Source organism: Aethalodelphis obliquidens, unplaced genomic scaffold, assembly GCF_003676395.1.
Source record: "Aethalodelphis obliquidens isolate GAN/ISIS:26980383/991018 unplaced genomic scaffold, ASM367639v1 scaffold77, whole genome shotgun sequence".
In the NCBI taxonomy this organism is placed as follows: domain Eukaryota; kingdom Metazoa; phylum Chordata; class Mammalia; order Artiodactyla; family Delphinidae; genus Aethalodelphis; species Aethalodelphis obliquidens.
In genome coordinates this window covers 8,064,327-8,136,415 of record NW_020838021.1, presented here as the reverse complement: position 1 = coordinate 8,136,415, position 72,089 = coordinate 8,064,327, and the positions used below count along the sequence as shown (strand labels likewise).

At 41.4% G+C, this 72,089-nt stretch overlaps 1 protein-coding gene across 4 annotated transcripts; it reads right to left on the bottom strand.

Moving 5' to 3' along the window:
• Nucleotides 1-18,279: 18,279 nt before the first annotated feature.
• LAMP2 (lysosome associated membrane protein 2) lies at nt 18,280-54,099 on the bottom strand. Of its 4 annotated transcripts, none has more exons than XM_027092329.1 (9): nt 53,900-54,099; nt 43,031-43,149; nt 42,121-42,334; nt 37,461-37,619; nt 36,346-36,533; nt 35,426-35,548; nt 32,073-32,136; nt 31,486-31,650; nt 18,280-21,931 (listed from the first exon to the last, which is right to left on the bottom strand). In XM_027092329.1, exons 1-9 carry the CDS (start codon nt 53,961-53,963, stop codon nt 21,792-21,794), a joined length of 1,236 nt encoding a protein of 411 aa, XP_026948130.1. In that variant the 5' UTR covers nt 53,964-54,099; the 3' UTR covers nt 18,280-21,791. The 4 variants fall into 4 exon arrangements, with proteins under 4 accessions (XP_026948130.1, XP_026948129.1, XP_026948132.1 ...); XM_027092328.1 differs by lacking the exon at nt 18,280-21,931 and adding an exon at nt 26,733-29,140 and having other exon boundaries at nt 53,900-54,070; XM_027092331.1 differs by lacking the exons at nt 18,280-21,931; nt 53,900-54,099 and adding exons at nt 26,733-29,140; nt 53,433-53,599.
• Nucleotides 54,100-72,089: the final 17,990 nt, after the last annotated feature.

Sequence of the window (72,089 nt, the reverse complement as noted above, 5' to 3'; positions counted from 1 at the left end):
ATGCCCACCAGCCTGTAGGCCCAGTACTGGGACACCTCAGGCCAAGCAACTAACTGGGAGGGGACACAGCCCTACCAACTAGCAGACAGGTTGCCTTAAGACGCCCTAAGCCCACAACCCCCCCTAGACAAGGCCCTGCCCACTAGAGGGCCCAGAAGCAGGCCCCACACACCAGTACATGCAGCAGATCTGGGACCACCAGGTTCCTGTGGCCAGAGACCCTGGGACCAAGCTCCACCCAACAGTGGGCAGACACCAGCCTCAGAATCCCAGGCCCTGACCACCAGCAAGCATGCTGTAGCCCAGGGAACAGCCTCACCCACCAGCAAGAGGACACCAGCCCCACTAAAACCAAAGCCCCACAACCTGTATACCCAAGTCACTCACCAGCAGGCCAGCTCCAGCCCTAGTACTAGCTGGGGCCTGGCCCTGCCCACCAGCAAACTTCCTCTAGCCTCAAGACAAGCCTCACCCTCCAGCAGGTGGACACTAGCCCCAGGAAAACCACAGCCCTGCAGCCTGCAGACCCAGACCAACCACCAGCAGGACAACACCAGCCCTGGGACCAGCTGGGCCCTGGTCCCACCCACAAGCAGGTCAATACAAGCTTCAGGGCACTCTGGGACCTGCTGCTAGCTCTGTCAGGAACCAGTTCTGGGACCTGAGGCCCTGCAGCCAGATGCCAGGACCTGGCTTTACCCACCAATGGGCTGGCGCTAGCTCCAGGACCTTGCTTCATGCACTGGTGGGTGGGCACCAGCCCCAGGATCTCCTGGACCCCAACTCCACCCACCAGTGAGCCAGCACTAGCCCCAGGGGCCCACAGGGTTCTGCAGCCAGCCACCTTGTGACCTAGCCCCACCAAGCAATGGCCAGCAGCCTCTACAAAAGGCAGGGTCTGGCAACCAACTGGATCAGGGGCCAGCCAAGCCTACTGGACCACCCACAGTAGCCACAACAGAAGGACCCAAGCAGCCCCACATAGGGGGCGCCCCTAGAACATATAGCTCTAGTGACCAGAGGGAAGTGTGCTGCTGGGATGCATAAGACATCTCCTATAAAAGGCCACTTCTCCAAGGTAAGGAAACATAACCAACGTAACAGGCACATAGAAATAAAAATGCAAGTTAGGCAAAATAAAGCAACAGAGGAACATGTCCCAAATGAAGGAACAAGATAAAACCCCAGAAGAAGAACTAAGTGAAGTAGAGACAGCCAATCTACCTGAGAAAGAGTTCAAGGTAATGATCATATAGATGATCAAAGAACTCAGAAGAATGGATGCACAGAGTGAGAAGTTAGAAGTTTTTAACAAAGAGTTAGAAAATATAAAGAACAACCAAACAGAGATGAAGAATACAATAACTGAAATGAAAAATACACTAGAAGGAATCAACAATAGACTAAATGATACACAGGAACAGATCAGCAAGCTGGAAGACAGAGTAGTGGAAATCACTGAAGGTGAACAGAAAAAAGAAAAAAAAGAATCAAAGGAAATGAGGAGAGTTTAAGAGACCTCTGAGACAATGAGACAACATCACTGTTTGCAGATGACATGATACTACACGTATAAAATCCTAAAGATGCCACCAAAAAATTACTACAGCTAATCAATGAATTCAGTAAAGTTGCAGGATACAAAACTAATATACAGAAATCTGTTTCATCTCTATACACTAACAACAAACTATCAGAAAGAGAAATTAAGGAAACAATCCCGTTTACAATTGCATCAAAAAGAATAAAATACCTAGGAATAAACCTACCTAAGGAGGTAAAAGACCTGTACACGGAAAACTATAAGACACTGATGAAAAAAATTGAAGATGACACAAACAGATGGAAAGATACTATGTTCTTAGATTGGGAGAATTAATATTGTTAAAATAACCATACTACCCAAGACAATCTACAGATTCAATGTAATCCCTATCAAAATACCAAGGGCATTTTTCACAGAAAAAGAACAAATAATTTCAAAATTTGTATGGAAACACAAAAGACCTCAAATAGCCAAAACAATCTTGAGAAAGAAGAACAGAACTGGAGGTATCATGCTCCCTGACTTCAGACTATACTACAAAGCTACAGTAATCAAAACAGCATGGTACTGGCACAAAAACAGATACTTAGATCAATGGAACAGAATAGAGAGCTCAGAAATAAACCCACAAACTTATGGCCAATTAATCTACAACAAAGGAGGCAAGAATATACAATAGAGAAAAGACAGTCTCTTCAGTAAGTGGTGCTGGGAAAACTAGACAGCTACATCTAAAACAATGAGATTAGAACATTTTCTCACACATATATAAAAATAAACTCAAAATGGATTAAAGACCTAAATGCAAGACCTAAAACCATAAAACTCCTAGAAGAAAACATAGGTGGAACACTCTTTGACATAAATCATAGCATTATTTTGGATCTGTCTCCTAATGCAAAAGAACAAAAAGCAAAATAAATAAATGGGACCTAATTAAACTTAAAAGCTTTTTCACAGCAAAGGAAACCATTAACAAAATGAAAAGACAACCTACTGAATGGGAGAAAATATTTGCAAATGATATGACTGATAAGGGGTTAATACCCAAAATATATAAATAGCTCATACAACTCAATATCAAAAAAACAAACAACTTGATTTAAAAATGGGCAGAAAACCTGAACAGACATTTTTCCAGAGGAGACATACAGATGGCAAACAGGCACATGAAAAGATGTTCAACAGCACTCATCATCAGAGAAATGCAAATCAAAACAACAATGAGATATCACCTCACACCTGTCAGAATGGCCATCATCAAAAAGGCCACAAATAACAAGTGTTGGTGAGGATGTGGAGCAAAAGGAACCCTTGTACACTGTTGGTGGGAATGTAAATTGGTGCAGCTACTGTGGAAAACAGTATAGAGGTTTCTCAACTAAAAATGGAACTGCCATATGATCCAGCAACTCCACTCCTTGGTATATATCTGAAGAAAATGAAAACACTAATTTGAAAAGATACATGCACCTCAATGTTCACAGCAGCATTATTTAAAATTATTTACAATAGCCAAGATACTGTAGCAACGTAAGTGTCCATCAACAGACAAATGGATAAAGAAGATCTGAGATGGACTTCCCTGGCGGTCCAGTGGTTAAGACTTTGCCTTCCAATGCAGGGGGTGCAGGTTCAACCCCTGGTCAGGGAGCTAAGATCCCACATGTCTCAGGGCCCAAAAACCAAAACATAAAACAGAAGCAATACTGTAACTAATTCAGTAAAGACTTTAAAAATGGTCCACATCAAACAAACAAACAAAATCTTAAAAAATAAAGAAGATCTGAGATACACATACACACACACACACACACACACACACACACACAGGAATATGACTCACTTATAAAAAAGAATGAAATTTTGTCATCTGCAACAACATAGGTGGACCTGGAGGGTATCATGCTTAGTGAAATAAGTCAGACAGAGAAAGGCAAATACTGCATATTATCACTTATATGTGGAATCTAAAAAATAAGACAAACTAGTGAATATAACAATAAAGAAACAGACTCACAGATATAGACCAAAAACTAGTGTTTACCAGTGGGGAGAGGGAAGGGGGAAAGGAAAGATACGAGTAGGGGATCAAGAGGTACAAACTACTATGTATAAAATAAGCTACAAGGATATATTGTACAGTACAGGGAACATAGCCAATATTTTATAACTATAAATGGAGTATAATCTATAGAAATTTTGAATCACTATGTTGTACACCTGAAACTAATATAGTTTTGTAAATTAACTCTCTCTCTACATATATATGTATGTGTGTATGTGTGTGTGTGTGTGTGTGTATGTGTGTGTGTGTGTGTGTGTGTGTGTATAATATAACCAGACAGGATCTGGGGCTGTGATTGGGCACAGACTGTTAGAACTATGATTCCACACCACCACTATTATGACTTCTCTTAGCAGCAACTATCTAATCATTGCAATAAGAATTAACATATTATAAACACTTTATAGATTACCATATTTAATCTTCACAACCCTATAAAGTAGGTCCTATATTCCCATTTTACAGCTGATGGAATTGAAGCCCAGAGGAAAAAAGTAAAAGTAAAATAAAATTATAGGAGTGAATAAGCTCATCCAAGGAGAACATATAGAATGAAAAGAGGAGGGGTCTGAAGACAAAACTGGGAAAATACTAACTTTGGAGCTGTGGGAAGAAGAAGAATAAATAGTTCAAAGAAACAGAAAGATAAGCCAGAGGAATAGGAGGAACATCAGAAGAATTTGATGTCACAGAAACCAAGACAGTATTGAGTGTCAAGGACGGAATGGGAAAGAGAATCAAACCCTACTGAAAAATCACGTGAAAACTAACTTTCAAAGTATCCACTCGCTTTTGTACTGAGGTAGGGACTGCTGGTGACCTTATCAGAGAATTTTCACTAAAGTTTTGGGGGATGAAAACCAAAGTGCAGCAGGTTGAAGGGTTAAGGGAGCACAGTGAAGTGGACATAGTGTAGACTATTCTCTAATGAGAAGAGAGAAAGGCCAGGACTTGGGTTAGAGGGAGGAAATTATTCCAAGTACAGAGGGAACTTGAACAGGTTTACCCTCTGGGAGAAAAATATCCAGTAGCACAGGAGGGCGGAGGGGCGGCAGAGAGGCAGGAAATACAGGGGAAATAAGATGTAATGAAGTCCCTGAGGAAATGGAATAGGAGGGACTGGGATCTAGAGCATGAAGGTAGGGTTTAGCAAGGAAAACCGAGGGGCTTCATGGCTCAGCCACTTGATTTTCTTGATGAGACGAACTCCAAGGCTGTCTGCTTTAGGATGAGGTAAGAGAGCAGACAGCTTGAGACCATATAGAAAGTTTGAGATAGCAGCTGACAGTTAAGCGAGAGGGAGCTGAACCAAAAGAACCCCCCCCACGCCCACTCACCTGACTTCCGGGTTTGAAATTTGTTGCGCCGTATCCAGGTGCCGTCCTTCAGAAGCTCTTGGAAACGAGAATCATTGTGAGGCGCACTGCGGTCCCTGGGAGCACAGTCACCAGCCAGCCTGCCCTGTAGGAGGTTCTGTGCCAAGGAGAGCGCGTCCCAGGTGGACCCTGGAGCAGTCACCCAACTTGCCCGCCCAACAGGGGCCGCTGGGTAGAGTACGGTGGTTCCCAACATGCTTTGCGGCGTGAGTCGGAGCCCACATCTCAGAAGTGCTAGCTCGTCGCCCTGAGGGGGTTTGGTATGGCGAGTGGGTGGCTTCACTCTTTGTTAGGAGAACGCACGGGTGAGAAGGGAAGGAGGCTGAGGAGGAGGCCAAGACTGAGCTAGGGCTGAAGGAGGACTGAGTGAGGAGCAGAGACGCGGATCGGTTGAGGGCCACCGCTCACCACAGAGGCAGTGGCTCTGCCGACGAGGCCACGGCGGCCATGGCCGTGGACTTCAGAGACCCCAGCAGCGGTTTCCGCCACAACGAGGTAGTTATGTTCATCAACGAAGAGGTGCTCAGTAATGGAGGCGGCCCAGACTTCTACTTGACCTTCCGCTCACGGCCCTGGAACGAAATCGAGGACGAGCTGCAGTCCATCCTGGCCAACCTGTAGGTACCACTGGCCATCAAGAGGGCCTGCGCCTGGAGTGTGCTGGCCTTGAGCGTGCGTGTGGCCACGAGGCACCAGGATCAGCAGGCCCGCCAGGTCCAGCGGCTGCAGGAGCAGGTGGGGCAGCGGGAGACGGCCACCTGGGCTCTGACCTCTCAGCTGCAGCGCCTGCGCGAGCGCGAGGCGCGCGAGGCGCGCGAGGCGATTGTCAGGCGGTTGCGTTGCACCCGCAGCTACCTGCAGCAGATGCTGAAAGAGCACGAGGCCCTGCGTAAGCAGCTGCTCCAGGCCGAGATGCAGCCTCAGGAGTTCGTATCCCGGTCTGAAGCCCAGCAGCTCTGGGCTGACATGTGGCCCCTGACCCCAGAGGAGCGAAACACGTTGCTGGTCTCGATGTCGCAGCGCAGGCAGATGGAGGAAGCCCAGAATGCCTCGGCAGGTGGTGTGCTTTACGTGCCGCTACCCCCGAGTTCCTGGCCCCACGTTGTTCAGCCCCCTCCTCCCATGCCGTTACACATGCCATTCCCATACCCACCACCTCCCGCACCTAGGGTAGTCTCAAAAGCAGAAGCAGCAGCCGCAGCAGCAACATTCTCACCCCAGATGCCTGCTGGGGGGATCTACCAACCTGGCATGCAGCCTGCAGTCGTGTCCCAGGAGGAGGTAGCCCTGCAGTGGGACCTGAGGATCCAAGGCCAAGAGGAAGGTCCTGTGAGGCCCCCACTTCGTAAATCCCTCGGGGCACAGCTGGAGCCAAGAAGACCCAATGAAGCAACAACCTCAGGAACAGACGCCCAGGCCACCAGAGGTAAGAAAGCCTTTAAACCCCAGCAAGAGGAGAAACCTGCCCCAGACCTCAGGAGGAGGGATTGGGACTGCCTAAGGTATAGAGTGGGATTAATTTTTCCTGATACTTGCCTTGCAATAAATGCCAGAAAATCTAGATACTAAGTGAGGTGGAAAGTCTTGGCCAAAACAAGCTCCTCATTAAATTCAGGGATGGGATGTAGAAAAAGAATGGACACATAGTCTAAAGAGAAATCAATTTCTGGAGGCCCTCTTCTGCTCAAAAACTAACTCTTTTATTTACATCATAAAAAATTTGAAAATCCATCAAACAAAAATTTTCATTATCCTACCATCAAGCAATAACAGATATAACATAATATATCTGTTTCTACATATGGATCTCTTTCTCCCACTTTCATATTATACATGTATATGTATATGTGTGTATACAATGTGTATTGTTTTAAAGGAAGATGAGATTCTATTGAATATGTTAATTAATCCTTTAAAGGAAAATTTCTCCAATTGCATTTAAGTTCACAGGTTGGTAGACTTTGGATGGCTGCTACCGATTGGTTGACACCCTCGAGAGGCTGATGTGATTAAACCTTCTCTTTTTCTCCTTTCTGTATTCTTCTAACTTCCTCTCTCCCATAATACCAGGTCTTTGGCTGAGAATAACCACGCTCTTAGAACATAAGATACACTTTATTCTAGGAACACTGCTTTTCCTTGAGAACGCTATTGTTATGCTGTATTCTGCGGCAGTGTTCATATTTGTTTCTTGATTTGTTTTTATAACATTCATTGGTTTGGGCCTGTTCTTTGTGTCTCTAAGCTCCAGGAACTTCGTGTGAAGCTGAAGGAGGTCCAGCTCCCAGTGTGTGAATCCTTAGGAAATACCCTTCTGGCTCTCAGCAACCTTCACCTCAGTGAGATCTCAACTGGCTGGAGGTAAAGAGTATCAGAGAAAAGGAAACATTCTGGCACACATCTTGCAACAAGGGAGGGCAGACAAATTTTGTTAAACTTAATGCTTCTGTTGGGGACAAGAGATAGACATAGCAGATTTTCAAAGAGGGGGGTGGGAGGGTAGTATTAAACTGTAGGGGTTACAGAAAGTTTGTCAAATTGCATTCATTAATTCATCGAACAAATAGTGATTGATTGTCTATTATGTGCTAGGAACTACTATTGTATGTTATTATCTGGTACACACATTTTAACTCAGTTGGATAAGTTTGGTTAGATGACAGGAGAGAGCCTAATTTGGCGTACAAATTATATCAGGAGTGACTTCTTTGCCTTACACATAGTATGGCTTTAGGGTAAACTCAATTGAAATAAAGTCAAGACCCATTTCTACGATTCTGGGGGCAATGTCAAAGAGACTTTCATGGAAGGATTTGAATGACTGAACTGCTCATCACATTAATCCCAGTGGAAATGAATGAGCAGGGGCATATATTGGGAATGTAGCCTCACAAAAGTACAGGCAGGACTTTTCTCATACTCCTGCTGATTTCCCCCCTTGAGAGGGACAGCTATTTTCTCAGTTGTCTGAAAGACGACTGCATTGTCTTTAAGAAAGACAATGCTTTGGGAGAGTGTTGGCTACACACTCGAACCCTCAGCTTCAGGCTGCCCCCATCCCGAGCCCCTTTCCAATCAAGAGTAGATGAAGAATGAAATGGATTCCAAGGACAGGCATTACGCTATGGATGGTGCTTCCCTTGGGAGTACCTACTGGATTAAAAATAGAACTGGACTGGGACAAGCACCCTAAGTCTTGACAATGCCCCTGGGCCTTTCTCTTCCACTTGGTGTGTTCTCTGCAGGCTCTCCGCTCCCCTGAGGCAGCTGCTGCAAGCCACGGGGAGCCAGGGTCGAGCCCAGGGGCTGGGAAGTTAGGTCAGCCTCCAGGCTGAACAAAAAGTGTCCTTGAGTTCCCCCAGGAAATCCCCATTCATCAAGCTCAACCTTTGTCAGAGGTTTCCTGATTCTAACTAGTAATAAAGAGTGTGCACTTACTTGCTGTGTCTTCTGTGTAGTGTGTACCTCGGGGCAGGTTTGCTCAGAAGCGGCAGTTTGAATCTGCATTTTCCCTCCATCCCACTGAGGTGACAGAAAATCCAATCTCATTCACTATTGAAGGGGCCCTCCTCTTCCTGTGAGTTACTCAAGAATGGGAGGGCAGAGGGTATTCTACAGGGTCGTCAATCCATTGTGATTGTCCCTGCTCCCCTCACTGTCCAAGTCCCCACGGTTCCTTGAAGGTGGGCATCTCTGCTACTCCTGGGCCCATGGGGCACGAGAGGTGAGGTGAGGAGGGGGCTTCTGCCTAGGCTGGGAGCCCTAATGCCTGGTGTCCAGCCTCCCTACAGGCACCGAGAAGCCATTTCCCTGAGGCCCTGTATCCCAGAGGTCCCTTGAGCAGAAATTTCCCCCCTGCATTTCTGCCCTGCAAGGCACTGCCCCCTCCCTCCTATGCATAATCCCATCAAGGTGCTCAGGATTCTGGAGAACAGGATTCTGGAGAACAGCCAGGCTTAGACAGTCAGCTAACAAGACAAATGTTCCCTGAGGCAAAGGCGGGTAGAGTCTGGCTACCTGCTTGGTGTAGAGACAGGGAAGGGGCAGAGAACAGACGTGAACCTGACCCACCAGCATTCTCTCTTCCCTCGGAGTCCTGATTACCAGGAGGCCTGGGTAACTCGGGAGGGTGCTGGGGAGGAAGGGGACCATCAGGGACTTCAACCCAAAGCTAGGCTTTCTGGGTTGGAGAATGGCTTTGTGATACACTTGTGTATGCTGATAGCTCCCTGGAATTTTGGGAGGATGGGACACAGATGAGACTTGGGAATATTATAGTACATTTTAATCTGGCAGTTCTCAATGCATGGTTTCTGAGCCAGCAGCATCAGGATCACCTGGAAACTTATTACAAATGCAAATTCTCAAGCTCCACCTCAGACCTCCTGACTCGGGAAGTTGTGGGAGGTGAGGCCTAACAGGTGTTTCTGGTGCTTACTAAAGTTTGAGGACCTTTGTAACCCCTAGTGTAGTGTGAACAAATCACCCTGGATCTCGGTATGGTTGGTTCATTTAGGGCTTCACAACACACTCTGATGTCCATTGGAACGTCTGTAGACCTGTATGAAAGCAGACAGCCCAGGCACAACTCTTCCATAGCTCAGTGTGATCACCTAATATTTCAGGGCTGACTTTTTTCATAGCAACCTGCATGAATCTTTGGCCAGAATCACTGAGGTTGGCTGTCAGTCATCCCTTTGTTCTAGGCTGGGCACATGCAGGGAAAGGCAGCAAGTTGTTTAAGAGCCTGGGCTTTGGAGCCAGAGAGACTGGCTTCATACATCTGCTCTACCATTCACTAGCTGTGTGACCGAAAACAAACTAGTGAATTTCTCGGATTCCCCAAAAGTATTGGCTCCCTTCCCCCACCATTAGGGTTCTTCTCTGTGATGATGGGGTAATGCGTATAAAGGATGCCCACTGTGTGCCTTCTCATACCACTGAGTACGTACTATGTGACACTGTATGGCCATTATCCCATTGGTGACCATCACAGCTCCGGAAAGTATAATAGATAGCTATCAATAGTTCTTCAAGGAGGATATTTTACTCCCATTTTTACAAATGTGGCAACTCAATAAGTTACCCAGAGTCATTCAGTTGGGAGTCGGTGAAGCCTGGGTTCTAACCCCAGTCTGCCTGGCACCAAACTCCATGCCCTTTCTACTATATCACAGAGCCTCAACCTTGTACCCTTACCAATTGATAGCAGTTAACAGGGTCTGTCAATACCTTGATGGATATAATTGACAATAATGAAAGGACTCTGAATCATAGGCCGTCTGGTGGAGAGGGAAGTGAGTGGAGATGGCAAAAGTCAGGCTTGGTCGCTGTGGAGTGTTGGTGCTAGACAAGAAGGTGCTGGAAGGAGTGTGGACATGGCTTCTAGGGGTGTCAGCCTGGTGAAAGCTGCAGAGACAGAGATGCAGAAGGCTGAGGCAGCATGCGGTGGCTGCCACGTTCCCTGCCCCACCTCCACCGAGCCCCTTGCCATCAATACTTCCACTCCCATTCGTCTCACTCAGCTGCAGAAGTAGTGGGCTCCAAGCTGACCCTTCCTGCGGGGGCCTCTGCAGGCAGCAAGTGTAAAGTTTAGGGATTGGGAGAAGCACCTCAGGTGTCACAGGAGGCAACAAAAGACCGATCGATAATAGGTGTGCCTCTGCATCCCTCTGTGGGTGAGAGAGCTGTGCCTGATGCATGGCAAAGGGCAGCTAACCAGACTAATGAGCAGTGTCAAATAAAAAGTTTTCTTTGATAAAAACAAGTTTCAAATGAGGGCAGAGCCCTGATATATGGTAGGAGTGGAGGCTTTGTCTTCTCACAGAGCCAACTCTTATTTATAAGCAGGATGCAAGAGAACCAAGGAGATTAAAACCCACTCTCTTGGGAAATCATTTTCCTGAGGGCCTTTCTGACTGTCAAAGTAAACTAGATTCACCAAAACAAGAAGTAGGAAAAGCAGTTAAAACCATGCACAATCCCAAAACCTGGAGGCAACTGCTGTTTATATTTTAATGTATTTACTTTATACACACACACACATATGCATATATATACCCACATACATATATACCAAGACACAATATGGTACATACTTTTTTGTAGCCTCCTCAGCTGTGAAAGTAGTGGCTCAAATCTGGATCCTTTCTGTGGTGGGCTCCGCACCCCGCATGGGGGAAAGTATAGGGATTGGGAGAAGCACTTCTTGGATGGCAGAGGAGCAGTTATAGATATAGATACATAGATATAGATTTATTTACCAAAACAGAAAAATGGTACATACTTCTTTCCTACATTTGTTTCTCACTTAACAGTAAGACACGAACATTGTCTCATATTTGAATTATTTGAGAATGTGACTTTAAATGGCCATGTAACGTGCTGTCATGTCAATGTTTCAATTTATTTAAGCTGTTCTATCTCATTGGGCATTTAGATTGTTTCCAAATTTTCATTTCACACTCAACACTGGGTTAGTGTGCAGAGTTTTCTGTACTGTGCCCAAGAGTAAATATAATCATTTAAAATATCTTTAACCAATTTGAAAGATATCTTGTTTTGATTTATATTTCTTTGCTTATTAGAAAGATGGAGTATTTTTTCAAATTGCTTATCCATTTGTATTTCTTCTGTCATGACTTAGCTATTCATGTCCTTATTCCAGTGTACTCATGGAATATTCATCTTCTTTTGTATTTATTTGATAGTAACGATATTAACCTAACCCTTTGTCATACTTAAGATGCAAGTATTTTCCCTTGTTTGTTGTTTATCTTTAAATTTGTGTGTGGTGGCATTTTGATAGTCAGAAGTATTAACTTCTTATATATTGAAATCTTTTCCCTGTCATTTCTTCTTTTTCTTTTATTAGGAAGGCCTTTATTCTGAGATAAGATACAACCATCTATATTTGATTCTGTATCTTTTACAGTTTTTAAAAATTTAACTCCTTAATCATCCTTGAATTTATTTTGGTACTTATGAGGTAGGTCTCAATGTATTTTTTTCCCCTAAATAATCAACCTAGTATCTCAGCATCATTTTTCAATGTTCCATTCTTTCCCCATTGATCTGAAAAGAACATCTTTATCAAATACCAAATACACACAGTGTGTGTGTGTGTTGTCCATTAAATTGTTGGTCTATTATTATATCCATCTAACATTTGATCCTAGCTTTATAGCACATCTTAATAAATGCAGTACAAGTTATCACTCATTTATTTTTTTCTAAACTTTCTTGGTAGTTTTCACCTGTGTATTCTCAGTTGAAGCTTTATAATTTAACTCTACTCCTTTGAGTCCCAGATGTACTTCCTTCAGTTGGATTCTGTGAGGCTTATCCAATCACTTCATAATTCATTCCTTTTTTTAAAATAAATTTATTTATTTATTTTTGGCTGCACTGGGTCTTCGTTGCTGCACGCGGGCTTTCTCTAATTGTGGTGAGCGGGGGCTACTCTTCGTTGTGGTGCACAGGCTTCTCATTGCGGTGGCTTCTCTTGTGAGCACCTGCTCCTGGCACGCGGCTTCAGCAGTTGCGGCACGTGGGCTCAGTAGTTGTGGCTCTCAGGCTCTAGAGCGCAGGCTCAGTAGTTGTGGCGCACGGGCTTAGTTGCTCTGTGACATGTGGGATCTTCCCGGACCAGGGATCAAACCCATGTCCCCTGCATTGGCAGGCGGATTCTTAACCACTGTGCCACCAGGGAAGTCCCATTCCTCTTTTTTTTTTAACCTAGTTTGAGTAGGTTTCTGTTCCTTAAGTCTTTAATCTCAGCCCTATTCTTTCTCTTCACTTCCTCCTTCCATGATCTTATCTAAACATTTGACACCTATCATCTTTAGGAAGAAGATTCCAATCTATATAATAAAAAAAAGCTCACGCTTATTGCTTACTATGTATATTTGGTGGCATTATCTTATTTAATTCCCTTTAAAACCCTACAAGATAGGTAGTAGTACCAACTTCATCTTACAGATGTAGAAACCTAGGCTTAGAGAAGTTAAGTAACCTGTGCTGCGTGTTAAGAGCCAGGATTCAAATTCTTTTCTGATATACCTGCCATCCTAAGCTATGTAGCATTTAAAAGAAGGAAACGTGACTATTAAAAATTCTGTCTGCTTTAAAACTGAAAATCATAGCCACCACAGATACAGACTTCTGTTTTTGGAATTGAAAATGACACAAGAAGCAGTATGTCATACTAAAAGGAGGTTGTAATGGTAGCATGCTGAAAGGCATTGGCTCTGACCACTTGGGTCTGAATCCCAGATGCATTCAATGGATTAATGGTGTTATAATCCACATACAGCACTCTCCACAGTGCCTGGTACATATCAACTCTAAGACGTGCATTTTTGGGAGTTCCCTGGTGGCCTAGTGGTTAGGATTCCGGGCTTTCACTGCCGTGGCCCGGGTTCAATCCCTGGCTGGGGAACTGAGAGGCTGCGTGGTGTGGCCAAAAAAGAAAAAAAAAAAAGATGTACTTTTTTCACATTTTTGAAACCAGTAGGTCTCTCACAGTTTAATTGGCAGTATTTATCTTACAACTGATGGCATCTTAGATTTGATGAAATAAGGTAGAAAGTGCTTAATAAGTGTTTAGCTATTACACAAGATGACCACTCATCCATCAGCAAATATTTCTTCAGTGTGAACTATGTGCCAGGCACTGTTCTAGGGACTGGGACGGACTAGTAAACACAACAAAGATTCTTGCTCTCATGAAGTTTACCTTCTAGTGGGAGACAAACATGAAATACAGATTAACAAGTATATAGTATGTCAGATGGTAAGAGGTGGTAAGTAACAAAAGTGAAACAGAGTAAGGGGGATGGGAAGTGGTGGGGGCAGGGTGTGCTCTATTAGACAGAGTGCACAGGGAATGCTGCCCTGACTAGGTGACATTTGAAGAGACCTGCATGGGATTAGAGGGTGAGCCATGAGGATAGCTGGGGGAATATCTTTCCAGGTAGAAGGCAGAGCAAGCGCAAGGGCCTTGAAGTGAGGGCACCCTTAGGGTCTTTGAGGGGTAGCAAGAGGGCCATTATGGCTGGAGAGAAGCGAGTACAGGAGGGTAAATGAGGTGGCAGGGGGAAGCGCTGCAGATTATAGTTGGAAACTTTAAGTATGTGGATAAGGATTTCTTGAAATCCTCTCAAAAAGGCTCTAGATCTAAGAGTAGGAACTGCGTATTGGGGCTCACAACCACCTAGCAAGGATTGCCGAGTGTCATGGCTACACTGCACTTAAGGCTGGGGGACGGCTGGGGGGTAGAGATGGCATTAATTTAGGTAAAGTGAGGAGAGAGACAGTTCCATTTAGTCTCTTAAACACACTAATGCACAGTCAAAATGATTCATGGTGCAGAACAGTTTGAGGGCAGAATGATAATGATACGTGATCAGAATAACTAGATGAAGCTACTCTGAAAAAAAAAGTGACATTCAGGGCTTAACATTACTAATGAGGTACAGCACAAACTGGCCTTGGTTTGATCTTTCAAAAGGCATGCTGCCACAGCATCCGTCCTTGCTTCAAGTGGGCTGGACAAAACTAAAGTTATTTTAAGAATACGGAAGAACATTTACAGGGTAACTACATGTAGGACAGAAGAGTACAGAAGTCAGATTTCTGTAACCATTTAATGTAAGGTACACGGTTTTTTAAAAATCTTTTGCTTCTTAGCAGCCAGGATGCATAGTGGTTAAGAGTATGGTCTTTGAAGGCAGATGGAGCTGGGCTCAAATGTCAGTTTTGTTACTTACTCTTTGTGGAACTTTTGTTAAGTAACCAACTCAAGCCTCAGTTACCTCCTCTGTAAACTGGGAATGATACTGCCCAACCTCAGAGAGTTGCTATGAGGATTAAATGAAATGTGTGTAAAGTGCACAGCATTGTAACTGCTCAATAAAACTATAGGGCTTCCCTGGTGGCACAGTGGTTAAGAATCCGCCTGCCAATGCAGGGGACAAGGGTTCGAGCCCTGGTCTGGGAAGATCCCTCAAGCTGCGGAGCAACTAAGCCCGTGCGCCACAACTACTGAGACTGCGCTCTAGAGCCCGCGAGCCACAACTACTGAAGCCCACACACCTAGAGCCCGTGCTCCGCAACAAGAGAAGCCACTGCAATGAGAAGCCCGCGCACCGCAACAAAGAGTAGGCCCCGCTCGCCGCAACTAGAGAAAGTCCGCGCGCAGCAACGAAGACCCAACGCAGCCAAAGATAATAATAAATAAAAAATTATAAAATGAACAAATAAAACTATAGCTGCATTTTCCTACTAAAAATGTATTGTATACCAAGATTTCTCCTGTTCATTATCTCTTGAAAGAGAGGGACTCAAATTTACAACTGCCATCAAAATACATACAGACAATAAAAGCAAAGAGAAAGCGCAACGTTTCCTTAGAATTAGGCAGTTCTAGCATTACAGTGTACACACTGAATTTAAAAAGATGGACCTCCAAGTTGACTTTTTAGATACATGGCAACATACATAGAACCACTCTACTTGCTATCAATAATCTTAAAGTGCTTCTTTCAGAGGCTCTATGAGGTGCAGAGTTGTGCAATATATTCAGCAAAGCTGAGACAAGACAGGTTCTATTGAGAACCCCCTCCCCAGTCCCACAAACGCAAGGTAAGGCCATTTTTTGACTGAATTAGAAGCCACTAAACATTTATCAGAAAATGAAACTCTGTTACTCAGGAACTGTGGAGAGATCCAAAGTTCAATTCCTTCTCCCACCAAAAATGTCTCTTATGTAAAAAGGAATGTATGTCATTTAATCCAGTCATATAACATTTAAGCATTAGGCTGGGTTATAAGGAATTTTCAGAAAATGGATAGCTCCTTCTCAGCCCCGTCATATCCCTGAGGTGTATCTTGCTCAGAATGGAATGAACTTCAACAGTGAGTACATTATATCAATGCAGACATAATATGCTCAAAGTACATTTATTATGAAGCCCTTAAATTTGATTTCCATATTTTATTTTCAATACTTTCTTGTAATTTTCATGACTACATAGGTCCCCATATTTGAAATGTCTGCATTAAAGGTTCTAATGCCTTCTTAATGACGGCACTTGGTTAATTTGCAGACCTATGAGATCATATGAGTCCTACTGACAATTCAAAAGACAATAATTTGAGGAACTTAGATTTTATAACTCAATCCAAGCTCTTAAGACTGAGAACATGGAATAAAAATGAAGTTATCCATAGTGATATAGATTGTATGATCTTTATTATATTTTAATCCATCAATCTAAAATTCACACACAACAGATCAAACAGGAGTACCACAGTATTTATTTTGTAGGTATTAATTAGTTTACTATATTGATATATACAAAACTTTAGGTAGCAGCAGGCATCAGTTCTTCCAAAGAAGCTTAGGTAAAAACAATTCTTTATGAGTTCAAAGTCCTACTATTTGACCCCCCTGTTGTACTGACAATAAAAATAAACTCAGTGAGCAAAGCTTATTGAACACTCAGTTCATAGATTTGGGGCTTCCTGTATTTTATTGGAGTTGAAGCAGTTATTGTTTGAACCCTCTGTTAATATTTTATATTTCAATTAATCTTAATTCTCAAAGAATTAAAACATGTTTGCTAATTATCTAAGATAAAACCATGATACCCAATGAAGAATTAGTGATGTTAGTCTCCTACCCCAAAAGTAGAAAACTTTTAAATGAACCCATAATTTTGAATGTATCTGAATTTTCCAATCCATATACCTAGCAAGGTCACAAGCTGATTTAAATAATCTGGCTTTTAGACAATCATCTCAAAAATATTTTTTGAAACAAAGCCACTGTTCTTTATGATGCCATCATTTTGACCAAATAACAAATAAGCAATTGTTTTCAAAGGAGAACATTTTAAAAGGAAATATTCTTTATATACTTAGCAAAGAGAGGAGAGCTTGAGTCTACAAGTCAGAACCAGAGAGTTCTAAGGGAAATGTAGTTGAGCAATCTATTTCTACTCCAGTTTGGAATATATGCTTTTGAGATGCACTGCATATAAAGATAGTAAAGAAAGATGTTGATGAATTTTCTTTTTTTAAAAAAAACCAAAAATTTCCAACTTCACTTATCGGCAAAGAGTTCTGGCATCAGTTAATGGCAGCAATACAGTGGTGAGCATCTGCATTGTGCTAAGAGGTAGATGGGGACCTAATCCTTGGATGTAATAACTAACTTTATTTAAGGTTTAGGCTTAATTTTTTAATCCAAGGAACATTTTAAAATTTATTTATTTTTGGCTGTGTTGGGTCTTTGTTGCTGCGCACAGGCCTTCTCTAGTTGCGGTGAGCAGGAGCTACTCTTCTTGAGGTGCGGTAGCTTCTCTTGTTGTGGAGTACAGGCTCTAAGCACGTGGGCTTCAGTAGTTGTGGCTCGCGGGCTCTAGAGCACAGGCTCAGTAGTTGTGGCCTACGGGCTTAGTTGCTCCGCGGCATGTGGGATCTTCCCGGACCAGGGCTCGAACCCATGTTCCCTGCATTGGCAGGCGGATTCTTAACCACTGCGCCACCAGGGAAGTCCCAATCCAAGGAACATTTTTAAAGTGAAGGCAGATCTTTGGGAAACTTTTCTTTTTTAGTTATATAGAGATAAAATAGTTTGATAAAATAAACATCTGCCTTATGCTAATAACAGGAGTGCAAAGCAGCCATTTGGACACTAGAGAAATACAACAGTGTGCTTCCAAATCAAAGGACAATTCAATAGCCTAGCCAATCAAGCAGACACTGGGAGGAGTGGCCTATAGTACCTTACTCCAGTAGCCAGAGCCATTAGAGGTCCCTACAGGGATATAAGTCTGTATCAAGATCAACAAATTTACAGAACAATCCTGGTCCAGCTCTGGCCAGGCAGCCATCTGACTGATGATACTTCAGGGCCCACTAGCCTCTAAAGTTAGCACATGCTGCTGTGAGAAAAAAGAAACCAATACATTAAAATTATCAATTAGAACTTATTCATACAGGGGATGAGAGAGTACAGGAGGCACACAAAATAGAGAAGCTTTGTTTTGTTTTTATAGTGGAAGATGAATTAACTTTGTGAACAAGTTAAGGCTGTAAGGGAAAAAAATTCTAAATCATAACTCTAAAAAAAAAATAACCCTTTCTGTATCAACACCTTAAAAAAAAAACGCCATAGATCTTACTTCATCCTTCAGCATAAATGGAAAGTCTGAGGTAATCAATATATTCCAAACTCCAGTAGGAAAAAAAAAAAAGACATCCGTGTTTGTTTGGGGTTTTTAAAAAATATTTATTTATTTATTTTGGCTGCACCGAGTCTTAGTTGCGACATCCTTGTTAAAATATAGTAGCCACTAACAGTAATAAAGAAAACAGCCAGACTTTTGCTATTAAATACAATATTATGAAGACATTCCTTTCTTTCTTTCTTTTTAACTAGCAGGAAAATTAAATCAGAATTTAAATAATCTTGTTTAGGCGGTGGGGAATCTAAGTCTTATTACAAACCAAATTTTATGTTTGCCACCAATGAAAACGAATTCACTATGTTCTTGAGTTTATTTCCTGAAGCAAGTTAAGTTCTCTAACAGCTTTGATTATGCAAATAATGTCAAAGAGGCAAAATACAAGTAACTGCAACATATAAAATTATACTTCAGTAGAAATGCTTTCATAATTGGATCCAGAGGCTTAGAATCATTATTCACTAAAAAAAACATATTCTAAGCCACAATTTTTCTTTCAATTACACTTTTACAAAGGAAGAAAAAAAATAGGAAAAAAAGAAGAAATCGGCCCTAATAGTGCTACTCATGCCCAAGTTAGCTAGCAACTCACTGAGGTTAATCTGCGTATCTCAAACAATCAATTGCACAGCATTTCCTGGCTTTTTAGCCAATGGAAAACATAACTTCTAATGGCAAAAAAAAAACCCAAAAAGCACTAGATTTAATTGATTACACAGACTGATAACCAGTACGACTTTTCCTTCTTCCAATCATATAAGAGATAAAGACAACAATTATAAGGAAGCCCAAGGCCACACCCACTGCAACAGGAATAAGAAAGTTGAGGTCAGAGTCAGCAGAACATTCTTCAGCTGTTAGAAAAGAACAGACAGAAAGCAAGGAAAGGAAATTAGTAAGGAATGCAATTAAGCAGAAACAAGAAACAAGCATTTTGAAAGAGTACATAGGTTAGTCTTTTACAGCATTACCCTTATTTTCTTATTTTCACTATGTCCACCCAAGTATTTCCAAGCAACTGATCCTCCTGTATCTCTCACTGTCACTTCATCTCAAATCACACCTAATTCCTCAGTACGAAAAGCAGAAGTTAAGGGAAGAACGGGAAAGGGTCCAAAACAAAGAATTGTGCTTGCCTAATATGGGAAGATTTTATGTTGAATTGTCTAATGGCACTGCAGGGAAAGAGCGGCACTGCGGGGAAAGGGCAGCACTGCGGGAATCTTCACTTAAAACCACTACCTGCGTATTTCCCCACTCCCTTTCTCCCCTGCCACAGCTATCGTGAAAATACAAATAAGAATTCTGTATGAGTAATAACATCTAAGTTAAAAAGGACTCATGATCAAGAAAAATGCAGTATAATTTTTTTCATACAAGCATTAGGTAGCTATCAGGTTATATGTAATTATTTTTAGCTGAGCAGTGGCCTGGAAGAATAATAGCAGAGTCCAATGGACATTGCAGTCCACTCCACTGGACCACCAGGAAGGCGGTGTGCACATGCAATGTAGCTTCTGAGCTCTGGACTGAGACAGAACTGAGTTTGAATCTTGATTCCTTCAATTACTAGCTAAAGGACCTTGGTCAAGTAATTTAAACTGGGCCTCACTTTCCTCATCTGTAAAAGGGGGAGAAGAATACCTATATTATAAGGTATCTGAGGATTAAATGATATTTCTAAAGTATATGATACACATCAGGAGGTCAACAAGTGTTCATTCCCTTCTCTTTTCCTCCCATGTTTGTGATCCCATCCAAGGAGGTTTAGGCTTTGAAGTAGCAGAGGTCAATATAGGAGCCATTGAAAAAGCCAATATTCAGTACTTTTAAAAATACTTAAGCAAACAAAGTTGGTATCATGTGTCATTTATTGAAATTAGTTAGTACAGAAACTCAAAGTGCCCAGTTCTGATCTCCCAGTTTCAAGTTTAAACTATTCTTACTATTGAGTGACTAGACTTCATTGGGACAATTTTTAATCAAAATGCTAATAATGGTTTTGTTGCCCGCTAGATATGTAACCTCAGTAAAGTCACTCCTCTTTCTGAAAAAACTATGGGGTTATAGTAAGGAATCTTTAAGGTCCTTTCCAGTATAAGTCTAATGCAATTAACAAAATGTGATACTTGGTGTGATTTATGATTGAATAATAACTTGCATTTTTCCTCTAATTTTATCTCTTCCTCCTCTTGCACTTTTGTCATTCATAAAAAAATGCTGCTGAGGTTCTGAGTATATAGAACAGATTTTAGTAATGACATTAGCTTTTATTAAAAAGATTTACTGTATTTTACTGAAAGCCTTCAGAGACTGATAGCTGGGTACCAAAATGCTGTAATCAGTGAATTACAAAAATTCTGAACAAGCCAATATATACACAGAATGAATTAATAAAATAATCACTTCCATGTGAAATTCTCGAGTCTACTGATTAAGCTTCCTTCTTATTTATTTGTCTATACATTCAATATCTGTGCTGCACTTCTAACATGGAGCGTGCCTCAACAGGGGCTGAATATCTAGCTCATTTTCATGCCAACAGCTTCTGTCTACACCCCATCTATGCTCTGCCCCACAGGGGCCGTCTTGGAAAAGGCAGGAGCCGAGTTGCTGCTTTGCTTCGCTGCCTCCCTTCTGAGATTGCTGCTGCTTACAGCTCATAAGTACCAGTCTGATGACAACACTAAATAGATTTTAATGCTCTAGAGACCAACAAGATGAGGTAGAGAAACACAACACAATCTCTCCTAATTAGTTCATAGAATATTTCTATCTTGCAATGCTAATCAGGCATCCAAGGAAGAGAAAAACATTTTTAAAAAGGCAACTGGTTAAATATGCTTGAATCCTTTCTGTCTATTATTGCTGAAAAAGAAACAGTTTTTTGAAAACTAATTCTGAAGCCAGTTGAAGCTCTGCTGCAGCCTCTTGGGTCTGTTTTTTACCTAGGGAAAAATCACAAGCCAAAGATACTGACTTCATCTTCAAAGAAAGTCACATAACCTAAAAAATGCTGATGGTCCTGAGGACATTCAACTGAAAACCAAGTTTAAGCATCTGATGGGCATTTATGCCACATCAACATTTATTTAATGAACTATATGCAAAGGCACTGCGATGAGCTTAAATCAGGATAATTCTTATATACTGAAACAGAACACCGGTAGTGAAACAATATTTATTAATTCCATTAGGAGACAACTACATATTTTATCTTCATAATGGCCATGTTAATAAGTTTAAGGCATCTTGGGTTAGAATCAAAATTTGGCCAAGGCTTCTTAAGATAGACCTTAACACACTGCACACCGATGTTCTTTTCAACTAGTTTGTCTTCAGGACCAGTAAGTACAACATTTAAAAAAAAAATTATGCTGTTCTATTAACAGTTTTTATTAATAAAGAATTATCTCAAAATGCTGGGACTGATTTAAGAATTAAAGTTTCAATATATCAATCTTAAAGAACAAAGTATTTCAAAACTGAAAGGGAAGAAAATCTTGTTATGTGCATGTATTTTTATATAATCAATCAGACTGCAGGTTCTAAAATTGCTCATATCCAGCATGATGGCGCTTGAGACCAATAAAGTAAGCCAGCAACACTAGAATAAGCACTCCTGCCAAGGCTGCTCCCACCGCTATGGGCACAAGGAAGTTGTCGTCATCTGCACTGCAGTCTTGAGCTAGATGTGGAGAAAGCACAATTGAGAACAGAAACAGTGACAAAATTTCAGATCTGTACATTTTAAGTTAAAATGACAGTACTTCCCAACACACATATTTGTTTTTTACACCAAGGCAACAAGTCATTGGAATTCATTACCAGCAAATGAGATGTTCCACAAAAGTGATTTTCCAAATAACCAAATCATATACTTTTAAGTACCCCCAAAAATGCAGTCATTTTGGATGAAAGATATATAAAATGATCACATACTTCACAGATTTTTCAAATGGAAGATAATGGATAAATATAATTAGCCTTTCCTTGATGATCAGGCTGTGAGATTTCAGAGGCAAATTGTTATGATGTTGAAGAAGCACAGTGCCTGGAACACTGCAGATTGGGAAGTATTAATGAAATGAACCAAATGAACAACTACATAAAGCAGATGTAAGAACTCAATGCATAGGAATATGGGGCCATTTAGTAGTAAGAAAAAGTATAAACTGGCCCTGATTGCATAACTGTTTGCCTCAAGATTTCAGTCTGGTGTAGGAGTCAGATAAGAAAATCAGCGGTTATAATTTCAAAATGTGCTGTAATAGGGGCAGGGAACACACAGTGTCATCGAAATATTTCAGAGGCACACTCAACTCAGCCTTGTTACACAAGACACAGTTTGAAAGAGGTGACACCAGAGCTGAATTTTTAAGAATGAGTAGGAATTAACCATGCAGGTAATGGGTGAAGGGTGTTCCAGGTATAGAAAGCACAGACAAAACTATGGAGGGTAAGAAAACAGCACTTCGGGTGAAATGCAAGCAGGTTGGCATAGCTAGAACAATGGATTAAGAGGTACTCTTGGGGCTTCCCTGGTGGCGCAGTGGTTGAGAGTCCGCCTGCCGATGTAGGGGACACGGGTTCGTGCCCCGGTCCGGGAAGATCCCACATGCCGCGGAGCGGCTGGGCCCGTGAGCCATGGCCGCCAAGCCTGCGCGTCCAGAGCCTGTGCTCCGCAATGGGAGAGGCCACAACAGTGAGAGGCCCGCGTACCGCAAAAAAATAAATAAATAAATAAATAAAAGAGGTACTCTTGGAAAAGAGGTGGAAAACGGTACTAGGATCAGCTCACAAAGGCACCGTATGCTCTAGGTAGTTTGGCCTTATACTGATGGCCCCCCCAAAAAAAATTTCTGCAGAATTTTAAGCAGGATATTTTTTTCAGAAGTTATGGCAGATGGAAGACTGGAGGTATTAAGTTAGGAAGCAACTCTACTGGTAGAAGTCAGATGACGAATAATATGGTCCTGAACTTGGTTAATGAAGTGCAGATGCAGAAGGGATGGACTAGAGATCCAATTAGAAGACAGAACTGACCAAACAGATGTAGGAGGAGACAATATTGTAGAATGGCTTCCAATCCCTTGATTATGTAGACACTGGTGCCATTCATAGTGATAGGGAATACAGGGGGAATATATGCATTTCAGTTTTATTTGTAGTTATTTTTGTGTGGGTTTTTTTAAATTTAATTTTTAAAATTTGCATGTCGGGGGAGGGTGGAGAGGGATATGTGGAAGAGGAAGACATTCCGTTTTAGATCTGCTGAGTTTAAGATACCTACGTCCTAACCAAGTGGTTGACGTGCTAGTTCAAACCAGGGACAAAGATATTTCTCAGCAAGGGCAGATAAGAGTAATAAGAGGATCAGAGATAAAACTCTTGGGAACACCAATATGTGAAGAATCAAGGAGCAGGAAAAAGTAGGAAAGGCAGGTAGAAAATGGTGCCACAGAAGCCAAGGAAGGAAACAGTTTCAATTATCATGGGAGAACAGTGTAAAATATTAGAGACGCCTGAGAAATGTCCACTGGATGTAGCAATACGGAGGGTGGGGGCTAGGAGTCAAATTGTTGCAGGTTTAGGAGTGAATGGGAAATGATTGACTGGTTAGGAGATCAAGAACTTGGGATGGGGAACACACAGTACTCGTTATGAGACGTTTAGAAGAAAGGTAGGTAGGTAGAAGGGGGACACAGGGTCAAGAAAGGATACCTTCAGGGTGGAAGAGACTTGTGGTTACAGGATGTGGGAAAGAGCCATGAGCATTTTACAGGTTGAAGACGATGGTACAAAGTCTCCTGGGAGGCAGGGGAAATGGGATTCCAGAAGCACTGACCAGAAGAAAACCTACTGAGACTGGAGAAGAAAGGGATAGTGCAGATGGAGATATGTTTGCAGAGAGAGGAGGTGGCTAGCGTGTTGAACCACTGCTTCTATTTTCCACTTCCTTGCCTCTTATTGCCCTAGTTCTCCTCCTAGCTTGCAATTTACCAGGGATTGATAAATCAGATAATTAAACTTATTAGAACTGTGCCGAAAATAAAAATGAATAGCTGCAAGGCACATCTGATTGTGTTTGCATGTAAGAAATGTGCCAGCCTTTTGCTAGTCTCTGGGGCAATAACTGGGAACAAGATGCAATCCTAGAGTTTATGGACTTTATGACATCAATTTTGGCTGCCAGCTCAATGATCTTTTATACTTGCTTCTTGGTTTTGTTAAAAATCCAGATAGCTGAGGTTGCCAGATGTGACTTGTGAATATATGGTGTTAAGAGCACCCAGTTAGCTCCTCCCCTTCAATTTCCCAAATTACCACCCAGCATATAAACTATTAGGTGACATGACCATAAAGTATTATGTCTTGGATTTAATATAACTTGGTTTTTAAAAAATTCATTAGATTAATTTCTTATTCTGGCAACGAATTCATAGTCCTCTTTCCCAAATTGGGTATTTGACCTAGTACTGAAACGACTTTCATAAATACTGCCAATAAGGCTTTCTTAAGGCTTTCATGCAAGACAAATATTCCCAGAGTAGATCAAAAAGGCAATTCTGCTAATACAAAGATCTTTCTAGATTCTGTCATTTACTTAAAATGCTCTCAGTATGTGAAGTATTAATTTATAATAATTGATTTTTATGAATTCGGCCTTTAAAAATTCTTTAGGTAATGAAAGAAATTTTGGTAAAACAGTAATTTTAATAAAATCACATCCAAGAAAAGAAAACCTCATTCTATAAGTCATTTTGACCTGATCTATTTGCCTTATGTACACTTGAGACCTTTCTGGGGAAAGGAAAAGTGTATTTGTAGAAGAGTTTAATAGTCACGGAAGCAATGAAGATTTTTAAAGACAAAGTTTCATTGACCATTGAAATTTCAATGGAAAGGTTCATGTAGATTTTTTAAATGCTGTTAATCTTCAATTTTCTGTTAGTTCAGAAATTTTTCAAATCCAGTTTTCAGTGTGAGGGCTGAAAAGCCAAGATGTACATTTATAATAAAGTATAAAACAAACACCTCTTCAAAACCAATGTGTCAAAAATTCTCTTTGGAAGAATCAGCATTTAGAAGCACATCCTTATGTGACATCTTATCTATTATATACCTTTTAGATCTATAGTCAAACTGTTTGAAATATATTACATGAATCTGAAAAGAAACTTGAAGCTACTCTATACTAGTTTCAAAAATAAGATATGGTAATTATTGATGCAGAAAGTTATATACCAGGGTAAAAGATCAGGAGATAGGTAGGAGAGAGCTGAGCCCAAGACAATGTAACATTATCTATCTAAATAAACAGAGATAAAAGGCTATAATCCTAAAAATATCTGAGTCTCATAATAATTCCTCCTAAAAAAACGCAAGAAACTTCAGATGGTGTGTTTTACACTGTATGTAAACATGTTCTTGATGCCTAAGATGTAGCTTCTAATCAGGTTCCTTCTAAAAATACTCAAATGTATATTTTTCTTCATTGAAATGAAAAACTATCACTCAAAGAAATAAGAGTAACAGGACTTAACAGCCCTCAGTCCCCAGATGAAAAAACGAGAGAGACCCCAGTTGAGTAGCTTGACCAAGTCACATGGTAGCTAGTAGAGCTGGGAGCTCTGATGAGTAACTGGCAGTCACGTGGCTTAACTGGGTAATCCAGAGGAAAGCGACTAGCCAGGCTGCTAAATTTGTGTGTGTGATATACTAAGGTGGACTGGGAAGCTATCTGGAAATTGGAAGGTTCAAGAATTTTAAGGTGATCTGAGAGAAAGATTAGGGCTTCCCTGGTGGCGCAGTGGTTGAGAGTCCGCCTGCCGATGCAGGGGACACGGGTTCGTGCCCCGGTCCGGGAAGATCCCACATGCCGCGGAGCGGCTGCGCCCGTGAGCCATGGCCGCTGAGCCTGCGCATCCGGAGCCTGTGCTCCGCAATGGGAGAGGCCACAACAGTGAGAGGCCCGCGTACCACCAAAAAAAAAAAAAAAAAAAAAAAAAAAAAATTACACACAATCCTATTTTGGCTCGGATCAATAGGTCAGTTTGTGTGGCTGACCTAGTACAGATACTAAATATCAGCCTCAATTTAGGACCTGAGAAAAGTGTACAGAGATATTCTGTCACTTTTACTATGAAATAAATGTTCTAGATCACTGGTTTCCTAATTGCCTAAACATTAGATTCAGCTGGGGAGTTTACACACACACACACACACACACACACACACACACACACACACACACAAGTGCGCGCCACACACGTCTCATCCCAGACCTGATTCTTACTCTGTAGCCACTCCAACATCAGTAGGGACCTATGTATGGGACCACTCTTCCAGACAGCAATACACAGAACATTCTGGAAATAATTAATTCTACTTCTAAGCATTTCTTAAGTTTTTCCTTTTGGAAGAAATTGCCATTATGTAGTATACAAAATCTAGACTTTAGCCAATGGGAAAGAAATGTGAGCAAATTTCCTTAAGAAATAAAAGAATCTTTATTGTTTGTTTTAGAAGCAATATGTTGAGCAAATGGACAGGCAAATATCTGAAGAGAAATACCATACATCAACTAGTGGTTTAAACATCTGAGGAAAAAACATGGAAAGTATTTACATGGACCAGTTTCTTTATACAAATGCTAACCCATGAAAAACACCCAGAAACCAAATAGAGTGTTAGATCATCAAGGTGTAAATCCGTTAAAGCAAAACTACAAAAGGTACAAAGAACACATGGCTATAGGAAATGATAGTGTAAATGATAGCATATAAACTGGCCCATGTAAAATACAAAAATATTCAATTAGGTCAGATTTTCTATAAAACAGTACTAATTAGAGGTATTTTAATATAAATCAGATATATAATCTAAAGGTAGAAACTTTTAGAAACATTAACAGCATTAAGCCAGTGTGCCACCCACTTGTGCTTCCAATTTTTATTTTTTAAAAAAGCTGCTTTGTTTTGACTCATGAGAAATATCTAAGGCTCACATTCTTGCAAGCATTATCCATTCTGACAACGTTAACAATCTTACACTAAAACACTATTTAAATAAAATTTTTTTTTTAAAAATCAGATTTATATTTAGCCTTTAAAAAGTGCCTTAAGCTGGCAATGCAGCTCAATGTAGCTTTTAGAGAGGGGCTTAGTCAGGAATCTTATTCTGAGCCAATAAGATTTTCAGGCTACTCTAAACAGAGAGCAAATTTAGGTGGGAGAAAATATTTATCATGCCAATATAACTCGAAAGGTAGTTATAGACATACACATGCTAACATGCAATTGCCTCTGTGTGTGTGTCACTAGACTACCAAATTTATTCAACGCAAACAACATTTTGGAACCCAGATATCTCATTTTCTAGTGAATGGGAGGCACACATAATCTCCCATCCCCCCAAACACGGAACCTGCCATATATTGCTGCATGTTAACAATTTTTTAATATTTGCTCAGCCATCTCAATACCAAAAAAAAAAGGAAGAAAGACAAAAGCAGCAAGAAATACTTGATGTGCTAACTATCAAGCAGAAATGTTTTGCTTTCTCATATAAACATTAGGTGGTGCAGGTTAATGGACAATTGGTGCAACTCCCCAGAGCACAGAGCTGAACACAAAGTACATGAATTAATGATGATGCTACCATAATGAAAAATAATAATGTAAGTTTTGATTAGCACAGAACTATTTAAATGTGAAAGCCAAATTAGTAAATGTTGTAGCAATCAACACAAGCTGGAAACAAAGAACAGCTTTTTCATGAACAAAGAGAAGGCCAAGACTTTTGGGTTAGGTGCAAGTTCTTTATCTAGGTTCTAGGACATACTGGCATTTCTTCTTTAAGGAAAAGAAAAGAAGAGAATAAAACAAACCATCACCAACAAGGATACTAGAAAGCTAAAGAGAAATCTACATTAATTTTAGCACTGCATGTAGAAGCCAATTTACGGGTACAAGGGACTAACACCCCAAATTGGCACTGCCTAGCAATTATCTCTAAAACATCTAGAAAATAGATTGAAATGCCCAGTTGGAATAGTCTTGTGTCTTACAATTTAAAAGACGGAAATATCCAGTTTTTTTCTTAAAAAGATTAAACAAGATTAACACCTATTCCAAAATTTTAAAGCTTTTGTATCTTTTGTCACTACAGCCACATTAAATACAAATGGATTCAAAAGGCATTAGAAAAGCATGCATTGCTAAGAACATAATAATACTAGACCCTGTTCAAATCTATTGGCATATCTCTCATAGTCAAATACACAGCAATGCCAAAGCAGCTAAGTTAACCTGCAAACAAAATCACCAAAAAATGCAAAGGAGCAAGTACAAATCCACCGTAGAATGTGTTGTCTCAAATCGACTACATGTGGAGGTGCGGTTAACCCTTTCCTAAGCTGTATATTTCTAGTCAGAATGTTTAAAGTGAGAACAATGCAATACTAATTCAAGACAATAAAATAGAATCTATAATCCACGTGATTTTGCACATGTTTTTTGTTGTAGAAATAACTTTTAAATTCCTTAGTTGGGAAAACCAAAATCATGTGACTAATTTATAGTTTATAGTTTTAGGGGTATTTTTATCTATTTAAGTTCAAAATCCTCTGTACCACCTGTTGTTAAGATCAGAACTGCAACTATATATACCTTAAATCGAATAGTATTGCATGTTGGATCTTGGATCTTGTACTTGCTTTATTGTTTTGTAACAGAGTCACATGTGGATTAGTGTTACAGAGTCTGATATCCAGCATAACTTTTTCTTCTGCCAATTAGGTAAGCAATCACTATAACGATAATCAAGCCTGAAAGACCAGCACCAACTATAATTGGTATTAGAATGGTGTCATCATCCAGCGAACACTCTTGGGCTGTAGGTGAGAAAAAGTGTGTAACAAATAATGAGTATAATAAAAAAAATGATGTCCAAAAGTAAAAGATGTTGATATTCAAAATTCAGAAATGCTCTTATAAGATCAACTTAAAGTAATTAAGACAGGTATATTTTAGTGATAAAGCTACATAAAATTATGCAGTGTCCTAGAATTAAAATCCTAAACCTTATTTGTCCTTTCATTCATGTATGTGTGTATATATATAGATATATATGAATATACACTCATTTATATCTGAGTAAAACACATACATGTGTCTGTATTTCTTTGTATATGTTCCAAGTGCTTTCCAAAATAGGAGTATTACTTTATCAGAAATGAAGAGAGCTAATCTAGCCACATAGCTACATAGCAGGATTAGACTCTTGGTGGTAGAGTGAATGTCTTTTGGGAAACTCGGAGCAGATCAGGAAGGTTTAACTGTGGGATTAAAACAGCCATGCTGGCTCTGGAATCCTTTAGAGCAAAGATCGGGCAAACTATAGCCCGTGAGCCAAATCTGGCCCAAGGGCTAAAAATGCCTTTTGAACATTTCTAAATGATTGGAAAAAAAACAAAAGATGATGATTTTGTGATTCATGAGAATTATATGAAATTCAAGTTTCAGTATCCACAAGTAAAGCTTTACTGGAACACAGCCTCACTCATTTGCTTATTGCCTGTGGCTGTTTTCATGCTACAACAGCAGAGCTGAATAATTGTGACAGAGACCACATGGCCTCCAAACCCTAACACTTACTGTCTGAGCCTTTACAGAAAAAGTTTGCAGATTCCCGACTTCAAGTATATGCTTTTAGTGGCTGCAAAAGTCAAGAACTGGGACCTCTTACTAATTTGAGTGTGTTTACCACATTTATCAATCTGGTCAGGGCTGGCAGCCCACAGGGGCTATTTTCCCCATTTCTAGACAGTAGTCTGATCCAGTAAAATCCAATCAACACTCTTACCTTACTGAAAGTCTATTTCCTCTCCTAAACAGTGAATTATTACCAGTGTGTTGTATTTATAGGTACCCACAGTCAAGAACCTAGCTCCACAAATAGATTACGCATTCATTATCAGTACTAAATGTTGTATACTCCTTTGGGTGACATTTCTAATTCTATGTACATAAAAACCAAAGTTTCAAATTAGAGAAAAACCACAGCTCATGTCTATTACAGCTGACTAGATAAACAGGCTTGAGCGGATTTTACACTGCAAATGATTGTAAGTTCTAAACACAAATTTGGACCTAAAATTAAGGTAATAATGTAGGGGAGATCAATAAAGACTCAAAAGTAAAACTATTAAAGGATCAAAATAATTGAAGTTTGTAAGCAAAACTGACAAAGGGGGAAAGAATTCTTGAAAGTACTTTTAAATTGTGATTAACCCTTCTAATCACAAGAATGGTAGGGTGAAGAGCCCAATTTATTCTGGCCTAACCAAGTCAGGCTAGGTGTTCAGCACTACTGCAAAACTGCTGAGCAGCTCACAGCACATTCACTTTAAACACAGCTTCCACATTTCCTTCTAAACCATAGAATTAATTGTTAAAAAGGATGTGGATGACTGGGATGGCTCTGCTGGGCAGAACTGTGATCCACAAACCGTCAATTTTAAGTAATTGGTTTTAAAGGACGAGTCAATTAAGGAATTTTATGTACTTTTTCCTCTTCAAGCAAATTTTAATCTTGTAATGCCAAATGCATCTTTCATATTCATATAAACACACTGTAATAAGCCCTTCACAAAGCTTTCACTAAAAATCTGATAAATACCACCATTAGCCCTGAGTAGACCTTCAAAAAGCCTCATTCACACTGGCACATGCTTTTAAAACTCTCCAGATCTTTCTGGCTGGCCAAAACATAGGTCATGATATCTGAGGCTTTCCTACTGCAATCTTTTGTCTTAACAAAATGAGACCAAACTGCTTTAATTCTGGTATGAAAATGTTTCCAGCGAGAAGATGGCCCCAAGAAGGCAGAGCAAGATGCTCAAAAACTGCTGCTCCCAAGTGCCACCCTTCCCACAAACTACAACCCATGGAGAAATGTCTACACCTTAAGTAAAGCTCACTTAAATCTCCTCAGTTTTAGCTTTAAAAACTTTGTTGCAAATGGTTTTGAGATCACAAAACAAATCTAATTTGAGCAAAATGATGAGCTAAATATAGTTACACAACTTGCTCAAGGCTATGAGAACTCTACAACAGAGTCGAGAGGTGAATTCATATTCCTGTATTTCAGTGCTTATATTCCCATGACTCAAAGGAAAAGCCACCCAGCAGTCAACCTAAGACCATAAATTATTAATAAAACTTGCTTGATTCTTACCTGTAGAATACTTTCCTTCCATCACATTGAAAGGCTGAACCCTTAGATCAAAGGTATTTATCTGAAATGCTCCAGACACTGAAACAGTCTGCTCTTTGTTGCACATATAAGAACTTCCCAGGGGGGCATCCCAGTAGCTGAGATTGTTATTTGCAATGCTAAAAACTTTAAGGGGAAAAAAAAACATGTTAGTAACTTCTTATCCCATCAACAACAACAACAAAAAAAAAAATGGGACAGTCCCCAGGATTTTTCTGTGAAATATGGGGGCTTAGGGTACAGGGTCTGCCCACAAAAAGCCATTCTTAAGATCACTAGGTTCCGTATCTTTCTATAGATGTTTCTACAGTCTAAAACTCACTCACATCGTTAACTATTATCTACCATGCTTTGAAAATATGGGATACTGCAAAAGATAGAACACTCTAGTTCTAAGTTACTGATTTTAAGTTATGGTCAAAGTACAATTTTGACATAGAATCTTCTGGTCCATTAAATAAGGCACTATTTGGTAACAAGATAATTACAGTTTCTGTTCTTTCAGTGTAACCCATACTCTTTTTCCCAGAGGCCAATGTTTTGCTTACCAGAGCCGTTAACCAAATACATGCTGACATTCACCTCCTTTAGATAGAATCGGTTTTCATTTTTCTGTGTGAAAAAGAGCTTCCAGTTAATCAATGCATCACAACTGTCTACAGGTACAGTTAACATCTACAGAAAGAAAGCAATCTAATACTATTACCCAGAAGATAAAACCATGGATTAGACCTGGACCAGTAGAATAAACTGCAACTAAGTAAAGGGACTCAAAATGTGACAGAAACCCTTTCCCTCTTCATTTTGTTTCCAACTTTTGGACCAGAGGTGTGCTCATATGGTTCTTAGACACTCAGCAATTCACTCCCTCCATTCCATTCTTTCTATCACTTTCTGAGCCCTCACCACCTCTAGCCTGGATCACAACAGCCTTTTAACGGGGCTCCTTGCCTTTCAGCCTCTCCAGCTCTAACCTTTCCTTCGCTGCTATTTTCTTTCTGAAGCACTCATCTGATTAGCCAGTCATTCTAATTATTTCAGTGCTTTTACTATGTACAAGGTAACATATCTAAGTGTTCCAGGGAGCCATCAAAATGGACCAGATATGGTTCCTGCCCCCACCGCGTTTGCAATCTGCCAGGTAAGAGAAGATAGATATAAATAAATAACCATATTACAAAAAAGTGATAGGTTATGAAAATTAAAAGACGAGAAGTTACTTCCAACTAAGGGAGGAGCAAAGATAACACAAGCTTAGGGATGGGCCATTTGAATTGGGTAGGATTCAATTAGGAAACAAGCAGAAATGAGTATTCGAGAAAGCAACCACATGAGTAAAGGTAGTCAGAAAATGAGCATAATCACAAGCACACGAGCATTTGAGAACTTACAAAGTGACAAGCGCTGTTCTTAAAACTTTACATATGAGGCTTCATGGAATGGAAGAATTACAACACCCCATTTTGTAACTGAATTATGGAGGGTGTTGAGTAACTTCCACAAGGCTACACAGTAGTCGGTGAGCTGGGATTTGGCACCAGGAAGTCTGGCTGCAGAGCCTGGGATGTGCACAGGGAACAGGGTAAGGGAAGCATGAGATTCATATAAAGGGAAAGAAGGAATCATAAAGCTGGATATGCAGGTTACATTGCATGGCAGGGAGGGGAGGCGTGAACTACCCTGGCATGGAATTTAGATGTTTTCTTGTCGGCAAAACAGAACCACTGCAGGTTTCTGAGGAAGAGCTGAGCTTCAGGAAGATCAAGCTGATGCCAAAGTACATTGGGGGAGGGGAGGAAGAGATGGGACTAGTTAGGAGGCTGTGTGAAACATCCAGGTAAGAAGTAATGCAGGCCTGAATCAGTAGGGAATGAAAACCAGGGGGCAGACTAAGAGAATTTCAGGAGGAAGCATAAAGAGGACCTGAACAACCTTATCGCATCTCTCCTTGGCTTGGCATTCAAGGCTCTCTACAATTAGTCCCAAGTACTCTTCCAAACTTATCATTCACTAAACATGCTACATGTCTCATTCTCCACCTGGTCTTGATTGTGTTCCTTTATCCATGGGTAGCTTTACTTTTTCACTTACTCCCCACCTTCTCCCCCATGTGTACAAATCTGACCCATCCTTGAAGGTCCAGCTTAAATGCCATCTTCTCTGTTAAACCCTCCTGACTCTACTCTAGCTAGAATTAATGGCTCATTCTTCTACACTCTTATAGCACTTTGTATCTTCCTCTGGTCTAGCACTCATCCCACAGCACTCTACTTGCCCAAAGAATCAATTCCAAAAGCCAGCATGACATTCAAGGCCTTCCATAAAAATGGTAATTATTAGTACATTGCTATCTTTACCACTAATCCATGGGCATCTGAAGAATACAGGCCTTCCTCTTTGTATCCCACCATAACATCCTGCATATACACCAAATTCAATAAATTATCCTTAGAAGTAAGTGTCATGATAGGATTGAAGGTGAGATGGGCCCCACTGAACTCTGGTGACACTGCAGACGTTTCTTGATTTTTCAAAGTGCCTATATCATGGTTAAAATGTCACTATTTTGAATTACATTTTAGAATAGTCTGCTGGGCAATTAAATATTGTAATCATTAAATATTACATGTTTCCCCATGAGAGTCAGAAGAAACCATGTTCCTGTTAGGATCTTACCTCAGCTAGAAAGATCAAGCTCAATCACTCAAAGGGGAATGAATCTAAAATATTACTTTCTTCATTCTTATTGACTATAATATAATCTCTGTGAGGTAACTTGGGAAGCCTGCTCTTATCACACTGAAGATGACAAGCTTAACTAGACATTCTTAATAGTAATTCACTGGTCATATATGTACTAGAACGGAGTAATTATTTGAATGCTGGAAAGGGGAAGGTTTTTATAAACCTTTCTAAAATATAATCCTCAATTACTCAGCATGTATTCCATAGAGAAAAGAGGCTTTAGACTCAAAATACCAAGTTCAGACACAAAACAAAGACATGCCTAACTTTTCATATATCAGACGTTGAGACTATTTCCCCATCCCTAGATAAGAGTAATCCGATTTGAAAGCAGAACTGTTTTTTAGGCCCTTATACAATAACTTTGGTGGTCCAACATTTTCCCTCATTGATAGCCCCTCTTCCCCATTCCAATCTGCTGTAACATGTGTACATACACATACACACACACACACACACACACACACACACATTGAAAAATTATGGGGTAACAACTGCTTCTGAGAAGGTGGAAATAAAGGTCCCCAATGATCAATTTACGCTACCTAGAAGCAGAACATGCATGGAAACTTCTGCTTAGGGTTCAGCCCTTGATGCGATCATGAACAACAAAAACCTGAATGCTGCCATTATAAACTATCCTGACGTAATGCACGTAAAGTACTTGCACAGAGCCTTGTACATAGTTGAGTACTCAATAAGTGTTAGCTATCATTATTACTGATACTATTATAAATATATAGCCTTGAAAAAGCCTAAAATATTATAACAGACAAACATGAGAATTTTCTAACCAATAGTAGAGAAAATATTATGGAACTTACTTTGTCTTTTATAAATAAACTTTATTGTAACATATATCTATATGGATAGATTAGACTTTTTTTTTTAATATGGGTTAATTCTTACTCCTACCCTAAGGTCTACATAAAAACAGAATAGCAGAATTCGAGTCCAGCCCACAGAACATCGAAGTGACCCTGAGGGATTAACAGGGATCAATGGACTGTATACACTTTATAATTGAGTAGTGTTGAAATGGAAAATAGAGGTAATTATCCCTCTCAACAAATACATACACACACACACACACACACACACCCCTTTTTAGACTTTCAGATGTGCTCCCCTAAGTTTTGATAAACCTGTTACTCACCACAGCAAAGACAAAGTCCAGATACTTGATGCTGCTGCTGCTCAGCCTAAGTAGAGCAGTTTGAGGATGGCAGCTGCCAGTGAAGTTGGTTGTGTTGGGATTGATGTTAATAACCGAAGCAACCTTCAGGGGAAGAAGAGGGAGAGAGGTACAGATGAACCATAAAAATCTACAGCAAAACCTTATACTCTAATAAGACCAAGTTCGTGGAGAACAAAAAAATCGTTTTGTCTCCTAGATATGGATACTTAAGTGTTTGATACCTTACTTTCAAAGCTGGCCCAGGTCCTCAAGCTATGACTCAGAAGACTTAAAAAAAAAAAAGGAAGACAACAGGAAAGCTTCCTCAAATAATGAGCCAAATGAAAACACATTTTTTAATGGAGCACAAGAGCCATCTGTCTAGCTTGTTTAAAATCCCAGGACTCTGAAAATGGGATTGGTTTGCTGGCACGCCCTCTGTAGCCCCAGTAGAGCACTGCAACCAGAAGTGCCATCGTACACCCCTACCTGTATCTGCCTATCTACCTATACCATTCAAGTCACCAAATAGCTGGAGAAACAGCTGCACTGTTCCACACCTAGTGTGGTTCAGGTAAAAGTGTGAAGGAGTTATATTTTAAACTAACTGAAATAAAGATCAACTGCTCGTATTCTGATCTACTGATGGCAAAAAAAATCTACACTCCGAAGAGTCCTTTAAACTACTAGGTTTCCTGCTGGCCAATACAACACCTTGACAGTGACATTAACTCTTCACGGTTATAATAACTCAAATTAATCAAAACTCTACAAGTCAACACAAATCTCTATTTAAAACTGCATCATTCTAATAACACTACTCTTGGGGTGAAGTCTGGACCCACTAAATTTGAAAGGAGATACAGAAAGAATGTATCAATAAAAACAGGTAACTATACCTTATCATGAGTAATGTTCAGCTGCAGCCCCATGGTAGCCAGAAGACATGTCCCATTGCTATTTACAACTGAATAGGATCCAACCTCTGGCTTTTCCTTTGGAGAGGGTGTTGTAGTAGGAGATGGCACAGTGGTGGGAACGATGGGCAGCACTGTGGTTAAAGTTTTATCTTTATCACACAAAAACTCTGAAACAAAGGACAAAATAAATTTTTTAATTCATAAGGCCAGGGAAGAGCAAAATATTTCTCACAATAAAAGTCCAAAAGGGTTATATTTAGGGTAGAGAATATCTTAATAGTATTATTTTAAACTAAATGAGGCAGAGGTCCTCAAACTGCTGCTTCATATGCAGACAGTCTTTAGAGTTATGACATGGCAGACAGGCTCCAGACACATACAAATGCATTATCTACTCATGCGTGGCCACACACTCATCTTTTCATACCCTTAAGTCCCTTTGTTCCCCCAAAACTTCATCTGCCTCTGAGGTGAAAATCAGAGGTTTAAGTTTGAAAACAGTTTGCCTCTACCTAGGCCTGCCCTCTTCTTTTCCACATATAACCAGTATAAGGAAAGATACTGTTTTTAACTGAAAAAAGTTTAAAAATCATTGAAGAATTTAAATACAAATGAACCTTTTATTTCAACCTCTTCTTAGGAAGTGTTGGTAGTTTTCCAGAACTGGTGCACGAGAAATTATTGTATTGCCAATAAAGTCACATAAAAGTTACAAAATCAATTTATAAAAGTCAAGATTAGAACACAGAAATCCCATTTCTCAGCCTTCGTCTTGGATCTTCAAAAGCTGAAGAGCTGAGGATCAAATGCTATCTGAGGATTTGTTCAAACAAAGATTAGGTTTTATCCAGTGAAAACACTGCAGGTAGCACATTTTAAAAGACCATTCCACAACATGTACATCAGAAACTTAAAAGTGCAAGTTCCACAAGAATAAGAATTGCTGTTATTTATAAAAACTTTACAGTGCAGAGTAAGGTGTAAGTCTTAACATATAAATACTTTAAGATAACGACTTCAACTAAAGCTACCTGGTATACTCTAATCTTAAGTTAGGACCCAAGTATAGAAATATATATATTTTAAGTGCTCACCTTTTGTGCTCACTGTGCCATTTTGGACAAAAGCTTGTACATGAACATCCCAATAGTGCTGGACAACATCATTCTTTCCTAAGGTTAATAAACTATTGCATCTAAAGATGTCATTCAATGGAACTCTGAATGCCACATGGTCAGAAACAGTAAAAACTCCTGTAAAAGAAGATTAACAGTAGCTATTTCCAAGAAGGTAGGAGGAAAGTGATCATATAAATATACATTAGAATTTCATCTCTTCTGTCTGCCTGCCCCACCCCATTCCTGAAGTGACAAAAGACAAGGCCTGTTCAGGAACTGACAAATTCACTGTGGCTGAAACACAAGGAGTAAGAGGAAAGACGTGATGGGGATTAGGAAGGAAAGGTAAGTTGCAGGTGGTCACACTTTGAAGCATCTTCTATGATCTAAGGACAGGTTGGGCTTTATTTTGTTAGCAATAGCAGGTCAGCTTCAGTTTTTAAAGCTGGGAATAACAAATGTATCATTTATTTTAAGGAACATAGCAAAACTGCAGAGGTTAGGCAGAGCAGAAAACTTTTAAGGAAAGTCATTTAAGAGGGAAACTAGTTAGAAGGCCAATGAGCTGGTTAAGGGGAAAGGCGAGGAGGAGTTGCCTAAACCAAGATAGTGAGGGGCAGTAAGAAGAGAGTAAAGAGGCCAAATTGAAGACACAGAGCTAAGGTAGAATCAACAGGACTTAGTGATGAAACAAAGAAGAGAGATGGAATAATCAACGATTATTTTTGTGCTACTATCCCAAAGTAAGTTATAGTAACTAAAATGAGTTTTCGAAACCTTTTCCTGGATAGGATTTAAAGACTATTCCATTTCAGGAAAATTTCAGAATATGAAAGCAATAAGTTACCACCTTTCTGTGCAGAGTTATTATAATGCCTATATGGTGAAACTTCAAAAGACTATGATCACACTTATCCACCCAAATGGCTTAGCTTCTTTTGGAGAAGCAAGGAAGGAAGGTATTCAAGGCCCTTAATATAGGCTGCCTTCTGTGCCTCTCCGTCACATAGCAAGGCAGGACTTATGCGCCTTGGCACCCCCTAACGGCCAAAGGAAAAAAAATTTTAAACCAATGAACCAGAACATTTTTCTCCAAAACTGTTTCCCACTGTTAACATCAGTGAATAGATGTATGAACTAGCTGTATGTAGATAGGCCTCAAAAACAAAACGAGTGCAAAAACAAGCTGTAGACATACTGGAGTTACACTATAAATCTATGTCATTTTTAGGGCTTCCTTGGTGGCACAGCAGTTGAGAAACTGCCTGCCAATGCAGGGGACATGGGTTCGATCCCTGGTCCGGGAGGATCCCACATGCCGCAGGGCAACTAGGCCCATGCGCCACAACTACTGAGCCTGCGCTCTTGAGCCTGCGAGCCACAACTACTGAAGCCCGCACGCCTAGAGCCCGAGCTCCACCACCGCAATGAGAAGCCTGTGCACTGCAATGAAGAGTAGCCCCCGCTCACCACAACTAGAGAAAGCTGCACGCAGCAACAAAGACCCAATGCACCCAAAAATAAATAATAAATAAATTTATTTAAAAAAAGAAAAAAACATCATCAACAGTCTATTTAAGGAAACCATTTAAAAATCTCAAATAGTCGCAAATATTACACAGAAGCTAGCAATAAAAATTCCATCTTTCCCTGTTTAAAATAAAAGGGATGAGGGAATTCCCTGATGGTCTAGTGGTTACGACTCCATGCTTTCACTGCTGAGGGCACAGGTTCAATCCCTGGTCAGGGAACTAAGATCCCACAAGCTGCACGGCGTGGCCAAAAAAAATAAAATTAAAATAAATAAAGGGAGGAGAGACTGGCATTAACCTTTCAGAGTCCACAGTTTTTCCATCAAATCTGTCAAATTAAACCCCATCTGCTTTTACTGCCACCCCCCTTGGTCTGGCTACTCATTACATCATCACTTGATTCCTATAACAGCCTCTTAAACTGGAATCTCTGCCTGTAGTCTCCTCACTTCCAATTAATACTGCAGAACATTCTTTATAAACTACTGTCTCTGCTTTTGTTACATCATTCTCCTGCTTAAAAACCTAAAATGGTTCCCCAGTGCCTACCCCATCAAGCTATAAATGCCTTTCCTTGGCTTCCAAGGCCCCCTATAATTTAGACTCACTGCACCTAGCCAACTTGATTTTCCTTCTACTACACACACAGCCTCTACTTTAATCAGGCAGCTCTCCAATTACTGCTGTGCATACTATGCTTCCCCCTGCTGGAAATATTCTGCTCAAAATTCTCCACTTATTCAAAATCTACCATTAGGCCGAGTTTCAGCTCAGGCCCTCCTTCTCTACACCAAGGTTTCTCACTCCTTCAATGCACGCTGACCTCTGCTCCTCATCAGGACCTCTTGTCCAGAGGCATCCACTGATGGGCTCAGGGACTGTGTACCATATGCAGTTTACTCTGTACTTTGAGAGGGTCTAGAGCTTTCCTCACATTGTCAGAAAGATTTATGAACCCTCCATGCCCAAAACACTAACAATAACAAATTCACAAGGATCTCAATGCTTTCCGATTTATCCATGTAACTTGGGTAAACAACTTCACTTTGTCTCTCCAACTAGTTTTTAAACTCGGTGAAAGTCAGGGGCAAATCCTAAAACTAGTTCTGAAAGACAATATATGGCAGAAAGCTAAATACCAAGATACCCAATAATAAACTTTCTTTAGTTATCCTCTCAAGCGAAGATATCAGTAAAAAGAAAACTAGGATTTAATTTCCAAGTCTCAGTTAGTGATACCTCCCAAGTTTTACACGAGCTCATTCACTTCTGGATCTTTAAAGTATGATCTTTTGATATCCCATAAATCCAAATGAATCACTCATCCCCAAGTCCAGGAAACTAAAGCCCATCTACCTGTGCTTCTGGGGTCAGGATGAAATACTATCTGTGAGAAATGCTAAGCTACTACAAACACCGTGTTAATATCCCAATCTCAGTGGAGGGGGGAGAAAGGAGAGAATTATATCCCTAACAAGACTGAAATCTCTGGGGGCTTCCCTGGTGGCACAGTGGTTGAGAGTCCGCCTGCCGATGCAGGGGACACGGGTTCGTGCCCTGGTCCGGGAAGATCCCACATGCTGCGGAGCGGCTGGGCCCATGAGCCATGGCCGCTGAGCCTGTGCGTCCGCAACGGGAGAGGCCACAACAGTGAGAGGCCCGCGTAATGCAAAAAAAAAAAAAAAAAAAAAAAAAAAAAAAAAGACTGAAATCTCCATTATCCATGCCTTCAAAATATTTTAACACACATTTCAGTTCTAGTAGTCACAACAACGGCCTAATTCCCAATGCCTTCCCAAGTTCATTTTGACCTAAAATTCTCTCAAAATAGCAGCAAATGTTGATTTCAGTCATCTTACATTTTTTTAAAACTTTTTTCCCTTACCTTTTTTACTTTTCAGCCAAAATCCTACCTAAATGGTAAAAAATATTTGAAGATGAACTATTTCTGCTGGTCTCAGGTTACTAAACTTGTACACATTTAAAATAGTTGCAGCTCTATTTACAATAGCCCAGAGATGGAAACAACCTAAGTGCCCATCATCAGCTGAATGGATAAAGAAGATGTGGCCGATATATACAATGGAATATTACTCAGCCATAAAAAGAAACGAAATTGAGCTATTTGTAATGAGGTGGATAGACCTAGAGTCTGTCAAACAGAGTGAAGTAAGTCAGAAAGAGAAAGACAAATACCGTATGCTAACACATATATATGGAATTTAAGAAAAAAAATGTCATGAAGAACCTAGGCGTAAGACAGGAATAAAGACACAGACCTACTGGAGAACGGACTTGAGGATATGGGGAGGGGGAAGGGTGAGCTGTGACAAAGCGAGAGAGAGGCATGGACATACACACACTCACAAACATAAGGTAGATAGCTAGTGGGAAGCAGCCGCATGGCACAGGGATATCGGCTCGGTGCTTTGTGACTGCCTGGAGGGGTGGGATAGGGAGGGTGACGCAAGAGGGAAGAGATATGGGAACATATGTACATGTATAACCGATTCACTTTGTTATAAAGCAGAAACTAACACACCATTGTAAAGCAATTATACCCCAATAAAGATGTTAAAAAGAAAAAAATAAAAAATAAAATAAAATAAAATAGTTATTAGTAAAGGATTTTCTCATTCATTCAACATTTGTTGAATGCCCACTATTGAATGAAATAAATAATAGTAGTTAAGTGCATGGATTCTGTAAGCTCACCACACTTTGGTTCAAACACCAGCTCATGCACTTACTAGCTTGTGTGACCTTTGGGAAAGACATCTAATCTCATCAAGCCTCATTCCCTTTACCTGTAAAATTGAGATAACATCTACTTCCCAGGGTTGCTGTTAAAGATTAAGTGAGATGCTGCTGGCAACACACTTAGGATACTATTGATACATGGTACATAGTAAAGCACCAAGCAATGACAGCAAATATCCTTACTGTGTCCAACACTATGCCATGCAAGGGAATACAAAGACATGATGTTTCCATTACAAACAGGAGGACAGACTTGCATAAGGATGGCTTTTAAATTATTTACATTTCTTTTTATTATTAATCAAGAGCAAGAGAACACAACACAATCCAATTCTTAAGGTTACCTTTTTCTTTCGCATCAGGAAATGTTGTGTTATCATTCGTGTTGTAGGAAAATGAGATACTGTCGATTGAATAAAAAGACTTCTCCTCTGTAAAATTCACAGTCCAGGAAAAACCAGATCCAAACTGCACTGCGATTTTGGGACCATTCTGGTCATCCCCACAAGAGCTTCCACTGTACGTTGCAGGACCAAGGTCTGAAATGGTTACAGTTTTCTAAAAGAAAAAAAAATCTGGGAGTTAGGCCCAAACAGGCAGCAATGAGCACAAGCATTTCCAAGTGGGGTGCCACTGCAGTTGACTTCACACCCCCCGTGGCCAGCCTGGCCCGTCTGTGCTGCCCAGTCTCATATTCTTCAGCTACACACCAGTCCCTCTGGACAAATCCATGCAAGTCTAAAAGGAAAAGGAAAACCGACCTGAACCTCTGTTATTAAGTTGATTTTTAAAAAAAAATCAGATTGTAAGCAGGCAGGACCTTAACCAAAAGAAATAAGAAGGCAAAAAGGATTGAGAGGATACCCCACCCCCCCAAAGGAGACTTTAATAGCAAGCTATTAAAAAAAGGACAAGCTTTGATGTTAGTACATGTTACAAACACGATAGAAGTAGTTAGACCATACAGAAACACCATACAGTCTTCAGATTATTTGCCCTTAACCAACTCCAAAAAACCTCTGAAGAACTGATGAATTAAAATATTCATTCCTAAATAAATAAATAAAATAAAAAATATTCATTCCAACACTAAATAGAATACCTTCAAGTGTACATGCTAAAATAGCTCCACAGAATTTACACGTTAAGTCAGTTAACATATGAAATCTTATTTGTATAAATGAATACAAAGGCTAAAAAAAGAGTAGAAGTAAATTCCTACTATAAAACTCAAAGACAAATAAAAATACTTACATTATGTTTGTCTGTGGTCTCATAGCGTATTGTGAAATTCATCTGCCATTTTGCATAAAGGCAAGTGGCGTTTTCTGAATCTGTCAAATTAAGTTCCAATGCATAAGACGAGACAGCTCCTAGATTAAAAAGAGTAAGATTTTTAAATTGGACTACAAAAACATACATAAAATAAAAACAAGCTCTATCCAGCACTGAAGTTCAACCAGCTCTAAAATGAAACAAAGTATTTTTAATATATATGGTAACTTGGTGATTATCTTTTTATCGAAATCCTGTTGATAAAGTTAGCAATACCCCTTCCCCAAAAAGTTTACTCAACATAGGATGCTCAGGTAATGGCACAGACTGGTGACGTTTGCCTTTTACCTCCTAATAATCGTTTCCACACTCTGTGCTTTGCTAGTTTTGTTTTGGGCAATTATAGTTTACTTGTTAGGACTTTTGTTTTTTAAGGTAAATGAGGTGAAGGGGAAGCGTGGGAGGGGTGTTAAACTCCTGCTTTTCTCAAATCAGCTGGTGGAACTCTCTCTACATAAATAATGATAAATCTGATTTCTGTGGTCTTGCTGCTTTAAATCCTGTCACAAGCTATGTGACCTATGACACTTAGAAGTCTTGGCAAACTATTTTATTCCAACGTGAAAAAATGATGATGTGGGCCAGGGCTAAGCGTGTGTACCATATGACCAAAGGAACAGTACTGCAAAGGTTGTTAGATCCATAAGCAAAAGGTTAATTTTTATAAATGCAGCGTTCATCATTTTTGTTTCATAATAAAATCCAATTGATTAGAAAGCCTAATTAATCTTTTGACATAGAACTTCCCTGGTGGCGCAGTGGTTCAGAAATCCACCTGCCAATGCAGGCGACATGGGTTTGAGCCCTGGTCCAGGAAGATCCCACATGCCACAGAGCAACTATGCCTGTGCGCCACAACTACTGAGCCTGCGCTCTAGAGCCGGCAAACCACAACTACTGAGCCCGTGCTCCGCAACAAGAGAAGCCACCGCAATAAGAAGCCCATGCACCACAAGGAAGAGTAGCCCCCTCTCGCCGCAACTAGAGAAAGCCCGCGCGCAGCAATGAAGACTCAACACAGCCAAAACTAATAAGTAAATAAATTAATTGATTAATTAAAAAAAAATCTTTTGACACGGACTTAAAGTCCCTTCCTACATTCTCAACCTGCTACCTCTCTTTTAGCAGAGAAACCTTTCAGGGACAAAAGAGCCTTGGGACTTTTCAGCTAACTTGACTCTGATCTTCTACACTAGGTTAAACATGGGGACATTACCTATTGCATTGAAGAGCCCAAGGACTCAAAATACGATACGCCAGCACACTTACCAGCAGCAGAAATGATGGGCCATCATCTAAGGATTTTCTTCACTGTCTCACACATATACCCAAGGGGTGAGCTGTTTCCTGTTAAGATAGCTGCATAGCCTTGAATGATACCTGAGCACACCAGCGTCACCTACAAGTGGGGACATGCTATAGACTACAGAGAATAAAGTCCTAAGAGGAATACCAAGAAGGCATGCCTCAGCAACAGCTTTCAAGCTGTACACAAAGCTCCCGTCATGCTCTGCATGCTCTGGAGACCGGGCTGCCTCACCAAGCCTGAATCTGATATGCTAAAGCTTGTGGTTGCTGACAATGCCTAAATGTATTGGCTAAGGCCCCAATAAGACCTTGTGAGGCCCAAGTAGGTTTTACAGGCTTTCTTTTCTCAGAACAATCTGGAATGGAGCTGGCATCACTGATCCAAGGCTACCCTGCAGTGGTGTTGAGAACTGCAGCTTAGAATTCTTCTAATCACCTGGAGGCCTGCTTTCCATACACAATCTCTCTTGGTCTTGTTTAAAGTCCCTCGTTTTAACATATTCTCCTTGTGAATATTCAAAGCATTCAAAACTATCAGAAACAACCAAGAAAAGCCTGGCACGTATTAATCATTTTCTTTCCAAAGATATTAGAGTAACAAACAAAACAGTGTAAAACAATGATTAGTATCAACGTGTGCTGGGGTGGAGAACTCCACGCTATGGAGCAGAAGGCACAGGTTGTGGTTCACATTTGCCACTACATTAATATCAAAACAGCCTATCTGCCAACCCATAAATGAGGACTGAGAAATGCTCTGAGGGTCCAAAACATTCTGTTCTCATGCCTTCATAGTCCTTGTCGCTGTGAGAGCTATGCCTTCACAGGGCTTCCTTGGCATCCCAGTCTACATCTCCAGCTGCACAGGAGCCACTTTTACTCAATGCCTATCACCTCAAACTCAACAATTCCACAATGAAAATCTACTCTTCGACTTCCTCCAATCGGAGCCCGCCTTCTCAGCCTCACTGGCTTGAAAGGAAAGGCAGGACCTTGTCCCGACACTCAGGCTCAAAAGGTTTTGGGAATTAGCTTCTACTTCATTCTCTTTGTTAAGTCCTATTGATTTTTTTCCCTTCAAATCCCCTCTGAAATCCAATCCCTTGCCTTTTATTTCTTTTTTTTTTTTTGCGGTACGCGGGCCTCTCACTGCTGTGGTCTCTCCCGTTGCGGAGCACAGGCCCCGGACGCGCAGGCTCAGCGGCCATGGCTCATGGGCCCAGCCGCTCCGCGGCATGTGGGATCTTCCCAGACCGGGGCACGAACCCGTGTCCCCTGCATCGGCAGGCGGACTCTCAACCACTGCGCCACCAGGGAAGGCCCCTTGCCTTTTATTTCTATTCCAACTCCACCACCACACCCCTAACTTACTATAGATACCTCCTAGCTACCCCTAGAACTGCTGTCAGATTAATGGTCCTTAAATACCTCTTCCTGGGGCTTCCCTGGTGGCGCAGTGGTTAAGAATCCGCCTGCCAATGCAGGGGACAGGGGTTCGAGCCCTAGTCCGGGAAGATCCCACATGCCACGAAGCAACTAAGCCCATGCGCCACAACTACTGAGCCTGTGCTCTAGAGCCCACGAGCCACAACTACTGAGATCTGCGTGCCTGGAGCCTGTGCTCCACAACAAGAGAGGCCACTGCAATGAGAAGCCTGAGCATCGCAACGAACCGCAACTAGAGAAAGCCTGCGCATAGCAACGAAGACCCAACATAGCCAAAAATAAATAAAATAAAAACTTTTTTTTAAATTAAATACCTCTTCTCTCAGGATACTTTCTTGATAAAAACCTTTTACTGGCTCCAAAATTCCCACATTAAATTTAAATTCCTCTGCCTGACTTTCAAAGTAACCTTTAATCTTGTCCCAACCTATTCGTTCAACTTCTCTCAAGCCATGTTCCCAGAACACACCCTTTAATTTGCCTGAACTTGTTCCACTGGTCCCATTCACCATGCTCTAGTCAACCTCCCAGGCTTCTTCTACTGCTCCTAACATTTGAAATCTACTTGTTCACCTCAGGAGGGATTTCACTCTTTTCTCGCGGTCCCAAAATCTGAAACACCCGCCACCCTGCCTTTTTGTTACAATTTCTGGCAAATATCCCCACCCACTACAACAGCTGAAAATGTTAGATACTTGCTTTCCCAGCCTCCCTTGTGGTAAGGATGGCACTTACTTATACTAGGCTCCACCCAGCAAAGGCATCCACCCCAGATTCTGAATAAGAGGGCGGTGAAATGCAGCCAAGAAGGGAACTATCACACTCAGATGGAAGTAGCTACAGCAGGATCAGGGTCCCAGGCAACAAGGCCAGAACAGCTAATGGCAGTAGCCAGCAGTGCAAGCTGCAGGTTAATGCTTGGTGATGGCAGTGCAGTTCAGTGGCATGTGTTAGGGTACTGAACTAGGCTTTGGGGTATATAGTCAAGAGCTCCAGTAATTCTGAGTTACCTAATGAACATTTTTTTATAAAGTAAAAATTTACTGATGTGTTACATACAGAAAAGTACACAGCATACATTCGGAAGGGATTTAAAGTGCACAAAGTATACAGCTCAAAGAATTTTCACAAACTGAACCCGCCTGTGTCAGGAAACATTGTGTCAGGAACATTCCAAGTACTCCTCAAAGTCCCCCGGTTCCCCCTTCCAGTTACGATTTCCCTCCCAAGGGCAGCTGCCATCCTGTCTTCTAACAGTATAGTTTACTTTTGCCTGTTTTTCAACTTGGTGTAAATGAAATCATTCACTATGCTCTCTTTTGTATCTGGCTTCTTTCACTCAATATTATGTCTGTGAGATTCACCCATGCTGTTGTGTGTAACTGCAGTTTGTCATTTCTCTCTGTGTATAGCCTTCTTTCACTACTTGTCTATGCTACTGCTGATGGGCATTTGGATAGTTTCCAGTTTGGTTCTATTACAAATGGACACATCGGTGAACACAGGTGAACACAGGTGTATGTGTGTCTATTGGGTATGTGTCTAGGAATGAAATTGCAGGGTCAGAGGGTTTGCACATGTCCCAATATCTTTTTAATAAATTCCTTTTCTGCTTAAAAAAAAAACAGTGAGATTTTATTTGTTTCTTACAATTAAGAACCCAAACTGATATGCTGTCCACTTTTCAGCAGCCATTTTCTCCATAAAGATTTCCTTGACTACAAAAGCCCTCAAGGAGCAGTCATAGTGCATAGCCCCACACCTGAGTGTATTTTACACTATCATGAATTATTCATTTATTTTATGCCTGTAAATCCTGTCTCCCCTACAGTCATAAGCTCCAAAACAGTTTTCAACTGTTACTTCGCAACAAACTGATGTGCCATGGTAAGTTATAGTATACAGCAAGTAATTTGTTAACTAATAAAAAAGTAACAAAGTCCATGAATGAATGATATACATGGATAGATTCAAGATTCCCTTTTCATAAGGTCTCTGCCACTCATTTGAATTTCAATATGCTCCCTTAAACAGATGATCTTATCTATGCCACAGCCCCCAGGCGTGTGTCTTTTATAGGAATGTCATCCATCACAAGTGTCATGGTGGGGGAGACCATGTTTATTACTTCCCTCTATCTCCTATCATTCCTAGCAGTGCAGAATACGTATTAGATTCTCAATAAATACTGATTGATTAGATCAAGGTGAAAATACCATGCAATAACGACCCAGAACACAGCTTAATCTAATTACAGGAAGAGCCTTTAGCTCTTCCAAATCATGAACCCAACCTATCAGGCTTCTGGGTACTCCCTCAACCCCCATGTCCATTTTTCGCAATAAATTTTGACATGGATTTCAAGCTAGGAATAATCCTTTTCCCAGAAGTTAAGTTTATAGTTGAAACATTTACACTTTGGTAAAAAAATCTTCAGCTAGCCATTTCCATCCTTATTGAAGTGTTTGAGTTTCGAATAGCCAAACCATTTTTGTCTAAAAGGCTTTGACATTAAAAAACCACAGCTGAATATATCCTAGAGTGTGTAATTATAGAGCTGACAGTTTATTCTCCAAAGAGAAGAAAAAGGCAAAATCAACTTTCTCAAATTCAAATATCCTCTTAATCTTGTTTCCAAAGAGATCATTTATAGGTTCTTTTAGAACTCAGAACAAACTCTGTTCTCCAAGCATGGCACACTGCAAAAAGTGGCTAGGTTTTTATAAGTCTATTTGACTCAAAGTGTAGTTGAAAAGCATACATTTGTAAACAATATGGGGGTGGGGTGGGAACATAACACTAGTGGTAAAACAAAACCAATAAAAAACAGTGATCTAAGAGGCAATATAATGGGACGATTAGGAGTCCCATCACTGGCATTGAAGAGCTAGAATTCAAATCAGGCAGTCCAATTTACTAGCTGTGAGACTCTGGGCAAGTTAACCTTGCTAAGAATTGTAGTGTGTACTTCACTTCTCCAATACATTCTTCGAAAGCATGAAAGCCCTTCAGAGCTAAGAGAACTTTGCCAAGCAAGTTAGAGATTCCAGCTTAAAAGTTTCCCTTCTAGGGGCTTCCCTGGTGGCGCAGTGGTTGAGAGTCCGCCTGCCGATGCAGGGGACACGGGTTCGTACCCCGGTCCGGGAGGATCCCACATGCCGCGGAGCGGCTGGGCCCGTGAGCCATGGACGCTGGGCCTGCGCGTCTGGAGCCTGTGCTCCACGATGGGAGATGCCACAGCAGGGAGAGGCCCGCGTACCGCAAAAAAAAAAAAAAAAAAAGTTTCCCTTCTAGTAAACACAGCACCTAAAGGGATCCTTCCCTAATTTTAGGTATGTCTACTTTCATCATACTTAGTTATGGACTCTTGTCCTCAAACTCATCAATTCAGAATGAGGTTGAGCAAAGGGTCTTAAAAACAAAACAAGCCAAAAAAAAAAAATCAGGACATAGGCAACAATATCTATTTACTCTTTCTTTTCAACTCATAGGTCTGTTAAGTCAAATTGACTGTTCCTCAATTCCTAATATAAGTACGATTACCGTTTCGGTTTCTGATACTCTGGATTTCTGGTAAATCTCTTAAAAACTAAAAGTAATAATAGATTTTAAGCTATGAAATAATTTTTTTAAGGTCAGAGAGTGGGTAAGGAAATAAGACTCAACACCATTCAACTAATGGAAAGGGCTTATTGCTGAGTGCTGTTTGGCAGACCTCCAGAATTCTTTTGCAATGCACAGCAGGATACCAACAAGTACTTATAAAGTACACTTTTGGATCTGATGGGATCTCTGATCATTTTAATCTGAAATTATGATTGGAATGCTTTTGTCACTACAGGAGGAAGAGCAGTCTTCCTGCACCATGGAGCACTGAAGTCAGATGTGAATATCTATAAATCCTATCAGATGTGATAACCAAGGACTAATGGATGAATAATAAGCCTGTCCTTTCAAGTATCTTTATTAAAGCTAGAATAATTTCAGCAGAATCTTGAAATCAAAGTTATCAGTGGTAAGGCTACAGAAAAATCTCAGTGCTTACTTTCTTGCTTTTTGATCACCTCCAAAAGATAGAGATTGGTTCTTTGTGGAAACCTTATTCTCCTTTTCACCTAGGACTTCCTAGCTCCCCAGGTGAACCTCCACTACTATGTAGGTGTATGTGAAGGGGTACAGGTAAGATACTAGCATTATTGTATGGGATTATAGTTTAATAAGTTGCTATCTGTACTGCTTAGCACTGATCTCGAAGTTCTCCAACGGAAAACACACACAAAATATCTTGCAAGACCTAATTTAAGGTTCACAGAAGAAAAAGGAGACTGAGTTGGTCTAGTTCACCGTCATATCCCCAGTGCCCACCAATGAAGACCCTCAACAAAAATTTACTGAGAGGTAACCATGTGCCACCTGGCCCTGTGCTAGGGAGGCAATGGGAAGTAACAGTACAGAAGACAGTCTCCACTCTCAGAGACTAAGACCACAGGGGAGACTTGACTATTACTAGGGGAAAAAAAGAGTGGAAAATAGGCTAGCCTAATAACCTAAGAGTTTGGGAAAGACAAGATTTACTCCTATTCCTCCAAATAAGTCACCTGGCTGGCCTCCTTCCAACACTCAGGTCTCTGCTCAAATGTCAGCCAACAGTGAAGGCCTTCTGACCACAAAATGTCAAGGAGGGTCAACCCCACCACCCACTCCCTATCGTCTGCTCTTCTTCCTCATTACCTGCCTCATTTTCTTCACAGTGCTTATCACTGAAATTCTATTATTTACCTGTTGGGCTGTCTTCCCCCACTAAAATGTAAGCTCCGTGAGAGCAGGAACCTGATCTGTCTTCTCCACTGCTCTATCTATCCCTTTCACCTAGTGGCTGGTACACAAAAGTCATTCCTTAAACAACTGTGGAAAGGAGGGACTCCTACCAGTGAAGTACACACTCAGGACACTTATATCAGGTTTTTTTCCCACCCAGAAAAGCCTCAACCCTATAAAAACCAGACGTCAGACTAGTTACAGCAATCAATAACCACAGAAATCTGAAATCTATGTCACAAAGGGAACATAAGCAGTGATGCTACGAAAAGTTTTTCACCACTACTCTCTTTGTAATGCCTCTATACAGCTTTTCTTCATAAAGGTCTCTAGTCAGTTATAATTCATTCAAATAAATACCAGCATAACTTAATCTCTGTGAAAAAGACAAATACATAGGCTCTGAGAATTCTTTTCTATATTTACTCTAGAGCAACTATTTTTAAAAGCTACCTGCTGCAGCTGGGATAGTGTTATAAAGTTACAAAGTGAAAACGGCCCAGCTGGAAGCGAATGAGACCATAAATTCAGGAACAGATCCTCCTTCGTTGGTACCCTCTGCAGTAGTCAGGAACAGCATGAAATTCATAGCAGGTACTTTACAAATATTTCTTGACTTTTCAAAAAACTATTCTTGGTATCCATTTTGATATATAAAAGTAACATGCAAAACCCACCACGCAACTGAAGAATTGCTAAATTCTTAAGGAAAAAAAGAACACATGGAAGGAGTTTGAGCTCCACACTGAACCAATAGCTGGCAGCACAAGCAACTGTAGAGAAAAGGGAGTTTCCATTTCATCCCGGTACCTCTGAAAAATCTGACCTACCTACATTATTAACTTTTACTTCTCCAAACCCTGTTCTGAACTTGAAAGTGGAGGGAATCAATCTTGGAAATCTTCCAAGAGAATGAATCTAGTTAGTCCCAATCAATAAATGGCAAACTATCAGATGAGCTGATGGGTTCTTTTATGTGCTTCTTTTTGCCTGTTTATTTTCTGCAATGAGCAAGCACTGCTTTTGTAAAAACAAAACAAAAAAAAGCTTTCATTAAAAAAAATTTAATGACATGAAAGTCAACAAGACAATGATTATTTTTTTTCACTTTCTCTAAACAATAACAGTGTTGTTTGTGCAGATCCAATTGGCAGTGAACTACTGATTACCAGATGCCTTGGTCAGATGTGTTCTAGTCAGTGATAAGGTGCTTTTCGTTGTAAACAATCCTCTCTTAGGGTCGCTTGGCCCTCACTGAGTACTTCACAGGGGAGTTAAGGCTTCGAACTGTGTTTGAGCAAAGCCTCTGTGGCCCACTTTCAAGAAGGGCTACAGAAGAGTTTCCTGCACTGTGTGCACAGCTGGACTCTCTTTTGGCATCAGGACCCTTTACTCTATCCACTGAAGACCTCAAAGAGCTTTGGTTTATGTGAGTTACATCTATTGGTATTTGCTGTACTAGAAATTAAAACTAAGAAGTGAATAAAACACATCAGACCCACGAGAGTGGTGATGTCATCACACATTCATTCTATAGCCTCTGGAAAACTCCACTGTACTGATGAGAGGATGAAAGTGAAAAAGACAAATGTCTTAATATTATTCTAGAAATAGTTTTGATCTGACAGAACCCCCTCCCCCGGAAAGATCCTTGAGAATCACTAGATTAGATCATCAAGACCCCTTCCAACGCCATGGATCTGGAGCGAGATTTCTCATCTTTTGGCACTACTGACGTTTTGAGGTGGATAATACTTTGTCGGGGGTGGGGGAGTGCTGTCCTGTGCATTGTGGGATGTTTAGAAGCACCCCTGGCCTCTTCCCACTAGATGCCAAAAGCAATCCCCAATTGTGACAACCAAAAATGTCTCCAGATATTGCCAAATGTCCCCTGGTTGAGAATCCACCATTCCAGGGTGTTGATTTTATTCTACTGAAATGTGAATTACAAAATGTGCACCTCTCACTGCCTTCTCAAGCCCCTAATATATCTACTTCCTCTCTACTCCCATCTGGATCTATTCCTTCTCATCTTTTATTAGGTCACAAACAGCAAGAGTCAGTGGTAGCAACAAGCACAGGATTTATCAGTTCAGGAAGAGATATTCTGGTCAAAGTTCACCTTTCAGGCATTAAAAGGCCTCAGGGACCCAATGCTTGGGGGTGGGGTGCATCATAGCACCATCAGCCAACATTCAGCCAGTCATTCTTAGGACCTGGTAACAACCCAATCCTTAGGAAATTACCTACCCTCCTCCTCCTCCGAAAACGAGGTAATAGGCCAGTTGTGTGAGAGGGAAGAAGAAATGGAGCTTCTGAAGGCAAAGAGGCAGTATACAAGACTCAGATATAGCATCCCTCTAAAACCTCAACATCTGGGGACATTTTTGTCAGGGTCTAGCTGGGAGGAAGTAACAAAACTGGTAAAAAAAAAAAAAAAAAAAAAAAAGGAAGAAGAAAAAAAACCCCACGATGTCTTCAGCACCTCCAAGTCAGATATTCACTCCCCACCAAAGTTCCTACTCATCCCTTTTAGTCTCCAGAGGTTGGGTCCAAGTTTTCTCCCCTGGAAACTGCCCCAGCCACCTTAGATCCCTTCCCCATCAAAACCCCAAGTACCAAACTCCAATCCATCATCATTCTTCACCTCTTTAATCACCCTTCCTCCACAGCGTCAAATTCCTACCCCCCACCACCCAAGCCTCTCACTGCCTCTCAGAATCTACTCGTATCTGTTCCCCCCACTTACCCCAAGCTTTTCTCCACGCAGGCAGTCTCTTCCCTCAGTTTTCTCTCCCGCCCCACAGTTTTCCACCATCTTCAAAACTCTTGCCTGATACTAGGACCAAGATTCTAAATGTCTATGACACCCAGAATCTGCACGTACCGCCCTCCTATGCTCATCACTCCTTAGTATCTCCCCCAAGTTACTCTTTCTAACCCGAGGTGCTCCACTCCTCTCTCTTCCCTACCTACTCCCTCGGCGTCCACCCCCCCCCCCTTACTTGCCCCGTTATGGGCCCTTCTCCCCTGCCATCCCTCGGTCGGGCCTTCTCTAGGTCATCGCTCGTCACCTCGGGCCAAGCGCCGAGGCCCAGTGTCAGTCGTTCAGCTTCTCAACCCCCTCTCCCCGGACCAGTCTTTCAGGTTGTGGCCTCTGAACTGGGCGCCCCGGGCCCAGGCTCAGGGACTAAGCAGGAGGGCCCGACAACTCACCCAGGACGAGGCAGAGCAGAAGGAGCCCGGATCCCGGAACCGGGGCGAGGCGGAAGCACACCATGATCCCGCAGGGCAGGCTGCTGCGGCGAGAAGTGCAGCGACAGCAGAGAAAAGCCTCGCGGAACCGGGTCAAGAGCGCCGCTGACCACCGACCACAACGCTGCAAAACCCAGGACTCGGCGCTTCAGCACCGGTCATAAGACCAGGGGCGGGACTCTTTCTTGCCTTCAGCCAGTCACCGCGCTTGAAGGCGGCCAGAGGGGTGGTGATGCATGGCCCGGTGGGCGGGGTGACCACGCCCTGGCTTTTTGGTTCACACTCATTCTTGCGCTCCTAGGAGATGGGTGCGGACGGCCGTTTCTAAGGCTAAAGAGAAACGAACTTTTTTGGGGGGGCAGGGGGGCTAGATGGCAGAGATTATTTCAGTTCCGACTCCTTGAGGAAGGAGAGAATACTTTTGCTGGAGTAAAAATGGTTGCTAGGCATCGCAACGGAATACCTACAAAAATAATACATGATTATTCTCCAAACACTGATGCCCATGCAGTTCATGTCATTAAAAGGACAAGGGAGCTAGAGGGTGATACAGAGTCACTGAACGCCAGAGCAGGGCTTGGCCTTGAAGTTCACCTAGTTACAACACCCTGTTTTTCAGATGGGGAAACTGAACTCAGAAAGAGGAAGAGTCTTATTTAAATATAGAAAGAAAGAAAATGAGAAAGAAAGAAATAAAATAGAAGGACAAAGGGAAAAAAACAAAGATCATCCATGTTCCTACTACACAGAAAGACACTGTTATCTATCTATCTGTCCATCCTTCAGGTTGTTTTTCCTCTGCCTATACACATGTAAATATTCTTTAATTAGAATTCATACTAAACATACTACTTGGTATAGTTGACAGTTGGACGGATGAAACCTGAAATATTCAACAAACGAAAGCATTCAAAAACTATAAAAATCTCAAGTTGGGATAAAGCACTGATTCTCAAATATTAGTTTCCAAAAGAATTATATGGGGATTTTTAATAACATATTAACTCCTCAACCTCATTCCCCAGAGATTCTGAAACAGTAGATCTTTGGCAGTCCTAGGAATCTGTTTTTATTTTTTTAACAGGAACCCCAAGTAATTCTGATTCCTATGGTCCCCAGACTACATTTTGAGCAACACTAAAATAGAGCTTCAAAATCACCTAGTCCAGGAGATCTTAATCTGGTTCCAATGGATGAACTTGGGGTCGGGGGGTGTCTGTGAATCCCCAAAAATTACATGCAAGGTTTCTGTATGTGTATTTTTCTGGGGAAGTTTATAACTTTTACTGGTTCTTAAGTGGGACCTGTGACTCCTCACCCTAACACCCGCCCCTGCTCAAATATTAATATCTAGCCCCCACTGTCTTTTGCTTTAATGTGATTAATTCCTGAAAGTGAGAACACTTAGCAATGAATGTGTTCTGTCATGGGTGAAACTGAGTCATGAGCAAGTGACTTCCTCTAAGAGGGACTGACATACACTACAGTATTAGGCACTGCCTTTAGCAAAACACGGTCATTTGACTGCCCCACCATCAATAAGCCTAGGCAACAGCTATGTCCTGAAGAACCCACAATTGAGTTGAGCACTCAGAAGTTGCCCCCCCATTCTTAATGAAGCAACTCTCTCCCTTCTCCCTCAGCTGTAAACTGCCTAACTTTAATGTTCAGTGAAATTCTAAGTTCCAGAAGAAGAGACAAAAGAGGATGATGGAAAGAACATTGGATGGGCAGTCAGAAGAGTTGGGTATGAGATACCACTTACTGGCAGCATGACCTTGGGTGAGTCAATTCATCTCTTTGAGCTTCTATATCTTTATCCAAAAATAACATAGTGTGACTAGAGCTGTTTCTCAATCCTGGCTGCACATTGGGATCACTTGTAGGGCTTAAAAACTAGAGATGCCCCTTGGTCCCGCCCCTTGAGATTCTGATTCAGTTGATATGGAGTTGGGCCTGGGCATTATGTTTTTCTCAAAACTCCCCAAGGCAATATTAATGGGCCAGACATGATCTCTCTAAGGTAGCCCCAGCTTTACAATTCTAGGATTCTATGAGAGTAAAAAGAAAACAAAGTGTCCCAATGAGTCAAACATTCCATTTAACAAATTGTTGTCCTGAACTTCTTGCAGATGTCATCAAATGAAAGCATGGAACACAGAGAGATATCAGCGGCCTTACAAGCGAAATCCACCACCATCACCACCTTTTCCCCTGGCAAAAACAAATGCTCATTCCTTGACTGGGACAGCCTCCTTCAGGAGACAGAACAATGTTTTGGGGGTGGTGAGTAAAGGTTGGGTTATTTTGTCAGAAGAAACAAGCCAAAAATTCTCAAACCTTTGTTTGGTCTGAGTGTCCATACTTGCAGTTGTTTAATGTCCCCTCCTCCAACACTGTAAGAACTACTCCCTTTTTTGTGCACTGTCTCCCATCACCCCCACCCAGTTGAAAGAACTTGACCAGAGCTCTTCTGCAGGAGAGGCAGATCCGTATGTGGGACTAAGGTCCATGGTTTGAGGAACTTTGTGAGATCCCCTGGGATCTGAGCTTCACATCTGTGGACTTGATTATTGATACTGCTGTAAACAGAGCGCTTTTACGTGCACTTCCTCTCCTACCCGACCTCGTACCCCCACCTAGGGCAAAACTCCTCAGTCCCCCACCACCATAGGTAGATTCTGACTCTTTGGAGCAGCTCTGAGAGCTCATGACTTTTTAGCCAGGCAACAGGGAGTCACCGGCAAACACTGCCCTAAATGTGAACACACTGAATGGTGGCAGAAATAATGACCCTCTCAGAGTTGGTAAATGACAAAACAATGAGATGTGTGGGTCCGAGGGAGGAAATGAACAAAAAGATACAGATTTAGAATGGAAAAAATGACAAATGCTTATTAAATAAACGAGCGACCCTGAGGTACTGGTGCCATCTGTTGAACGAAGAAAAACCCACTGTCTAAAAGTTGGGAGTTCTGTTTTATTGGGGGAGTTTACTGAGCACTATAGCCCGCACCCGAGACAGCCTCTCAGAGAGCTCTGAGGAAGTGTTCCAAAGAGGCAAGGGAGGAGCTGCGATATAGAGGAGTTTTTTCCTGGAAAAAAAAAAATGTGGTCGAACATGAAAAATTACTGCTAATCACAAAAAAAAAACAGACATCTCAAGTTAATGATTTTAGTGCTTTTCTCTGTATGGGAAGATGCAAGAATCTGGGCTCATTGCAATTATTCCTTAGATATGCATCTTCCCTATCTAGGGCCACTATCCTGTTTTCCTCCATCCTGAATGCCCCTGGGGCGCACTATTGGGGGTGGCTGCCGAGGCTGCTGGCTTGGTGGCGGGCGACATTCTTTGTTTACTGAAATGGCAGGCTACATTTTTTTCTCCCCACATCATGCAATTATTTTATTTGCATTCTTTCTCTGCCATTTTTCCTTTCCCTACTCATTTTTTTTTAGTTTCTCCTACACTCCTTTTTCCTTTCCCCTCTGGCATGGCCCCCTTTTCTGGGTAAGCCTCCAAACTGTGACTGTACGGTCATCACTCAGCCCAACGGAAAGGTCACAGTGGGCTCAAAGGGCTGCCAGCCTCGAGCTAGAGTGCGCTGGGTGAGTGGAAACAGGCCATTGGAGTTATTTGTTTCCCCCAGCAGGATTCTTCTCGACCTGTCCCCCAAAGATCTGGTCTAACCTGCTAATGATTCTCAACTTGCAGCATGCATCACAATCACCAAAAAGGCTTCTGAAAACACAGATTACTGGGCCCTACTGTGGAGTTTGAGCCAGTCTGGGGTGGGGCACGAGAATCTGCATTTCTGGCAACTTCCCAGGTGATCCTGATGTTGCCATTCTGGAAACTCTGAGTAAAGAGACCCCAAACCGAGGTCACCTGTCCTCTGGGGAATGGGGTTAAGAGGTGGGGGAGAAGAGACTTTCATTAACTTCTACAGTATTTCAATTTTTACAGCAATCAGATTTTTTTTGTAATAATGGTTTTTAAATTAATGCGTGCAAATCATTTTAAGAAATCAAATAATTTTTTAAAGTATGAAATTTAAGGGAAACACACTTTCTAAAAAAATTTTTAACATCTTTATTGGAGTATAATTGCTTTACAATGGTGTGTTAGTTGCTGCTTTATAACAAAGTGAATCAGCTATACATATACATATATCCCCATATCCTCTCCCTCTTGCGTCTCCCTCCCACCCTCCCTATCCCACCCCTCTAGGTGGTCACAAAGCACCAGGCTGATCTCCCTGTGCTATGCGGCTGCTTCCCACTAGCTCCTGGACTCCAGTCCCACTCCTCAAAGTAATAACTGGTAACAATCTCTTTTTCTCAACTCTTGGGAAAAAATTATGCATGTACCTGCATATATATTTACATTTTTTAAATTAGATAAATACGAGCATGCTCTACATATTGTTTACTGACTTGCTTTTCTCACTTAGTGGCATATCTTGAAGATGGTCTTTAAAAGTCGTATAGCTTTGCCTCATTCTTCTAACTAGCTTTCATTGCGTAGCTGTACCATAATTTATATTTATTTATTTAATTTTGTCTGTGTTGGGTTTTTGTTGCTGCATGCGGGCTTTCTCTAGTTGCAGCGAGTGGGGGCTACACTTCATTGCGGTGCGCGGGCGTCTCATTGCGGTGGCTTCTCTTTGTTGTGGTGCACGGGCTCTACGTGCACAGGCTTCAGTAGTAGTGGCACGCAGGCTCAGTAGTTGTGGCACACAGGCTCAGTAGTTGTGGCTTGTGGGCTCTAGAGTGCAGGCTCAGTAGTTGTGTTGAATGGGCTTAGTTGCTCCGCGACATGTGGGATCTTCATGGACCAGGGCTCGAACCCATGTACCCTGCATTGGCAGGCGTATTCTTAACCACTGCGCCCCCAGGGAAGTTCCTGTACCATAATTTATAAAACGCAAATATTCTTAAACCCCTCTTCCCCAAACAAATCCCTAGATCTGTCTGCAGCATCACCCTGTGGTTAACATAGGAATTGCATCACATAACAACACCATTAATAATAAGGGAATTTTAATAAATTACTTAGACTTATGTCACTGTTTTGAAAAGTGGAAACTTGCCACAAGGTAAGCACTGCTGGTGTGGCCGGAGCAGAGTGAGGTCCAGCCATTGTGATGCTGAAGTGGATCTTTGGAACCCATTCAGCCATCTGATTATCATGCAACATTAGGAAGGTCATTCCATGCTCTGTGTGCATCTGATATTCCTCGCCACACACCCCCTTCCGACTTGGAGGAGAAGGGACATAGCTGATGGAAGGAAGTTACTTCTTAGAAGAGGGACAACTTTAAACACTAGTTGGTCTCGTGTGTGTGTGTGTGTGTGTGTGTGTGTGTGTGTGTGTGTGTGTGTGTTTCACTTTAATCATTTAAAGAGGGGTGGTATAGTGCAGTAGTTGAGAGCAGGGCTGTGGCATTGTACTGCATCGATTTGACTCCTGCCTCTACTACTTACTAATTGTGTGACCTCTGGGCCTCAGTTTCCTCATCCATAAAATGGAGATAATAATAGTAGTACCTATGACGTAGGATTATGGCAAGGATTGAATGAGGTACATGAAAAACTCTGACAAGTAGTAAGCACTTGACAAACATTCCTGTTACTGTTATTAGTCGTAGTAATTGTAGGGTTCCCTTCTCTCTGCCAGTGTGTCATAGACCTAATGACTTCTCACTGGTGCTCACTGATTAAGGAAGGGCCATTGCTATCCTTCATATTTAAAACTTTTTTCTATATAAATGCATACATGTCCAATGAAGAACGCTTGTAAAACATTGCTAAACACCAAGAGGAAGATTAAAATAACCTGTGGTCCTACTTCTGCCTAGAACATTCCTTCTCCTCCCACCTCCTCCAACACCAGGCTGGCTTCTGCTTCTCCTTCAGGTGACATGACTCTCTTCCAAGAAATCTACTTTAACCAGTCAAGGCTGAGTTAAGGGGGTTTCACCAACGTGCTCCCCTAAAGCTCTGGACTTCCCTCATCATGGCGTTCAGCACACTGTAATTGTCTGTTCACTGGCCCAGACCCCACCGGAGCCTGTGAGCTTCTTTAGGGCAGAGGACATGGCCATTTTTTGTTTAATTTATTTTTTATTGAAATATAGTTGATTTACAATGTCGCAATAATTTATGCTGTACAGCAAGTGGGACATGGCCATTTTTTTCACCGATCTATGCTCATAGTAAGCGCTCAGTAAATGCTTATCAAATTCACGAATGAATGGCAAGTCTCAGAATAGGTTCTCGCTTTTGGAGATCATATGGCCTAAGTGCTGAGCTGGCGGAATGGTCTCCCCAGCAGAATATTTCCCAAGTTTTTTCCATCTGTGTCACATCAGGGAAAGTGGCAAGATACATGCCTTCTTTCCACTAGACCAGCCCGCTGACCGAGGACAAACTGCTAACTTCCGCTTCTACCACTTTCTCTTCGTCTATATGTCTCTCTGTCGCACTCTCTCTTTCTTTCTTTCTTTCTTTCTGTCTCTCTGTCTCTGTCTCTCTCTCTCACACACACACACACACACCCCTCCCTTAGCTCTTCACTGGAATCTCCACATTCTCTTTCAACTGAATAGATTATGAAGGAGAGGGACATTAGGACCCACAAAACTGTGAGACTGTGTGTTGCTTAGGCAATAATGTCATATCATTCCCTTCCTTTGCAGTTGGGGTTTGGAGGAGAGGGTTCAGAGTCAGAGGTTCTTACCTCCCCACTTTATGACATTGTTGATAGTGACAATAACCTGAGGCTTCAAGTGTAACTGAGAAGGCTGCTGCCAGCTCTTTGGAGTAAGATGGCAGCCACTTACTGCAGGCTCCTGATAGGGAATGATAGACATTTAAAATCAGAAGAGCTCTTGTCTGCTTCAACCCCTTCATTTTGCCCAGGGAGGTCAAGTTACTTGGCCAAGTAGGCAGCAGAGCTGTGAATAGAACTCTTACCTCTGTATTTGTTGCCTAGTGCCCTATTCTCAGTTAGCTCAGACCCTGTGCTCTAAAAGGCCCCCTTCATTAAAATTTCATGTCATTGAGAAAGGCCAGGAAAACACTGAGGGCCCTGTTCAGTTCCGGAATTTATTAAATGGAGACCTTAGCGCTCTTATGAATTGAAATGTGTAAGTTTCCTAGCAACTTCACTCTTCCAGATGTTATTTATTCCCTTTTCCGGCTGACTGTTCATGGAAGTCCTTGTTGGCTTTACAATGGGCTTTGAGGAAGACAGTCCATCTGGTCAACTCCTTCATTAGGGATGTAATAGGAGGCACGAACAATAAGTACACTTCACTTGATTCCATCCCTTTCCTTCCATCCATATCCCCCCCCCCTTTCTCTCCAGACACAGTGATTTCTGAGAGCCAGGGTGGCTTCCAGGGTAGACACAGCCACCTGCAGACCTGTGAAACCAGGATTCAGATACCAACCTTCCTGCCGCATCCAGCACAGGGCTCGCACCTAACACTCGCTCACGCTCCTCAGCATAAAACCCAGGAAAGCTGGTTTCTGAGCCCAGTTTGGCCACTACTCACTCCGTGGCCTGTTCAGGTCACTTAATCTCTTTAGCCACTTAATCACAATTTCCTCTACTGTCTAAGGGTTTGGACAACAGCAGTGTTTCTCAAAGTGTGTTCCAGGGAGTCCATGGGCTCAGAGGAGGTTTCTCAGAGCAGATGGGCAGGACGTCCTGACTTTCACTCCACACCAACAAGAATGGCTCCAGTTTTCTCTGTTTTATGTATTTTTTTAAATTACTGCTAGATCTTTACTTATTTATTTTATTTATTTATTTTTGGCTGTGTTGGGTCTTCGTTGCTGCACGCAGACTTTCTCTAGTTGCGGCGAGCAGGGGTTACTCTTCGTTGCAGTGCGCGGGCTTCTCATTGCAGTGGCTTCTCTTGTGGCAGAGCACGGGCTCTAGGCGTGCAGGCTTCAATAGCTGTGGCACGTGGGCTCAGTAGTTGTGGCGCATGGGCTTAGTTGCTCCGGCATGTGGGATCTTCCCAGACCAGGGCTTGAACCTATGTCCCCTGCATTGGCAGGTGGATTCTTAACCACCACACCATCAGGGAAGTCCCCAGTTTTCTCTGTTTTAGATCATGGGTTTTTGTGGGAAATTTTGCTTGAACAAAGGGCTCTGTGGCTAAAAAAAACTGCAAGAAACTTTGGACTAGAAAATCGCCATGGTCACTTTCAGCTGTAACAGTCTAAAATCCTAGCTTCTTTCTGGGTTTCCAAGATAGGCCTGTCTGATAATGAAGGATTCTGGTATCTTTTGTTCTAAAAAGAGCAGCTAAAATGAGAAGACTTGAAGAGCACATCCATGGCAGGCCTCTAGGGTCACCTCTAAGCTGGTGGCACCAAAAAGATAGTAATGGCTACACGTGTCCTATATGCCAGGGATTGTTGTAAGCCTTTCACATGGAATTCTCACAACAACTCTATAAAGTAGGTATTATTGTCTCTGTTTTACAGATGAGGAAACAGAAGCACAGAAAGGTTAAATAACCTGCCTGTCTTTGTCAGCTCGGGCTGCTATAACAAATTACCATAGACTGGGTGGCGTAAGCAACAAATATTTATTTCTCATAATTCTGGAGGCTGGGAAGTCCAAGATCAAGGTACTGGCAGATTCAGTGTCTGGTGAGAGCCAGAGCTGGTTGACAGACAGCTACCTTCTTTCTGTGTCCCCTCATGGTGGAGACATCATCTCTCTCATGTTTCTTCCCATAAGGGCACTAATCCACCCTCATGACCTAATTACCTCCCATAGGCCCCACCTCCAAACATCATTACGTTGGGCATTAGGGCTTCAACATATGAATTTAGGGGGGGCCACAAACATTTGATCATAGCACTGCCCATGGTCACATGTCTATTAAGTGCAAACCCTGGCAGTCTAGCTCCAGTGTCCATGTTCCTAACCATTACCCTGGTTGTACAAAGTCTCTAGCACCAGGTGCTGTTTCTAATCTCTGAAAATCCATCTGCCCATTGGACATACCCACTCAAACAGCTCATTGTCACCTCAAACTTAATTTCTCCTAAACCAAACTCATCATTTCTCTTGTTCCCCAAGCCAGGTGACCCTTCCCATTTCCTTTGTCCTCATAAAGATTTCTAGACTTTGTTTTTAATGTCTTAACTTCATCTTTAATCCAGCTCCTCCATACCCAAACTAGCCACTCACCAAATGTTGTTGATGTTTCTTTTACTATTTCTCTTGAATCTATCCTTAGCACTCTATTCCCACCCTAGACCAGGCCGTCATTGTCTAGCTGCTCTCCTTGACTCTAATCCTTCTTACACACCAATGTCGCATTGATCTCTCTCAGATATTGCTCTTACCACATCCTCTTACTACTCAAAACCCTTTCACTAGCTCTCTCTTTCTGACTATATTAACTCTAGATTTTTCTGCTTGGCTTTTAAGGCCTCCACAATCTAGTTCCTCTCTACCAAGCCAATCCTATCTTCACATTATACATTCTCTTCTCTAGCTTTGTTGGTCTCCTTATTGCTACATAAGTTTTCATTGACATTACATCTGTGGCAGACACGACTTGTTGCTTACCAAAGAGTCATTCCCCCTACTTCCTTAGTGACAGAACCTTGATTATGTTACAGGTGAAAATGTGCACAGCTCCAAGAGATGAGTCACAATTGCTCTAAACCACTCATGCAAGCCTTTGGTAGTGATGGATATAGGAATGAACAAGTGACCTAGTTCTGGCTAATGAGACATGAGGAGGACTCTGAGGGAGCTTCTGGGAGAGATTTTTCCTCTCACAAAATGAGATGAATTGGAAAAACACTCCATCAACCTCTTGCTTGAGGTACTAGAATTAGGATGTGATGTTTGGTGCTGTGGCAGCTATCTTGGAACCATGAGGGGAGACATCATTGTTGCACTGAGGATGTCAGAGCAAAAAGACAAAAATGTCAATGATATGGTTGAGTTGCTACACAAACCCTGGAACTGCCCACATCACAACTTCTTGTTAAGTGGGATAATAAAAGTCTGTATAACCTTAAGTCACTGTTAGCTGGGGAACTTTGTTGCTTGCACTTGAAGTCATCAGAACTAATATCCTTCATCCATGAAGCTGTCCATTTGTTCCACCAACAATTCAAATCCTGAAATGCTTTCAAGATGCAGTTCAAACCCTCCTTTTCTGGTGAGCTTATAAACTAGCATTTAACATGTGTCCTACAGTTTGGTACTTCATTACGATGTTTTGTATAGCTTTTCACTCTAGCTTCTCCGAGGTCCATTTTGACTTTCCAACTAGACTAAGTTCCTTGAGGAGCGTGCCTTCTACTAGCATATTTTTCCCCAGCGCTGCCAGCAGTGCTTAACATGGTGCTGCAGTCATCAACCTTCCTTGTCTGAATAATAATGGTGTCTGTAAACTATTGGAATGTTTAGTGCTGAATAAGAGGCACCTTATGTCTCTCCTCTCAATAAGTTCTTTTTTTTTTTGCAATAAGTTCTTTTTTTACTCCAGCACAAATAATTCAAAGTCCAAAGTAAGCAGGTGACATTTTATGAGCTCAAAGCGTTTTTTTTTGAGATTTGACACGTTGTTAAATATTATTTAACCCCGAAATCTATACTGTGGAACGAAACAGACTCATAGACATAGAGAACAGACTCGTGGTTGCCAAGGGAGAGGGGTGTGGAGGAGGGATGGATGGGGAGTTTGGGATTAGCTGATGCAAACTAGTATATATAGGATGGATAAACAACAAGGTCCTACTGTATAGCACAAAACTATATTCAATACCCTGTGATAAACCATAATGGAAAAGAATATGAAAAAGAAGGTATATATATATATATATATGTATAACTGAATCATTTTGCTGTACAGTGAAAATTAACACAATTGTAAATCAACTATACTTCAATAAAATTTAAAAAAAAGAAAACAGAACTTTAGGTATACAATTTTATATATAAAATATAGATTTTACCTAAAGATGTGAAAAAAATCTATATTGTGGAACATATAAATTCGTGTTTCTCAGTCAACTATACTTCAAAAAAATCTGTGTTTCTCAATAATGACTGCACAGTAGAATCACCTGAGGAACTTTTTAAAACATAGAAATGTCAGGATCCCACCTCCAGAGATTCTGACTTAATGCCAGGTGTGGTCTGTTTGTCAGAGGTTTTAAAAGGTCTCTGCGTGATTCTCCTGTACAGTCAGGGTTCAGACCCACTGCTATAGATCACTGTGTGGAAGTCCTAAAGCAGGGTTCTTAAACTCTAGTGTCCATAAGAATAACCTATGCTTTATGTCAAATGATAATTTCTGAGCCTTACTACCAGAGAATCTAAGAGTCTGGTTGGGGCCCAGGGATCTGCATTTTTAGAAAATAGCCAGGTGATTCAGGTGTATTTGGTCTGTGGGATACATTTTGAGAAACTCTATCCTAAATGAAAACATATCTAGAAAAGTCTGTGGTCCATTTACTTGCTTAAAAATATAGTTTTGGCAGAAAATTAATCTGTCGCTGTTGTAAGTCAGATATGGGAAAAGCAATTATGGTTCTCTGCTCTAAAGAAAAAAAAAGCCAAGATTTGTTCAGTGTTTAATGAATCACACCGAAGGACAATGCTAATTTCCAATGCGTTAGAAGTGAGTATAAGTATGGAAAAGAAAAAAGAAAATTGTGTTTTAAATGATAGGAATATTTTCCTTAAAATTAAGTGGTCATAAACTTTGCAAATGATCCAAATCTAGGAGCTATTCTGATGATTCAGATTCAAATGCATCAAGATTTCTAACAATGTGGAACAGACTGGTACAGTGGGTCCAAACCAGTGAGATAAAACTAAACAGATCAACATAAAGTCTGCTTTGACTTTTTTGTTTGTTTGTTTTTAGTATTTCACAGGTACAGGATGGAAGAGACCATACTTGGCGAAAAAGATCTGCAGGTGCTTATTACTGACAAACTCAATGTGAGTCAACAGTGTGACTCTTAAAAAAAAAAAAAAAGGTGTAAAGTGCAAGCTTGGACCACTTAGGTAGAAAACTCGAGTCAAAAGAGGTGATATCCCCATGGACTCTGCCCCGGAGTCATAGATCCAGTTCTGGGTGGGTTACCACAGTTTTGGGACATTAAACCAGAAAGTCTCCAGGAAAGGGAGACCAGAATGGAGAGGAACTGCGAGATCTCCCCACGGGGACTTGCTCATGCTGGAGAACAGAAGTCCTAACGGGGTAGCTGTCTTCAAAGTCCTACAGGTTGAACTGGAGAGGACATAGGAAGATTAGTTTGAAGTCAGCAGCCAGGATTCAGTTCAGTAGGAAGGAAGAGTTTCTAACCATAAGATCTTAAAAAGTAAGAACTCGCACTGACTTGTTCTGAGTCACTTAAAGTGTATTACAAAGAAGCTGAAGGAGCATTTATCCAGAAAATGCAAAATGCATTTCAGCACTAAAAGAAAAGTTAGATAAGATGACTTCTAAGCACTCTATCAACTTAGATCCCACAGCTTTCTGAAATTCCTCGTGCCTCAGTAGTTGTTAAAGGAGGGAATTTACAGTGAATGAAAATACAAAGGACGGCGATGTTATAAAAGGAAAGGGACCACGTGATAAAGAATGCAAGCAGCCTATAGAAACTGGAAAAAGCAAGGAAACTCATCTCCCCCCAGAGCCTCCGGAAGGAATGCAGCCCTGCTGACACCTCGATTTTCGGACTTCTGACCTCCATAACTGTAAGATAATAAGTTTGTGTTGTTTTAAGTCACCAAGTTTGTGGTGATCTGTTAAAGCAGCAATAGAAAACTAATACAACAACCCCTGTATGAAAGACTAGCAAGTTTTAGGGACTAAGAGCCCTGAGCATTTTGCCCCCAAAGTTGGCATTTATAAGATTTTGATGGAAAATGTTTTTGTTTTTTTGGTTGGTTTGCTTGCTTCCTTTGCCACTTAAAAGTCCCAGAATAAGAGCACATGCCAGTTTTCAATGGTCTCAATAAAGAGTTTGGTTTCTCATCTAGCCCTCTAGAAACCTGCACATCTGGACAACAATTGTGGGGCAGTGTGAGGCCCTGTCTCTGTTTTCCGTGCCCTCCCCACCCTTCCCTCCCCTCTGCCACTCAAGTTCCAGGAAATCTACCTAGAACCATCTTCATCTGATGACTTCTTTCCAACTCAGGGGCTGCTCAAGCACTCATACCTTCAATTTGCATCCTTGCTAACATCTTGCTTTGTAATCTAGTATCTAGCCATTTACTCACTTAAGCAAGATGCTCTGCCCCTCTCCATCCGCTTTAGCGGCCTTTCTGTTCTTCATGTACAGTCACACCCCCGGGCCTTAACACTGGCTGTTTTCTCTGCCTGGAACATTCTTTTTTTTTTTTAATTTATTTTTTATCGAAGTACAGTTGATTGACAGTGTTTCAGGTGAACAGCAAAGTGATTCATATATATATATTTTTTTCTTTTTCAGATTCTTTTCCATTATAGGTTATTACAAGATATTGAATATTGTTCCTGTGCTATACAGTAGGTCCCTGTTGTTTATTTATTTTATATAGAGTAGTGTGTATCTGCTAATCCCAAACTCCTAATTTATCCCTCCCCCACCCTGCCCCGAATAGTCTTCCCTCAGATATCCAGATGGCTCTCTCACTTCTCCCAAGTCTTTGCTTACCTGTCACTTTCTTAATGGAACCTGTCTTGACTACTCTATTTAATACTGAAACACCCCCCTACACCCACACACACATACCCACACACAAACACTTTCAAACTCCCTTTTCCTGCCCATTTTTTTTCACAGCCCCTATCTCCTCCTAACATAAAATATAATTTATTAATTATTATGTTTATTGTTTAGGGTCTGTCTTCCCCCACTAAAATGCTAATGACACAAAGTGCAGGATTTGTGCCTTTGCTGTTCACTGATAGATCCTAAGCATCAGGTACAGTGCCGGGTACGTAAAAGATACTCAGTAACCATTGTTGAAGGAATGGATTTATTCTCCTCCCTGTGCTGACACTAGGCCAGATCAGAGGGTACAGCTATGAAAGAATAAGACGTTGTGTGACCTAGAATCGGCCTGCCCAATATTACACACAGGTTTGATTTTTTTAAAAAATAAATTTATTTATTTATTTATTTTTGGCTGCGTTGGGTCTTCATTGCCGTGCGCAGGCTTTCTCTAGTTGCGGAGAGCGGGGGCTACTCTTTGTTGCAGAGCACGGGCTCTTGGTGCACGGGCTTAAGTAGTTGTGGCACGTGCGGGCTTTGTTGCTCCGAGGCATGTGGGATCCTCCCGGACCAGGGCTCGAACCCGTGTCCCCTGCATTGGCCACTGCAACACCAGGGAAGTCCCAGGTTTGATTCAGTTTGACCCGCCAGGCTATAAACACCTGGGGACAAGTACACTCTTACTTCCCTCTAGTCCCCAGGCGCTCAGTCCCTATCTCCCCCTCCTCCCCACGCCTAATCACTGTGCCGGTGCTTGCCTATTCTCTCCAAGTTTCTCTCCTCTACTCAGTGGAAAAGAGTGGGAAGGGAGTCACATCACTCCTGTCCCTGATCTAGATACTTATGGATATACATGGTGTTGAAGCGCTGTGGATAAAACACAAAGAATGCTTAGAACGATAGTTTTGGGGTTTTTTTCAAACATATATTTGTAGGAAAACCTCAAACAACTCCCAAACTAAAAAAAAAAAAAAAAAGTTCAGGTGTGTATTACCTTAAGCAAACACAATAAATGAGAACTCAAAAACTGCTGAGGGGCAGCAGAACAGATCAGCCCAAGATGTAACACTTTGCCATGTGTATTGTTTTGAGATGAAGGCAATTAAACCCCAGCAGACTCAGGAAAAGCTTTTTACCTCCCCCTTAACTGCCTAGAAGAATTGAGGTAGGGGGCCAATACGAGGAAGACAGCTATTCCCAGAGAGAACTTTTATATCACAAAGACTCCCTTGCAAGGCATGGCAAACATTTGTTTACTAAACATTTCCTCTTCCCATCTTCCTGTGAATTGTTTTCCTCCCCGTTGAAGCCCCAGACCCCTACCCCCTTCTCCTTAGCTCAGGAAGGTACAGAAGCCTTAAGTACCTGACTGCCAGGGACTCGTCATTTTCTTTGTGGGTCTTCTATACATATGTAATTAAATATAATTAAAATTGTTTTTCTCCTGTTAATCTGCCTTATGTCAATTTAATTATTAGATCAGCCAAAGAATCTAGAAGGGTAAGAAAAGTTTTCCGCCCTTACACTTATAAAGGTAGATTTGATCTGGGAGTGGTTATTTGCATTTCAAAGGATGCCTCACTTCACAGAAAGAATTTACCACAGGGCTATTTCAAATAGTTTACTCAATTGAAAATACTGAAACTGAATGTCTCAAAATGGAGGATTAAGTGAAGCATGTTACATTCATACAATGGACTATCAAAGGGTCATTAAAAGTTATACAATGGGAAAATGCAAACATTGTAATGAGGGAGAAAAAACTGGAAATAAACAAAATTGTATAATTACAATGATTTTTTTTTTTTTTGCATTACGTGGGCCTCTCACTGTTGTGGCCTCTCCCGTTGCGGAGCACAGGCTCTGGACACGCAGGCTCAGCGGCCATGGCTCACGGGCCCAGCCGCTCCGCGGCACGTGGGATCTTCCCGGACAGGGGCACGAACCCATGTCCCCTGCATCGGCAGGCAGACTCTCAACCACTGTACCACCAGGGAAGCCCTACAATGATTTTTTAAAATACATAATAAAAAGCCTGGAAGGAAAGACTCCAAATTATTAACATGGATTGTTTCTGAGTGTTGAGATTGTAAATAACTTCCTGTCTTTTTAAAAAATATATTGGTTTATTTAATTTATTTTTTTGGCTGCGTCAGGTCTTAGTTGCGGCATGCAGGATCTTTTGTTGTGGCGCATAGGATTTTCATTGGGGCATGAGGGCTTCTCTCTAGTTGTGGCCTGCAGGCTTCTTTCTAGTTGCAGCACATAGGCTTCTCTCTAGTTGTGGAATGCGGGTTCTCTCTCTAGTTGTGGTGCACGGGCTCCAGGGCGCGTGGGCTCTGTAGTTTGCAGCACGCGGGCTCTCTCCTCGAGGCACATGAGCTCAGTAGTTGTGGCACGCGGGCTTAGTTGCCCCACGGCATGTGGGATCTTAGTTCTCTGACCAGGGGTCGAGCCCGCATCCCCCTGCATTGGAAGGTGGATTCTTTACCACCGGACCACCAGGTAAGTCTCCTTTTGTCTTTTGAATTGTCTGATTGTCCACATTTTCTATAATAGCTGTAGTATTTTTATCATAAAGATTAAAATAAACTTTTAAAAATAAAAATCAAGGTTTGAGTTTTAAAAATTCAATTCACACAAAACTTTTCAGAATTGTCACTGCTGGGGTGTGTCTGGTGAGGGGGGGTGGATTCCAGGACATCTGTTTATGAAGTTTTTATATAATTTTCCCATTTGTTTAAAAATAGGTCTATAATAATCCAATAACTAAGGGAGAGGAGTGGGAAGAAAAAAAACCTTTTAAGATCTTTTCGAGAAAATGTGTGGCAGTTGCTTCCGTGGAGAATGAGGGAGGAAACTGTCAAGTGATCATTTAAAACCCGTATCTTATCATTTTGCGGGCTTGAAATGAATTGGTTAAATGAATTTAACCCGTGATTTATTTGTTCTTTGTATCCAATGGGAGAATTCCCCATAAAAGTTCAAAACTGGTAGATAGGACTATACAAAAAAAGGTGAAGGCGGTGATGACAAACCAATACATTAAAGGAGGCTGTTCGGAGAAATCGCTGAGTCAAGAGTCGGGCAGTCACGTGAAGATTTTAATAAAAACGAAACTTAACCAGAAGTGGTTGGCTCCCTGCCCTCTCCACCCCCTCTTGGTATTGTTACAGGAGCTGGGAACATGGGTTTCCGTGCTTTGGTTCCTCGGCGGGGCGCACCCGGACGGGCCAGGCCGAGAGAGGTGGCGGAAGGAGAGGGATCTTGGCCCGCCTGTCGCGCCTTTGGACGTGTGGGTCAGCGTTTCGGGAACAGGAACAGATCGATCTGGGCGAAACATTGGCTTTTTGTGTCTCCTGCGTTTGGTACCTTCGGAGGGCCCGTTGCAGCTGTGGGCGGCCGCGATTGCTGCCAGCGGTCAAGGCGACCTTGCTCAGCAAAGCGACTATTGTACTTTGAGCTAGTGACTCCGGAGGCTTTGCCGCTTTCCAGGCATTCCTCCAGGAGCTTTCTCCCCCTGGAGGCCTAGCCTTTAAACGCAGTTTGTTTTTGCAGTGCGATGCTGCTTTATTCTTGGCCTTGGCGCCAAGAGTAGCCTGCAATTCTGACCAGTTAGTCACGGCCTCTCGGAGAAAAGAACAAAAAAGTGCGGCGGTCCTTTATGTCTAACGTTGGTGATTCTGAGTTCACTGACAGTAGTTGCTTTGAAGTCTTTCTCCAGCGCACTTAGTCACCTGGTATCCTTTATGGCGCAAGAATCTGTACCAAAGCCTGGCGCCTCTCCTGGGTTGGCTGTAGATGACTTGGATAGAAAGAGACACCACAACTGTTTCGTTCATATGCATATTTCAAAGCTAATGAAATTGTACCTTTTAAATATGTGTAGTTTATTGAATGTCAGTTATGCTTCAATAAAGCTGTTTAAAAGGAACACAGAGGATTAACTAATAAATGGTAATCAAGACTATGTAAGTATGGGAATACCTCAGAGATATTGCGGGTTCGGTTCCAGACCACAGCAACACAGTGAGTGACACGAATTTTTTGGTTTCCCAGTTCATATAAAAGTTACATTTACATTATATTGTAGTCTATTAAGTATGCAATAGCATCATGTCTGAAAAAAACGTACATACCTTATTTTAAAATACTTTATTGCTAAAAAATGCTAACCATCATCAGAGCCTTTAGCAAGTCATAATCTCTTTGCTGGTGGAGGGAGGGTCTTGCTTCCACGTTGATGGCCGCTGACTGATCAGGGTGGTGGTTTCTGAAGCCTGGAGTGGCTGTGGCAATTTCTTAAAATAAGCAAAAATGAAGTTTGCCAAATTGATTGACTCTTCCTTTCACCAACGATTTCTCTATAACATGCAGTGCAGTTTAG

Bases quoted from the DNA above. Each gene is read 5' to 3' on its own strand.
- LAMP2 (XM_027092329.1), bottom strand. From the start codon at position 53,963: ATGGTGTGCTTCCGCCTCGCCCCGGTTCCGGGATCCGGGCTCCTTCTG. The intron at 42,335-43,030 runs GTAAGTATTTTT...TTTTTCTTTTAG, and splicing joins AGACCACAGACAAACATAAT to AAAACTGTAACCATTTCAGA. The intron at 35,549-36,345 runs GTATAGTTACCT...CTTCCCCTGAAG, and splicing joins TGAACATTACTCATGATAAG to GTTGCTTCGGTTATTAACAT.